The 72,089-nt window shown below is 39.8% G+C and overlaps 1 protein-coding gene across 2 annotated transcripts; it reads left to right on the top strand.

Moving 5' to 3' along the window:
• Positions 1–27,510: 27,510 nt before the first annotated feature.
• On the top strand, positions 27,511–66,248 carry MTMR9 (myotubularin related protein 9). 2 transcript variants are annotated; one of them, XM_070734840.1, is made up of 12 exons: positions 27,682–27,926; positions 30,611–30,971; positions 31,765–31,802; positions 34,666–34,774; positions 34,970–35,095; positions 43,115–43,288; positions 46,878–47,095; positions 51,245–51,406; positions 51,786–51,927; positions 60,356–60,576; positions 63,293–63,444; positions 65,770–66,248. In XM_070734840.1, the coding sequence occupies exons 4-12, from the start codon at positions 34,739–34,741 to the stop codon at positions 65,946–65,948; spliced, it is 1,410 nt and encodes a 469-aa protein (XP_070590941.1). In that variant the 5' UTR covers positions 27,682–27,926; positions 30,611–30,971; positions 31,765–31,802; positions 34,666–34,738; the 3' UTR covers positions 65,949–66,248. The 2 variants fall into 2 exon arrangements, with proteins under 2 accessions (XP_070590940.1, XP_070590941.1); XM_070734839.1 differs by lacking the exon at positions 31,765–31,802 and having other exon boundaries at positions 27,511–27,926.
• Positions 66,249–72,089: the final 5,841 nt, after the last annotated feature.

Genomic DNA, 72,089 nt, shown 5'->3' with positions numbered 1-72,089 from the left:
CATACCTAGGGAAGCCCAGGGTTGCTCTCGTGGCCGCATTCTGCACAATCTGAAGTTTCTGAACACTCTTCAAAGGTAGTCCCACAAGCAAGCAAAAACATGTGCATGCACACAATTTCACAGTTCCTAACTGGTAACGAAGTAAGTGAAACCCACAACTGCAGGTGGGTAGAGCCTGTTTGAGAATCTCTAGCAGTTTGAAGGGTTGAGCAATTGAAATAGATATAGTGGAATTTTTTTCTAATTCCCCCCCCCCTGAAAATATGCAAATTTTAGCCCTTTCTTTCAATTCTGAAATTAAATAATCTTCAGTTTGAGACATTGGATGGCAAATTGAATATCCAGATTTTCCTGGATAACATCTAAATGTTCAACATTGAAACAGGATAATTATGGTAGATTAGCTCTACAAGTAAAAAAAGATCTAGAAACTTGAAAGAAGTTTCAATTATCTTTTATAGGTAGGATTGTTTCTACTAAAATGAATATACTGCCTAGTTTTCTATTCTTATTTCAGGTTATACCAATAAAATTAGGGAAAGGATTTTTTAATAAGTTAAATAAAACAATAATGGACTACATTTGGCAAGGGGAAAAAAAATCACAAATCTAATTAAAAGCTGTACAAGATAAGAGGGAAAGAGGGGGATTCCGCCTTCCCGATTGGGAGATCTATTATCATGCAGCAGCCCTCATTTGGATCAAAGATTTTATATTACTCAAAAATAAAAGAATTTTGATGTTGAAAGGGTATGATCTCCAGAGAGGCTGGCACACCTTCCTGTACGATGGTAAAAGTAATACTCATAATATTTCCAAAGACACTTAATTAGAGATTAGAGTGAGTTAGAGATTCACTTATAGAAGTATGGCAAAAGATTAAAAGAAACCACTACAATAAAATACATACCTGGAAGGAACAAGGAGAATTGAAAACAAGAGTAGAATTAAAGGGGCAAGGCATAGAAATTGATTGGTGGCCATACTTACAGATAAAATCTAGACATAAAATAGATGCAGAACAATATGGATTTCAGAAAGAAGAAAATGAACTAGACAAGATTATATTAGGACAGGAGAATAAAATGATCACAAAATTCTACAATTATCTATTGAACTATAAGATGGAAGAAGAGGTTATAAAACAGGTGATGATAAAATGGGCACAAATTTTGACATAATATAGAATTGGAGATGTTGGAGAAAGTTTGGAGAAAAGTTATAAAATGGTGAAATCAGTCGCAAATAAAGAAAACATCTATAAAATATTTTATAGATGGCATCTCCCACCAGCAAGGATTGCAAAAATATATTCCAGCTGATCGCCGGAATGCTGGAAATGTGAACACAATGTAGGAACATGTAGTGGTCCTGTCCAAAACAAAGCAATACTGGCAAAGCATAAAGAAATGTATTGAAAAAATAACAAATCAACATATAGAAATGAAACCGGAATTATTTCTGCTAGGGATATTCACCGGGAACCAGGATAACAAGATGCAATATGTAATTCTACACATTGTCAGCAGCAAGAATAATATTGGCACAGAATTGGAAGAACAATAATATACCAACAGAGGATTGTGTGATCAAAAAAATCTTAGTGTGATCAGAGATGGATAGGCTTATTAAAGAAATGAACAATAAAGAAGAATCAGAATACTATTAGGCATGGGATGACTGCTATAAATGGTTAAATAACAGATCTATACGTTATGAATGATGAAATTTAAGAAGGTATAGAAGTAAGAAAAGTGATAAGGAACTTTATTTTCTTTTTATAATAACATTTTTAGAAACATAGAAACATAGAAGACTGACGGCAGAAAAAGACCTCATGGTCCATCTAGTCTGCCCTTATACTATTTTCTGTATTTTATCTTAGGATGGATATATGTTTATCCCAGGCATGTTTAAATTCAGTTACTGTGGATTTACCAACCATGTCTGCTGGAAGTTTGTTCCAAGGATCTACTACTCTTTCAGTAAAATAATATTTTCTCACGTTGCTTTTGATCTTTCCCCCAACTAACTTCAGATTGTGTCCCCTTGTTCTTATGTTCACTTTCCTATTAAAAACACTTCCCTCCTGGACCTTATTTAACCCTTTAACATATTTAAATGTTTCGATCATGTCCCCCCTTTTCCTTCTGTCCTCCAGACTATACAGATTGAGTTCATTAAGTCTTTCCTGATATGTTTTATGCTTAAGACCTTCCACCATTCTTTAGAGATTTTTTTAGTTTGTTATGTTTTAACCTCAGTTAACTGTTCAACTTCTTTTACTGTTTTGTATTTATTCTTACTGTACTTGTACCGCTGTCGCCCTGAGTCCTTCAGGATTTTGGCGGCATAGAAGTCAAATGAATGAATGAATGAATGAATGAATGAATGAATGAATAAATAAATAAATAAATAAATAAATAAATAAATAAATAAATAAATAAATAAATAAATAAATAAATAAATGTATTAATTTATTAATTTGACTTCTATGCTGTCCAATCCCGAAGGATTCATGGTGGATTTATATACCAATGGTATGTTCACCGTTGGCAGAAAGCTACAGAAGTTACATTTTTGTTTTATGCCTTAGCATCTGATCATCTTCCACAGATGATAGAGGGGTGCACATGGATGAAGGAGTTTCTGTTTTGCCTAAGCATTGTTTCCCTCACATTTTTTCATGATGTAAAGGACATCTAATCTGTGGATACATGGGAGGCTACTATAGTAAATCCTGTAACAGGCATTATATAGAAGCTACTTTCAGGGCTTTGCTGTTTGGAAGGCACCTGTTGTGACCCATTGGCCACTGGTCCCCCCATCAGTCGAATCAGATGAGGAGATAGTATAGGAGTCAGGGCCAGCATCAAGGCAATGTGAGAGCTCTGAGGAGGAAGAGGGAATGGAGCGGTCAGAGACAGAGGCAGAGCCTGTGTCGTCCTATCAGCCCTCGGATAGTCAACAGCCCCCAGGTCTGGAGCTGGCTAATGAGGAACAGGAGGAACAGCTGGGCCCAGTGACTGATGTGCAGCTGCACAGAAGGCAGAGGAGAGGAGAGCAGTGGAAATCTATGGGCTGGTCCTTGGGATAGAAGAGCCACCGCTGCTAGCAAAGCCCCACCCTAGGTCTGGGGATTAAAGGCAGGGGACAGAGATGAATAGGTGTGGTAGACAACTATTAATCTCCCTGCCAGACAGATTTTATTAGTTTCCTGTGAGAAAGAAAGAGACTTTTTACTGGGCTGCTGATGCTCCTAATACATTGATTTAACTACAGAGTGTTTGTCATGGTTGGGAGCTGGGTCAGAACAGGACCATCACTTCTGCTCCTTTTCAATAAACCCACTTCAATACTTTGGGTGTATCTTATGCACTTCCTTGGTGGATATGTTGGTGGAAAGGGAGGGAGATGGAAGAAATTGAGAAGGGGGAAGCCTCATTATAATAATAATTAATAATAATAATAATAATAATAATAATAATAATTTATTAGATTTGTATGCTGTCCCTCTCTGAAAACTCAAGCAATAATAAACAATGTACAAATCCAATATTAAAAACACAATTTAAAACCCCTTATAATACAATAATCACACAACCCAACCAAACTATACGTAAACCAAGTATCTTTGCAATAGTTCCCAGAACACAAGACAATATTCCAATTTCCAATATCCTCACAGTACAGATCTAACAGCTGAGATGTTGGATGGGATATGTTCACCTCTGCAAATAAAAGAAAGGAGATTCTTTAATCATCAAGTAAGCAAATACTGTAAACACGCTTTAACATTTTGGTTTATTTATGGGTTCACAGGGAATGCTAAACTTGGCATCTCTATCTTGCTGTCCCCAACTTTTGGTTAAAAAAAAATCTAGTTAAGGGACTTGGCATAGAGACTTGGGTTGGCATCTCTGGTCTTGAATGAGATGTCCCTGTCCCAGACAGATCCAGTGCATAATAGCCCTAGAAGTGTGTGTGTGTCCTGGATTTTACAACTCCTGTTCAAGGAGCAGGTGGCAGTTGTACCCCGGAGGGCCTTTGTGCAATTACTGGATACACATCAGTTATGCCCTTTCCTGGACTAATACATAGGAAAAGGTATATTTGGCACCCTATCTCTGCTTATAATCACAAATGCCCTAGTCTTGACTATTGCAATATACTCTACTTGGGGCTACCCTTGAAAAATATCCAAAAGCTCCAATTGGTTCAGAACGCAGAAGTTTAATATAAAGTTCTGAATCTCCTAATGGTTTCCTGTTCATAGAATAACAAGATTCAATCCTTCTTAGCTTTTCTGAGATCAGCCAGTTTAGCTAAATGCTGCCATCTGCTGTGTCTGGGCCTATTACTGCTGCTATTTGTAGTAATCTATGGATTTGTAATAATACAATTAATGTTATATGCAGATGTCCTCAATAGCCCTAGAAGTTTTCAATACAGAGCAAGACAACCCATGTGAAGTTTTCTAAAGGCACTGGGATGCTTACTATTATAAATTGCTGCAACAAAGAAGCCTTTGCCTAATCTAACAAGATTTTTTCTATGCCCTTGATTGTCAGTATCACCTTCCAATGAATTAAATGTCTAAACTAATATATGCTTAGAGCTAATATAAAACTAGGTACTTTTAGTTGAGGTATGCAAATGTTCCATTGTGGAAGTTTCAACCAAAGAACATAGCTATTCTGACCATTAACCATTCCAAGGTCAAACTAATTGCAGTACATTCAGAATATGTACATATTTCAAGGTTGTGATATTCATTTAACAAAACAATTTGCATAGAAACATAGAAACATAGAAGTCTGATGGCAGAAAAAGACCTCATGGTCCATCTAGTCTGCCCTTATACTATTTTCTGTATTTTATCTTAGGATGGATATATGTTTATCCCAGGCATGTTTAAATTCAGTTACTGTGGATTTATCTACCACGTCTGCTGGAAGTTTGTTCCAAGGATCTACTACTCTTTCAGTAAAATAATATTTTCTCATGTTGCTTTTGGTCTTTCCCCCAACTAACTTCAGATTGTGTCCCCTTGTTCTTGTGTTCACTTTCCTATTAAAAACACTTCCCTCCTGGACCTTATTTAACCCTTTAACATATTTAAATGTTTCGATCATGTCCCCGCTTTTCCTTCTGTCCTCCAGACTATACAGATTGAGTTCATTAAGTCTTTCCTGATACGTTTTATGCTTAAGACCTTCCACCATTCTTGTAGCCCGTCTTTGGACCTGTTCAATTTTGTCAATATCTTTTTGTAGGTGAGGTCTCCAGAACGGAACACAGTATTCCAAATGTGGTCTCACAAGCACTCTATATAGTGGGGTCATAATCTCCCTCTTCCTGCTTGTTATGCCTCTAGCTATGCAGCCAAGCATCCTACTTGCGTTCCCTACTGCCTGACTGCACCATTCACCCATTTTGAGACTGTCAGAAATCACTGCCCCTAAATCCTTTTTTTCTGAAGTTTTCGCTAACACAGAACTGCCAATACAATACTCAGATTGAGGATTCCTTTTCCCTAAGTGCATTATCTCTCTGGTTCTTGTAATCAGATGGTCTCTTATAAGAAACTTCAAAATCATAGTTTAACATAATGTCTTTGGAGTGTTTTGCTCATTCAGTAAATACATAACACATCCTCTGACTTTTAAGCAATGGTATGATTCTTATCTGATCTCAAAACAAGACATATGATTTAATTTGCTATGCAAAAGGACTTGGTCATAGGGAATATACAAATCAAAAGAATCTTTTCCACCCAGAAATGGACTTCCTATCTTTTTATCCCAATATGTATCTTTTATAATTGCTACAACTTTTCTATTTTAAAAGTTCCTCCAGAAATTACTGATAACATTCTATAGTTTTAAAGAATGGTCACATTGAGAATGAAGAGAATGAATTCAAACTAATAGCAAGAGTTCACTTATTCCTTTTCCCCCTACTCTTACTCCGTATGAGAATAGCAAAAGGTGCCCATTATTCATGAAAGGGACACTACTTTTATGTTCAATTATGGTAGTGTAATGTAATGTTAGAAATGATGATGATGATGATGATGATGATCATCATCATCATCAATACAACAAAGCAAATGAGATCACTATGCTGGATTTCGTATTTCATCATCAGTAGGGCACTTCTCAAGCACCTAGGACTGCGTGATGTAGCGGCAAATTATGTGTGCCGATCCCAGTAAAGCGGCCTTTTGCAGTTGACAGATGGAGATTTTGTCAATTCCGACGGTTTTCAAATGTCCGCTGAGATCCTTTGGCACTGCGCCCAGCATGCCAAAGGACCACTGGGACCACTTTCACTGGCTTATGCCAGAGTCGTTGCCGCTCAATTTTTAGATCTTCATATTTCACTAATTTCTCTAGCTGCTTCTCCTCAATTCTGCTGACTCCTGGGATTGCGATGTCGATGATCCATACTTTCTTTTTCTCCACAATCAGGATGTCTGGTGTGTTGTTGTTGTTGTTGTTGTTGTTGTTGTTATTATTATTATTATTATTAATAATATTATTATTATTATCATTACAATTACTATTACTATTATTATTATTATTGTTGTTGTTGTTGTTGTTGTTATTATTATTATTAGTATTATTATTATTATTTAGATTTGTATGTCGCCCTTCTCTGAAAACTCGCTTTCTGTTTTTGAAAATGCTACAGGTCCTCTATTGTCCCTCAAGATTTCCATCCCCTTCATCAAGGAAATACACACACAAAATCAAGATATTGATGAGGCTTTTATTGAAGAGAAGCAGACATAATGATGTCTCCTAAGCAGTCAGGAACTGGAAGGAACTACTCTTGCCCCATCTCAAAGGATCAGCCATCCTCTTCTTTAGCCTTTCTTGTGGTGATGATAATGCCTGCAGCAATGCAATCCGCGACTGCGGCAGTCACAGGTATTGTGGACGACACGTCTTTTGTCACAGTGTTTCTCACAGGTTCCTCCCAGAGCATGGCAAGACTGCTGTCCTTTGCATGCTGCAAAGAGTTGGGGATGGGGGGGGGAACAATGATAATGAAAAGTGAAACATCTTCATCCATTTTCATAAAGACTTAAAAAGAAACGTACAGTTGACAGATAAGAAATAAGAATTAGCAGGAATTCAGAGTCTCATTTTAAACCTTTTTGGGTCAACTTTACCATCCTGTTTTCTAAATGCATCACATGCTAGTAGACTCTCCATGCATTTGATAGGATCCACTATCTGATCCATTAGATCCATTATTGTCCAAGACCTTTCTTTTGCTGCTGGGTCTTTCGATTGCAAAAGATGTGGCTGTGTTGCTACAGATTTTTTCGGAGTTGCAACTGTCACATTAGAAGACTTTCTTGGTTTGACTATGCCACCTACTCCTCCCAAGATGACTAGACTGGTTGGCCTCCTTTTGAAAATGGCCCTGAGCTTCAGAGGTGTAAAGCAGGGGAGACTGATATCTCTACAGCAGGCAGAACTAATAACCAGCCTATTTTGAAGGAGAGGGAAGTGATGCCCCAAAGGCAATTCATTTTACTCCTAGAACATGGAATGGACATTTTGTGCTGCCCATTTAGATTACTGGAGTCCATTTGCAGTCTGTGATCTTCAGATTGCACTGCCCAGGAGTGAATTTCAGCAGGTGCAGCAGGTAGCGGAAATATTGAGTAGTCTAGAGCAGTGTTTCCCAACCTTGGCAACTTGAATATATTTGGACTTCAACTCCCAGAATTCCCCAGCCAGCGAATGCTGGCTGGGGAATTCTGGGAGTTGAAGTCCAGATATATTCAAGTTGCCAAGGTTGGGAAACACTGGTCTAGAGAACCGGCAAATACCACCTCTGGCTGGCCCCAGTGTGGGGTGGGAATGGAGATTTTGCTGTATCCTTCCCCTGCCACATCCATCAAGGAAAATGCTTATGCCTGGTGCTGCCCTAAAGATGGGTAATTGACGAGAAAATGTTTGGGGCTCTAAATCATGTTAGATTTAAGCCTATTTGCAGTCATTACTAGTCAGTAGGTCAGAAATGCTGATATACTCCAGGAATTTTCAATGGAGTTCTTCACCAAATGAATCAGACAATTTTCCAAGGGCCATTCCAGTTAGTTACAACTGAGTAGCCAGTTCCACCTGCCTCTCCTCCCCCAGGATTATTTTTTTTCCAGCAGATATTCATGGTAGTAAAAATAATTATTCAATTACAAAGTATTTATTTAACTTAATGGATATTACCATTTATCTGCCTCCTTCACTTTTGTTTTCTTTTAGTGTCATGATTTTAGACCCTCGGTAGAAACTGCCTATTATATCAAAATAATAATAATTCATTACAATTTCTTTGGAATATGGAAACCAGTTTTGGCTAATATTATTCTAAAGGGGAGTCTAAAGTCATCCAAATCTGACCAAATAATTATATAAAACAAATCTTCAGTGGATTCATGAAAATCAATATGAGGCTGGGAGCATACTGATTTCCTGGTCCTAACAAAACATCAAATAAACTGCATTTACCACATATCATAAAAACATAATATTCTATATAGCAATGTTTTTCAACCAGTGTGCCGTGGCACACTAGTGTGCCGCAAGACATGGTCAGGTGTGCCGCGAAGCTCAGAGAGAGAAAGAAAACAAGAGAGGGAAAAAAAGAGAGAGAGAGAAAGAGAGAAAGAAAGAGCAAGAGAGAGAGAAAGCAAGCAAGAGAAAGAGAAAGAAAACAAGAGAGAAAGAAAGAGAGAGAAAGAAAGAAAGCAAGAGAGAGAAAGAAAGCAAGAGAGAGAGCAAGAGAGAAAGAAAGAAAGCAAGAGAGAGAGAGAGAGAGAGGGAGGGAAGGTGGGAGAGAGAAAGACATAGAGGGAGGTAGGGAGGGAGAGAGAAAGAGAGCAAAAAAGAGGAAAGAAGGAAGAGAGAAAGCAAGAGGGATGGAGAGAGAGAGAAAAAAAGAGGAAGGGAGAGAAAGGAGAGAGAAAAAGAGTGAAAGGGAGGAAGAGAGAGAGAGAGATACTTTTTGTCCAAACTTTTTTTAGCCGCCCCCCCCCCCCACACACACACACTCAATGTGCCCCATGGTTTTGTAAAGGTAAAAAATGTGTCGCGGCTCAAAAAAGGTTGAAAATCACTGCTATATAGTGTATTTCCCCGAAAATAAGATCCTGTCTTATTATTATTTTTTTGAGCCCTGAAATACTGCCATGCACTCAAAAGCCCGATTCGGCTTATTATGAGTGAATGTCTTACTTTGGGGAAAATAGAGGTATCCAGAAATGAATGTATTTATTTACAGTACATATGTGTATATAAAAGAAAGGAGCCCATAGTTTGGTTCTTATCCACTGATCTTAATGCATCATTTCATCTTTCCCCAGGACCAGGGAAATATGGGTCAAGGTTGCTTACAGGCAAGAACCAGAGACACATCATTTCCCCTTGTTTCGCTGCAACTGATATTTTAAAGTATGCTACTTCCAATCTAACAGTGCCACTGAATTTTCAGGAAGGAAAGCTGTTGACAGACCTTTCCTTCAGGAATAGATTCAAACTCCTGTAAAGCAACCATCACATTACATGGCAACGAAATCTACAAGTTAAGTGGGCTCTGGGTGAAGTGTTTCATTTTTCTATTTTAAATCCCTTTCTAATCTCTGGATGATCCCTGCCTGTGCTGCTTTGAGAGGGGAGAGGAATTCCCTATCCTTTTTTTCTCCGCATCTTGAAAGATGTTATGTGCACCTCAGTCATGTTACTTTCAGACTCTTTTTTCCTCCAGATAAAAACGTTAATCCTCTGTCTGTCTAATGTATCTGAGATCCTTGAAGCTTTATAAAGCATCTTTCTATTTAACCACAATTTCAGCTGATAAGTGCCATCAGTACTCTAGGGAAAATTGAGATGCTGGGAAACAATAGGTCATGATCACTATTCATGGACTAAAGGCAAGGTTTGGAGAAGCACAGAAAATTCTTCAAAAAAGAGAAATTAAAACTGCACAGTGAATGATGCTAGAAATCCAGAAAGCATAGAACATTGAGCATCAGCTGAAAAAGGAAGATGGGAAAGATGAATACAATTGAGATAGCTGGAGTAGTTTGTCTTGAACCTTCAGTAATAGTGTTACCAGCTAATTGTACCTAGACATTTCTGCAGACCCAGAACTTTACTTCCCCAATGATATATATTTTCAAGAAGCCTCTTCATTTCCCTGCCCCATACACTTACAAGGATATGGTTCAGCAATGACAGCAGCAACCAACAGCATGGCAATCACAGCAAGGTAAAGAACCTTCATGTTGAGAAAGGGCTGCTTTGGTCTTCAAAATTCTGAGAAACAGAAGCAACTCGATGAGCTGGATACTCAATGATGGTTGCAGTAAGAATTTGGTACTTTTATAGGGAACTTGTGGGTGGGGGTAAATAGTTGTTTCATTACTTGCATGCGTCATCTTATGTAGTTATCGTCAGCTTACGTCAATTATGCCTTGTTTGTCAATTTTTTTCTTGCTGTTTACTGCCCCCAACAATGCATGCTAGCTGGATTTTCAATAGGCATTGTTGTCTTTTCCCATTGTACGTGGCCATTTTTTGTGTGTGATAGCACTGTTTGGCTGTCCCCAGCCAACTGTGAACATAAGAATCAACTTCTTGCTCCCAGAAACTAGTGTTGGATTGCCAAGTCAGAGCCAATGAAGGAGTAGAGATTTCCTCTCGTCCTACTTTGTATGGAGAAATGTGAATGTATGCACCACAAAGGCCAAACAACAACTACTGGCCTTTCACAATGGCCATTTTCTCAAACATACTTAGTGGAAGTGAAAGACCAGGCCTAAAGAAACTAAGGCTTCTGAAGAACATACACTGCTCAAAAAAATAGAGAGAACACTCAAAGAACACATCCTAGATCTGAATGAATGAAATATTCTCATTGAACACTTTGTTCTGTACAAAATTGAATGTGCTGACAACATGTGAAATTGATTGTTTTGCTTCCTAAGTGGACAGTCTGATTTCACAGAAGTTTGATTTACTTGGAGACATATTGTGTTGTTCAAGTGTTCCCTTTATTTTTTGAGCAGTATATGCGGTATGATGTCATTCTGGTTAGTTCATTTAACGTTTCAGATGTATAGGACATTTTCAAACAAGAATAAAGGTCCACTGCCACACTTCATAATATTGAAGGCAGAGCAAACCCCCCCCCAAAGATTTCCCATTTTGGGGGGCACTTTAAATTACTTTTTTTTTTCTTCCACTCAGTTGTCCCATTCTTGGAGAATGCCTGGATGAGATCCTGCAGGGGGGTTTTTTGGACAAGGCTTGTTCAAAGTGGTTTGCCACTGTCGCCTTCCTAGAGCTGAGAGAGTGACTGGACCAAGGTAATCCAGGTGGTTTTGTGCCCAAGGCAATAGAACTCGCAATCTTGTGCTTTCCAGCATGATATCTTAACCTCTACACCAGTGGCCCCCAATCCTTCCCCACCCCCTGGCACTGGTTTCATGGAGAAAGTTTTTTTCCATGGACCGGATGGGGTCTGGTATGTATGTATGTATGTATGTATGTATGTATGTATGTATGTATGTATGTATGTATTATTATTATTATTATTATTATTATTATTATTATTATTATTAATTGGATTTGTATGCCGCCCCTCTCCGCAGACTCGGGGCGGCTAACAACAATGATAAGAACAGCATGTAACAATCCAATTAATAAAACAACTAAAAACCCTTATAATAAAACCAGACATACACACAAACACACCATGCATAACTTGTAATGGCCTAGGGGGAAGGAATATCTTAATTCCCCCATGCCTGGTGGCATAAATGAGTCTTGAGTAGTTTACGAAAGACAGGGAGGGTGGGGGCAGTTCCAATCTCCGGGGGGAGTTGGTTCCAGAGGGCCGGGGCCACCACAGAGAAGGCTCTTCCCCTGGGGCCCGCCAAATGACACTGTTTAGTTGACGGGACCCGGAGAAGGCCAACTCTGTGGGACCTTATCGGTCGCTGGGATTCGTGCGGTAGCAGGTGGTTCAGGACGTAATCTGGTCCCATGCCATATAGGGCTTTAAAGGTCATGACCAACACTTTGAATTGTGACCGGAAACTGATCGGCAGCCAATGCAAGCCACGGAGTGTTGAAGAAATGTGGGCGAATCTTGGAAGCCCCACGACGGCTCTCGCGGCTGCGTTCTGCATGATATGAAGTTTCCGAACACTTTTCAAAGGTAGCCCCATGTAGAGAGCATTGCAGTAATCGAACCTCGGGATGCTGAGGGCATGAGCGACTGTGAGCAATGACTCCCTGTCCAAATAGGGCCGCAATTGGTGCACCAGGCGAACCTGGGCAAACGCCCTCCTCGCCACAGCTGAAAGATGATGTTCCAATGTCATCTGTGGATCGAGGAGGACGCCCAAGTTGCGAACCCTCTCTGAGGGGGTCAGTATATATGTATGTATGTATGTATGTATGTATGTATGTATGTATGTATGTATTTATTTATTTGATTTATATGCCACCCTTCTCGAAGAGACTCAGGGTGGCGTACAACATTATAATACAAACAATATATGTGAGAAATCTAATTATTATAAAAGGACATATACAAAATTAATAAAAATTGAAAAGCTCCTTATGCAATCATCTGCACTCATCCAATTCAATCATTCATCGGCCAGGGGACAATTTTGTGGCTCAAGGTCCCCATGCCCGCCAGCAGAGGTAGGTCTTCAGAGCTTTCTGAAAGGCCAGGAAGGAGGGGGCAGTATGTATCTCCAGAGGGAGTTCATTCCAGAGGGCCGGGGCCACCATAGAGAAGGCTCTTCCCCTAGATCCCACCAGGTGACATAGTTTGGCTGACGGGACCTGGAGAAGGCAAACTCTGTGGGACCTAACCAGCTGCTGAGATGCATGAGGCAGAAGACAACCCCGTAGGTAGTCTGGTCCTAAGCCATATAGGGATTTATAGGTCATAACCAGCACTTTGAATTATGCCCGAAGACCAATTAGCAACCAATGCAGCTCATGTAGTGTTGTTGAAATGTGGACATCTTGGGAGCCCCACAATAGCTCATGCATGCCCGGTTCAGATGAACTGGTTGTTAAATTCTGCGATCCATAAACTGCGAGGTCTATAGTCAGTTGATACTATTAGGGAAAGGAATAAACAAGGCTGCCACATTTGTCATATAAATTAATTAAGATATAAATTAGCTAGGCTTGAAACTGTGATATGTCATGAGTCTATGTGTTTAAATCCCATAGCTAACTCTGTTTTCTGGACAGAGCTACACAGGCTAAGAAAACAAATCTTGGACTCTTCATTCTCTGAGCAGATTTATCAGGGTGGAATGACATTCAAAAGATATAGGAACAAACTTTGATTGATGGAAGTTGGATTATTTTGTACTCTTCTATATCTGCCCTGTACTTTGTGCAAAAATTTATCTAGGGCTGGTTTTTAAATTTAAAACACCTTTTCATCCGAACTGAGTCAGTTTGGATGAAAAGGTATTTCAAATGAAGTCCAAGAAATTCTCACCCATGAAACTTTCTGCAGTTCTTGTCCTTCTGGCCATCTTCCCACTCTCTATTATTCTAGCAAGTAAAAGACATCCAGGTAAGAACAATTCTATCTCTTACGTTCATGTTGGACAATTCGGCTTGTGAGCTGAGAAGTTTTTCTTTTGAAGACAATACTTTCATGTTTGAAAAAGAACTGGATGGTAATTCTTTTGGAGTGCCTGAGCAGAACAGGGTGTTTTTGGATAATTCCAATCCAAAAGGCACAGTTAACAAATGCCTGCGTATCTCTATTTTATCCATTGTTGTTCAAGACTTTTTAATCAGATATTTATTATGTTCTCAGAGCCTGGAACAGCTGCAATTTTGGATTAAGAGAAATCAGAATTTGTTCCTAAGGGATATTACAGGTTTATAGTGCAGAAGATCTGTGGAAGGAAAAATTTACAGAACAGATAGGTATGCTTGTCCTGGAAAAGAAAAGACTGAAGGAAGATATGATAGCTCCCTTTAAATATCTGAAAGTCTGCCATGTAACAGGGCAGGATTGTTCGGGGCCATTGAAAAAGACCAAGTATCAAAAATGGAGCAGATTGTTGTAGTTTCTCCTTTGGTATAAAACAGGTGATTTATGATTGTTTGTTAGAGATGGACAAGGGGTTTGACTAGATTATCTCCAAGATCTCAACCAGCCCTCACACTTGCTGATTTAATGATTCCAGAAAGCGAAAATGGAGGTGACTCCAGCTTCAAAGAAAACACAATTTACTTGAATATTTCCATAAAAACCACATATGAGACATAAAACAGTGTACATTACTGTTGCTCTACAGTGTATAGCAGTGATGGTGAACCTATGGCATGGGTGCCACAAGTGGCACGCAGAGCCATATCCGCTGGCACACGAGCTGTTGCCCTAGCTCAGCTACAATATGCACGTGTGTGCCAGCCAGCTGATTTTTGGCTGGGAGGGAATTTTTGGCTTCCAGAGTGCCTCAGTGGGGGTGGGGGGGATGGAGGAGGGCATTTTACCCTGCCCCAGCTCCAGGAAACCCTTTGGAGCCTGGTGAGGGCGAAACAGGAGCCTACTGGAACCACCAGAAGTTGGAAAACAGGCCATTTCTGGCCTCCGGAGGGCCTCCATGGGGTGAGGGAAGCTGTTTTCACCCTCCCCAGGCATTGAATTAGGGATGTGGGCACTTGCACCTGCGCGATAGCATGCGTGCATGCTCTTTTGGCACCCAAGGAAAAAAAGGTTCACCATCACCATTGTATAGTATACATCAATTTCACTTAATATAATGGTTGAACATAGCTGGAGATTTAAGTGATACTAGGTACTCATCGTTAATTGGTTCCATATGATGCAATGAGTACCAAAACCGTTGAATATCAAACAAAAATGTTCCTATAAGGAATAATGTAGTGAGTCACAAGACAACCGACACTGGCAAATTTTAATTTATGCATTGAATACCAAATAAACAATTATTATTGGGACAAAACGTTCATGTCAATATGTTTGGAGTACCAAATACAATGAGTTTCAAAGCAGTTGAGTACCAAAGTACTACTGTATAATGCTCCAGCCCATGGAAATCAGAGACTAGTCATATAGTACCACCAATCAAATCAAAGCTGATAGATCTCAGTGATGTCTTCAAAAAACCATGAAAATGCTAAAGTAATGATATACAATGATGTCATCATGGTATTTATTTATTTTATTTGATTCGATTTGTATGGTTGCCTATTTCACACAAGGTGACACTAGGTGGCAGAGTTGTGTAAAGTCTAATGCAAATTCATATGTTACACAGTGCCATCATTATACATGTCATTATTTGTTCTGAGTTTTTTTGCCTGTTAACAGTGGACATCCACAGATTGTGCATCATTGTTAAAATTTTGCAAAATCCCTGCTGGATTAGGCTAAGACTCATCTATCTGGTTTTACAGCTTCAAGGGGTTGGAAACTGTAACAGAACACAAGAAGGAATATATCAAGGTCCAGCACAGATATAGATGACCTGGTACTTATGATAAATGTGCTCATGGCCCAGGGCCATATTTTTGTGGTCATCCAGCTTCCTGTCCTATTTGACTATGTGATTGTCATCTGAATTTAATTAATACCATTTTATTAGTTAAATAGCTGGGAAGCTGACATGGTGTACTCAAAGAAATAGTCTTTACCGTAACCATAATTTCAAAAAATACTTCAAGGCTGCAGACAGGTGCATTATTAGAAAATAAAGATAACTGAGTAGCTGTATGATAGTACCATTTTTGTGCCCGTTTTTCTAAAAAAGAAACAAAGGTAAGCTGGGATGCTAAGGAGCACCCAGGAAGTGGGGAAGAGGGCTGCTGGGAAGCAGCAATGGGGTTGCCTTGTTTTCTCCTCTTTTACAGCCATGCTGGAAATGCATACATCCTCCATGGCTGTTGTCATAAACATCCCCAGAATAAGTTCTCAAATTTTGCTTATATTACCCTAAGGGGTGCAACACAGCAGTTTGGCATTTCAAAAAATTAGTCTTCAGAGGTAAAGATCATCTGGAGGGGGAATTGATTTTACCTTTGTGCTTCCTTGCTGGAGCTAAGGCCTCCTGGATTTGTAAACTGTAGGTATCCTTGAAGTACCAGCCTTCCAGCATGTAATGAATCCAGAGACAGGATGACACAGAAGTGCTTTCACTTCTGTCTTAATAACTGTCCCTTAATGTACAAAGTGTCAAATCTGATGTGAAGAACATTTTCCAGGGCGCAACCGGACTTCAGATACACAGACCTGCATCTTGAAAGAGGGTATTTGCAAGACCAGCTGCATTGAGACCAGGGCCCTGCTAGAACTTGATCTTGGGACCTGCAAAAATGGGGAACAGAGATGTTGCCGCCCTCAGAAATTGGTAAGGAAAATAGCAACTTTTGCTTGTCCTATAGTGAAGCAAAGCCAAAATAGGTCCTTGTGTCATCCCTACCAGACTATAAATCATGGTGCTACTTAATTATGAGGGTCACATTTTACTAAATTGCGAGCACCTCTTTTAAGAAACTTTAGACTGTGTCCCAAATGTTTCCTGATGCCAGAAGTCATATCTAATGAAGAAGCTTCAATATTTAATTCAGATCAGTCATGAAGTAATAGAAGCTCTATACTTGTATCAGCTATGAAAAAAATTCAGACAAGAAAGAAGGTCTTGTCCTAATATTATTTGCACTTTTAGTTACAACAGACCTTTCCAGAGCTACTTACAAACCAATTTTGAAGCCCGGAAAGATTCCCCCCACTCCAGTCATATGTTTGCAGCATCCAATGATCACATGACCAGGTTACGTATTTTGCCAGAAACAAATGTTTATTCTAGTTCCTGGTAAAAGATGGCCATTGGATACAGTGAGTTTCCTTAACAATTGCCATTTTCAATTCAGACCATGGCATTTGCGTAATGACCACAAAAAATGTCATCAAATTGGACCTGTGGTGATCTGCTTAAATACTGGCATGATAGTTCTCTGGGCTCAATTACAGTTGTAAATCAAAAATAGCAATAGCAATAGGCTAGTAACATAAGGGAAGGTTTGGTAAGGAAGATTTGCCTATTTGCTGATGACTCTAAAGTGTGCAATGGGGTTGATATTCCTGAGGTGTCTGTAATATGGCAAATGATTTAGCTTTACCAGATAAGTGGTCAAAGCAATGGAAACTGCAGTTTAATGTTTCCAAATGTAAAATAATGCACTTGGGGGAAAGGAATTCTCATCTGAGTATTGTATTGCTAGTTCTGTGTTAGCAAAAACTTCAGAAGAGAAGGATTTAGGGGTAGTGATTTCTGACAGTCTCAAAATGGGTGAACAGTGCAGTCAGGCAGTAGGGAAAATGAGTAGAATGCTTGGCTGCATAGCTAGAGGTATAACAAGCAGAAAGAGGGAGATTGTGATCCCGCTGTATAGAGACCACATTTGGAATATTGTTTTCAATTCTGGAGACCTCACCTACAAAAAGATATTGATAAAATTGAACGAGTCCAAAGACGGGCTACAAAAAGGGTGGAAGGTCTTAAGCACAAAACTTATCAGGAAAGACTTAATGAACTCAATCTGTATAGTCTAGAGGAAAGAAGGGAAAGGGTGGACATGATCGAAACATTTAACCCTGCTGTTCTGTTCGGGTCTGTGAGACCCGAAATCAAGGTTTGAGACCCTGTAAAAAATTTTCCCTGCATATCTGAAACTTGAAATTTCATGACTTTTCATCATTTCAGGGGTTCTCTCTATGAGAATTTTTTGGGGGGGGTGGGAGGTTTCTTTCTTGCTGAAAAAAAAACAACTCCCTAATGTTATGTTCCCGGGTCACCCTGACCCGGACCGAAAACTCTTCATTTGCAGTGCTTATGTTTGGTCTTTTTGAAAGCTTTTTTCACTTGGAAAGTAGTCTGAACATTTCTTCACACAATGGAATGAAAATTGAACTGAAAAAATTAATCCTTATTGGTTTATTTTGCCCATAAATGTGCCTCCCCCCATTTTTGTGAAAGTTTTTTCAATTTATGGATAGTTTTGCTTGCAAAATGCAGTCTATTTTACTGGAGTTAGTGTGGGAATGGTACCTTGAACATTTCTGAATATAAGAAAAATATAAAGGAACTGAAAAAAATGATTCTTACTGTTTTTTTAACATCAGAAATAAGCCCCCCCCCCCTGGCTGCTTACAACAATTTTCACTTTTTATTTTTTTATGCTCCAAATCCGAAATATTCTTTAAAATCTTACGCATTCATTTACTCAATTTAACAATGCTGATCATCAAAAAAATATTTGTGGGGGTGGGGGAAAAAAATTTTTCTTGGCAAAAAAAAAGTCACATTTACTCTGTTCGGGTCATATAGACCCGGATCAAAATGATTTTTTTTAGGTACTTGAATTTGGTCTTTTTGAAAACTTTTTCCACTGGAAAACTAGTTTGAACATTTATGAACATAATGATATGAAAATTGAACTGGAAAAATTGAGACTTATATTTTTATTTTGATCAAAAAGCCCCTCCCCCCATCCTTTTTGAATTTCGTGTCAATTTATATTTTTTAAGGCTACAAATCCCTAAGGAATTTTCCCCCAAAAGGTTTGATATACTAAATTGAACAATCCTGAACATAAGAAAAATATAAATGAACTGAAAAAAATGACTCTTATTGGTTTATTGTTTTATACTCGAGTATAAGCCTACTCGAGTATAAGCCTATTTGAGTATAAGCATGGGGGCCCATTTATGAGCAAAATAAACCAATAAGGATCATTTTTTCAGTTTAATTTTCATATCATTATGTTCAGAAAGGTTCAAGCTACCAATCCCACACCAAAATAGAATAGTAAAATAGAATGCATTTTGCAGGCAAAATTATCAATAAACTCAAAAGTTTTGATATACTAAATTGAACAATCCTAAACATAAGAAAAATAGAAATGAACTGAAAAAAAATGATTCTTATTGGTTTATTTTTGAATATAAGACCATATCATTTTATACTCGAGTATAAGCCTACTCGAGTATAAGCCTATTTGAGTATAAGCATGGGGGGCCCATTTATGAGCAAAATAAACCAATAAGGATTAATTTTCTCAGTTCAATTTTCATATCATTGTGTGCAGAAATGTTCAAGCTACCAATCCCACACCAACTTTAGTAAAATAGAATGGATTTTGCAAGCAAAACTATCCATAAATTGAAAAAACTTTCACAAAAACGGGGGGGGAGGCACATTTATGTGCAAAATAAACCAATAAGGATTAATTTTTTCAGTTCAATTTTCATTCCATTGTGTGCAGAAATGTTCAAACATGTTTCCAGGTGAAAAAAGCTTTCAAAAAGACCAAACATAAGCACTGCAAATGAAGAGTTTTCGGTCCGGGTCAGGGTGACCCGGGAACATAACATTAGGAACTTTTTTCGAACAGAACAGCAGGGTTAAATCTGTTAAAGGGTTAAATAATATTCGGGAGGGAAGTGTTTTTTTAATAGGAAAGTGAACACAAGAACAAGGGGACACAATCTGAGGTTAGTTGGGAGAAAGATCAGAAGCAACGTGAGAAAATATTATTTTACTGAAAGAGTAGTAGGTGCTTGGAATAAACTTCCACTAGATGTGGTTGGTCAATCCACAGTAACTGAATTTAAACATGCCTGGGATAAACATAAATCCATCTTAAGATAATATAAAGGAAATAATATAAGGGCAGACTAGATAGACCATGAAGTCTTTTTCTGCAGTCAATCTTCTATGTTTCAATTGCACTTAGACTTCAGTGCTTTACAGCCCTCTCTAAGTGGTTTACAGAGCCAGCATATTGCCCCCAATAATCTGAGTCCTCATTTTACTGACCTCCGAAGGATGGAAATCTGAGTCAACTTTGAGCCGATTAGGATCAAACTCTTGGCTGTAGGCAGAGATAACCTGCAATACTGCATTCTAACCACTAGTCCAGTATGGCTCCTAGATTTATGCATTGCCAGCCAGTGGGAATTGAACTGCCAAACTGCTGGCAGCCGGCAGTAGCAGAAGTAGCCTGCAGTACAGCATTCTAACTATTGCACCACCAAGGTTCTTCTGCTCTAAAACAGGTTTGTAAAACTTCTGGCCCATGGACCAAATGCGTCACGTGCTAGCCACGCCCACACCTGGTTTAGCAAAAGGGGGAAAAGTCCTGATACATTACGTGATGCTGCCATGATGATGTGAGTTTAACACCCCATTCTAAAACTACCTATATATAATCCAGCTCTGTAAATATGAATGAATGAATGAATGAATGAATGAATGAATGAATGAATGAATAAATGAATGAATGAATGAATGAATGAATGAATGAATGAATGAATGAATGAATGACTCTCCTACATTGGTATGAAGTTTGCTGACACTTGCTGCTGTTTGGTACAAGTAGGGAAAAGTCCATAAAACTCAAATCCAACAGGGGCAATTAATCTTCTCACATCCTCATTCTTCTTTGTGAAAGGAAATCTTGATGCCTTCATAGTTTTACTGCAAATGTTATATATAATCCTTAGCTTTTGGAGGATGAGGAGATCTCCAACTGATGCCATCTGCGAAGACTGTTTCCCTTTCCTTGGGTTTGGGCCTCAATTCAGGTAAGAAAGAACATATTTTAACTCAGGCAGAATACCTGTTCTGTAGGGCAAAGATTCCAAGTTCAGTGCTAAGTATTTCATTTGTTTCTTCTTCTCTGATGTGATCAAGCAGGGGAAACATGCTCTAAGTACCATTGGCTACGGAGTACTGGCTGACAGGGCCCAGGAGGTCCTTTTCTACTATGGTGCCCACCTTTTGGAGTATCCTCTCTTTTGAGATTGAATTAGATGCTTCAAAAGCTTGAAAACTGAGCCCAGGACACTGGGAATATAATGAAATCCATCTCCTGGTTAAGTGGCTATGTGGCTAATTGTTGGATGATGTCCAACTACTATGCCTTTTATTTATATCAATGTATTTTACTGAAAGCTGACTAGAGCTACATATTGATAGAAACATAGAAACATAGAAGACTGACGGCAGAAAAAGACCCCATGGTCCATCTAGTCTGCCCTTTTACTATTTCCTGTATTTTATCTTACAATGGATATATGTTTATCCCAGGCATGTCTAAATTCAGTTACTGTGGATTTATCTACCACGTCTGCTGGAAGTTTGTTCCAAGGATCTACTACTCTTTCAGTAAAATAATATTTTCTCATGTTGCCTTTGATCTTTCCCCCAACTAACTTCAGATTGTGTCCCCTTGTTCTTGTGTCCACTTTCCTATTAAAAACACTTCCCTCCTGAACCTTATTTAACCCTTTAACATATTTAAATGTTTCGATCATGTCCCCCCTTTTCCTTCTGTCTTCCAGACTATACAGGGTGGGTGCTTAGATCTGGTCATAGGGTGCTTAGATCTGGTCCATGGGGCTGCTCCGCAATTTCTCATTCCCTTAGCAACCATTTAGATTGTTACTCACCATGTTTATTTATTAAAGTTTATTTTAAAAAAATTATTAAAGGCGGACGAAAGTTTGGCAATGACATATGACGTCATCAGGTGGGAAAAACCATGGTATAGGGAAAAAAACAGCGAAGTATTTTTTAATTAATATTTTTGAAAAACCGTGGTATAGCCGTTTCGCAAAGTTCAAACCCGCGAAAATCGAGGGACCACTGTATATCTGAAAACAGCTGATCTCTACCAAAAAAATTGATATTGGCAGATTTCTTGAAAGAGAAAAATGTTTTGTCTTCAATTTGGCAAGTTCCCCATCACAGAAGACATTATAAGGGGCGAGTACAAGTGCACTAGAGTGCCTTCCGTCCCCTGTCCTATTGCTCTCCTATATCTCCTATACCTTTCTTCTATTCCTATATCTCTTCTTCTATTCTTTCATTGATATGTTCTATTACTATATCTTCTTTTCTATTATTTCTTAGATATATTTTACTATGAGTATCTCCTCTATAACCTTCATCATGTATTTTACTATGCGTATATAGATATATACCCACTAAAACCCTCATTGTGTATTGGACAAAATAAACAAACAAACAAACAAACAAATAAAATTGATTCTCGAAAACATAGCTCAATTTCAGATTACTGTACCTTTAATGGAAACTAGCTAAAAGTGATGAAATATATTTGGTCACACAGAAGAACAGCCATTTTCATTTGGTGTTTTTCAGGTATAATTAATACCCATGTATGGAAGCTGGAATTCTGGACCATCTTTAAGATCTGAGCCTTATCTTCATTAATCCCCTCTATCACTTAATCAAGATCCAAGCCTCCTACAATGTATTTGAAACATTGTTGGAGTGAAACATCCAGACTGTGACATTTGGATTTCTTGCCAATAAACTGTTTTGGTAGCCTTGCTCTGTAGAGAGAAAAAAAAGTGTCTCCTCATAGATCTAAAATTAAAATCTGAGTGACCGATAGAGGTGAGGGGGGAAAGGAAATGGAAAGTACCAGGTTGCCACAGATTAAGAACAATAGTTATCACCTGGATTTTTTGTGCAATAGTTACCTCTGCCTCCTGAATCTCTTCCATTTTTAATGAATTGTACTACCCATAGCAGAATGTAAGCAAATTTCCTCCAACCATGTATTGTACAATATTATACAATATATTGCAGTGTGCTGAACATAGGACAGAATTGCAGCCCGCTGTAATGTATTATTGACAATTCTTGATGGGATAACTAGTGTCCACTTCCTCTGAGCTGAGCCTCTCATTATTTATCAAGTTACCTACTCACTGAAAGAAGAATTGCCAGGGACCTTATAAAAGTGTCCCCTTGTTCTTGTGTTCACTTTCCTATTAAAAACACTTCCCTCCTGGACCTTATTTAACCCTTTAATATATTTAAATGTTTCGATCATGTCCCCCCTTTTCCGTCTGTCCTCTGTATAGTCTGGAGGACAGACGGAAAAGGGGGGACATGATCAAAACATTTAAATATATTAAAGGGTTAAATAAGGTCCAGGAGGGAAGTGTTTTTAATAGGAAAGTGAACACAAGAACAAGGGGACACAATCTGAAGTTAGTTGGGGGAAAGATCAAAAGCAACATGAGAAAATATTATTTTACTGAAAGAGTAGTAGATCCTTGGAACAAACTTCCAGCAGACGTGGTAGATAAATCCACAGTAACTGAATTTAAACATGCCTGGGATAAACATATATCCATCCTAAGATAAAATACAGAAAATAGTATAAGGGCAGACTAGATGGACCATGAGGTCTTTTTCTGCCGTCAGACTTCTATGTTTCTAAAATTAAGAGGCATTATTATACCCTGAAGAAAGAGTATCAAAGAGGTTGACACCAATTTGATGGTATGTAATAAAACAATTTTAAAATCAAAATATATGTATTACCAGTGAACTATAAATCTTCTCTACCTTTGGCCTGCAAACTTCCTCATCTATATGTATGAATTCTGAAGTTGTTTTACTGACATCTGCAGGACATGCGAAGTGGCTCAGAGAGAGTTTGGAAGAGGTTGTGAAATCTGATGGACCTGACTACCATATTCATCTTTGCAAATTGTAACAAGCTATATTCATGTAATAATGAGTCAGATTTTGGGGAGCAGATTCTAGGATTTAGCACAGATAGGCAAGCCCTGCCTTTAGAATAATGGTATTTATGTCTTCTAAAATAAAAGTAATATACTACATTAATTCTCTTTCCTGAAATATGTTTCATGGGAAAGAGATAGAAATTCTAGTATTTGCTTAGAGAAATTAATCTTTTTAAAGATAAAATGCAATGGCCTATGATAGTTTAATCTCCTTATGTACTTACTTTATATTAAGCTTATTTTAAACTTTCCCCATAGAAAGTTGGCATTTTTTAGCGTTTTTGGATCAGCTACCTGCAAAGTGTATCTGGATAAGCAAATTAGTTCTGTGTAATTAATTTTATAACTACTATTTTCCCAAATAAAGAATGCAGAAATGTTGTTGTTAGCTCACACACAAGCATATGCAAAATGTCAGTTTTTAATCAAAAGGGGCATAAGTCAACATTAATCACTATGATAATTAAATAACAACATGATTTTACACAGTATATACATATTAAGAATTGTGAACTTCAATCAGTGGATCATGCATAAAATTGAAGACTTATAATTTCAACTTAGAAGTAAATATTTTGCATCCTGATCTATCAAGTATTCACTAGATGTTTTGAATTCTGTCTGCCTTGTCTGATAGCTAGCACTAGTCTAATACATTTACAGCTAGTCAGAGTGGAAGACTATATTAAGGCCACTGCCTCTGTTAATTTATTTGTTTAAAGTGCATTGTATTTTGATTTTATTTCAAGTGTTTTAAACCCCAAAAGTGCTTTTTCAGAAGGCAACTGGACTTTTTTTTCTTTTGAAGACATTTCACTTCTTATCCAGGAAGCTTTTTCAGCTCTGATAGGATGGTGGGGAATGGAAGGATTTATATCCCTTGCAGACAGCTGGTCATTTGCATTCTTTTAGAGGGTTGTTGAAGCAGGGGCAGAGATCGGAAAGAGTCCTCGGAAAGGGGCAGCATACAAATCTACTGTAATAAATTAATATTTATTATTATTATTATCTTCAAGACTGCCTGTTTATCTCTGACCTCAGGGTTACCTGAGTAGTGCTCCTGGTTCCTGTAGTCTGCAATGGATGGGAGTAGGAATGGATTTCTGGAAATCCAGAGAAAATTTCTGGATTTCCAGAGAATACATTGCATACTACAGGAACTAGGAGCACTACTCAGGTGATTTTGAGGACACTGGTGAACCTCCAAGCATTTAAATCCTTCCATTCCCAGCCCAGTTGCCTCATAAAAAACACCTTTGGGAAACAGGACCTGGATGACCGAGAATATCTACAGATTTTTAGCTTTACAGGTGTTTCAAATGTTTAAAGTGTGGTCAATCGTTTCAAATCTCTTGTATTTTTCACATGTAACTATGCAAATACAAATACATCATAGTAGATGGCAGCATCCAAGACATCATAAATGACCCCCTAAAAGCTAAGCACAGCATGACCCTGTCAGTACAAGGAATCATTAGCAATTGTGTCATTTAGTAACTACTAGCAGTAGTCACTAATAGTAACTACTACAGCCATTCCTCACATTTAGAATTTTCACAGGTATGTAAATCAAAGGAAAGCTGAATTAAAATCATAAGCACAGTCACGGTTTCAAATAATAACCACACAAGGGACCAAATTGCCAATCCCAACCGTGATTGCTAAACGTTATTCTCCCCCTCAAAAAACATGTTGACCACTAGATGGCAACAAGCGTTAGCACAGAGCAGATTGACATGACATAGTAAGAGTTGGCTACCTTCATGCATTGTGGCTTTTTCAGGTACTGTACTTCTCATCCCATATTTATTAGTTACACTAAATCCATTAATTCTAATTTGCCAGGGGAAAAAGAAAGAAAGAACAGTAACATGGCCTAAGGAGCTGTTATTTTCACGAATAATGACCTAATCTTCAGTGAGGAAATGTTACAAGCTTCCAGAAAATCCCACTATATAAAACCAACCAGTTTGGATTAAGACTTTTCAATGTGGGCTACAAAAATCCAGATGACTGTCAGATCGCCATTTTGCAAAAACTTTGTATAGTGTTTATTGAAAGTAAGCCTCTTTTACCAACTTGTTTCTGTCATACCTGGTACCATCTAACACTAAATATTCAGTTTTCTTATTTTTTCTTTCCTTATTGTACAATGCTGCTTGAATTTTTTTAGGGGGGAAAACTCCTTACTGTAAAAAAAGGAGCAGAGGATTATTGACTTGAAAACCAGACTTTGGGAAGCTTTTTCCTCCTCAACCACTTTTATCCTCAGAAGCATTTTGTGAGATGAATTGGTTTTAAAAAAACAGACCGGTTTGTTTTGTGTTACTGCTGCTTTATTTTGCCTACTTACATTTTTATATTGGGATGCTATTTCATAAAATTTTGTTACACTTTAGTTTTCTTCTTGAGCAAAATTTGATGGAGAGTGGACAGAAACTAATTTTAGAGTGGAGATCCAGTTCCTGCGAGACAAGCTTAGAGTCAGTAGCGAGAGAGAAAGATCTAACATCCTAATAAGAGATTATTCAATCTTTTTCTTTCCTGAGCTATGCCCTCCAGATGTTCTTGAACTTTATTTCATGCACACTTCCTTCACAAATAATCTCAAACACCTATGCACTTACCCGAAAATATGTGTTTCTTAGTCACAGCAAAGCCTAAATAACAATTATCCAGAAATATTTTTTTTCCAAAAAATCAGCATTGATCTATTATTAATTTGATGGTTTTGCAGACAAAACAAAACTAAGCTACAATGCAAGAGTCTGAATCTAAATGAATCCCCACCCAACTCCTTCCCTAACTTGATGCTTTCTAGATTCATAGGGCTTTTATTTTATTTATTTATTTGTTTGTGTATTTATTTGTGTATTCATTCATTCATTTGTCAAATATATAAACTCATTAATATTGATTAATTGATCCTTAATCCTTAATTAATCATTAATATTGTTTCTTTATTGCTTATTTGACCCCTATGACAATCATTAAGTGTTGTACCACATGATTCTTGACATATGTATCTTTTTCTTTTATGTATGCTGAGAGCATATTCCTTGTGTGTCCAATCACACTTGGCCAATAAAATTCTATTCTATTCTATTCTAGTCTAGTCTATATAGGATAGTAGTAGTTTGTATAAACATAAGTAAAAAGTAGCGATAAAAGAAGACAATAGGACAGTAGGACAGGGACGGTAGGCACAGTGGTACGCTTATGCACGCCCCTTAAAGACCTCTTAGAAACGGGGAGATGTCAAATGAAGACAATCTAAGGTTAAAGTTTTTGGGGTTTGGGGAAGAAACCACAGAATCAGGCAGCGCATTCCAGGCATTGATCGCTCTATTGCTGAAGTCGTATTTTAAGAGACTGAAAGTGGCACGGGGAGCCACTCTCACAATTCCTTAAGATAGGACTGGGGCTCTAGAACAGTTGTCCCTTCTCAATTTTACAGGACTTGAGTTTTTATCGAGATGGAAGCAAAAAGATGCAAAAAAAATGATAAAATAAAATAAAACCGATCAGTCCTTCATGCAATCTAATGATCGTCTGGATTTGTGCAGCCCAGATCGGGAAGCCGTAATGTTTCATGCCGTGTTTTCCATAGCTGTTGGCCGTGGGAAAACATCGTGATATTGAAGTGGATGAGTTCAAAGCGGAAAAGAATACAGATTCGGGTTTTTATTTTATAAAAACGAATAGACGGGGATTGTGCAAGTCGAAAGAAATAATACGGAAAACAAAGAATATTGGGAACGCGTTTCCAGCCGGCAGTTTTCCGAAGATGACGCTTCCGGTAAGGGCAAAAGCCAAAGAACCGGCTGGCAAAGGATTTTCCCCGGGAGAAGCCAGATTGGCCAAGGAAGGTTGTCACGTGGGCGAGGCGTTTGGATTTGGGCACGGTTTGGCCCGCCTCTCCGTCGTGGTCGACCTGGTGTGGTGCATGTGTGATTGTTTTCCCCCGCCCCACCTTCTCCTCCATATCCGGGGTACGGATTGGGAGCGTTTCCTGTCGGCAGAATCTGCGGGAGCGTTGGTGGGGAGACCGGGAAACGGGCGAAGGAAAAGGCTGCGCTAGGATGGGAGCGGGGTCGCGGAAGGAGGAGTCCTTCGCCGTAGTCGCCCACTGACTCTTTTAAACAAAAGAACTGCCTCCGTTATCCCGAGCTGAGCCCAACTGTCTCTTTTGAAGTCTCTGCCGCCTCCCCGCCCTTCCCAGCACGCTGCGATCGGATGCCTCGCTCTGGGTCCAAAAGGTGGGTACCAGATAAGCTTCTCTCTCCCTCCCCCGCCCCGCCTGCCCCTTTGCAAGTTAAAGATCTCCAGCCACCACAAAATCCTCCCCACCCTTAGGAATCCTGCCTTCCTCTTCTTGATTTGGTGATGTGTGTCTGTGCGTGTGAGAGAGAGATGCATATACAGTACAGTATATACATACCTATACCCGTGAAAATCTACGAAAGCAAAGCAAAACAAACAAACAAACAAACAAACAAACAAACAAACATGTGTTTGTGTGTATGTATGTGTGTGTATATATATACACACATACACACATACATACACTGCTCAAAAAAATAAAGGGAACACTTAAAAAACATAACATAACTTCAGGTAAATCAAACTTCTGTGAAATTAAACTGTCCACTTAGGAAGCAATGCTGATCGACAATCAATTTCACATGCTGTTGTGCAAATGGAATAGTTGTGCAAATGAAATATTCAATGAGAATACTGTATTTCATTCATTCAGATCTAGGATGTGTTATCTGAGTGTTCCCTTTATTTTTTTGAGCAATATATATATATGTGTGTGTCACACATGTTTTTGCTTTTACACATATATACACACACATGTGTGTGTGTGTATACACACCTAGAGGCAAAAAAGGAGCTGTGACCTTCCTTCAATATACCAGGGTGATCCAACAGAAAAAACATAGCCCCTCCCTGGTACAAAGCTGAAGGGATCAGATCTGGTGGCCTAGAGATTAATCCTCTGCCTTACAAGGCAGAAGCCCCAGGATCAAATCCCAGTAAGGGTATAGCTAGCTGATGAGGCCTGAACAAGGCCGAAATAGCGCTATCCTAGTCTCCCTTAATTTTAAAAATTCAGCAAAAACGTGATGTATACACACACACACACACACATGTATACACACATACATATACAGTATGCACACACACACACACACATTTGTTTTTATAGGTTTTCATGGGTATAGGTATGTAGGTCTTGGCATATTCGGGTCTTTTCCTGTGTAAGAATGATTGAATCTTGGTGACGTTTCAACGAGGTCCCATTTATCATCTTCAGGCTGGTGCTTTCGGCTTCCTGCTAGGGTGAACTAGCTCACCCTAGCACAAAGCCGAAAGCACCAGCCTGAAGATGACGAGTGGGACCTCGTCAAAACGTCGCCAAGATTCTATCAATCCTACATGGGAAAAGACCTGAATACGCCAGGACAGACAGACAGATGTATATGTATATGTCTGTCTGTATATATATGTGTGTGTGTGTGTATGTATGTATGTATTAATTTATTATTTATTAATTGGATTTGTATGCCACCCCTCTCATTAAATGCACAGAAATATATACACATATATTTCTATGTCACCCAACTCCCTAGGCCCTAGGGACTCGGGGTGGCTCACAACAAAAATATACATGGATCAATATAAAAACATTTTAATTTAAAATAATTGCAGTCATCCATACATTAATGGGCTGACCTCACCAGTAAGCCCCTCTTCCCGCCAGGTCAATGGCCCCAGGCCTGTTGGAAAAGCCAGATCTTTACGGCTTTCCAGAAGGCCAATAAGGTGGGAGCAGTGCGGATCTCAGGAGGTAGCTGATTCTAGAGAGTCAGGGCAACCACAGAGAAGGCTCTTCCCCACCGATCCACCAGCCGACACTGTTTAGCTGATGGGCCCCGAAGAAGACCAACCCTGTGGGATCTAACTTGGGAAGTATGTGGTAGAAGGCGGTCTTGAAGAAGATGATGATGATGATGATGATGATGATGATGATGATGATAATAATAATATAACAATAACAACAACAACAACAACAACAACAATAATAATAATAATAATAATAATAATAATAATTTATTAAATTTGTATGCTGCCCCTTTCCAAGGTCCCTGGCCCTGAGCCACATAGGGCTTTAAAGGTAATAACCAACACCTTGAATTGTGACCGGAGACTGATAGGAAGCCAATGCAGCTCGTGAAGAATTGGGTGTATTTGGGTGCACCCACAAGCTTAGCTGCATTCTGGACCAACTGTAGTCTTGGATCACTCTTCAAGAGTAGCCCCATGTAGAGCATAATTCACTGAGTAGTGCTGTAATGGCTTCTTGTGATTCTCTTTAAGAAAGAGAAGCTGGTGTCCTTTTCTCACCCCTCTTGTTACTCCATTTTCTTAAGAATAGGAAGTTATGACTTCCCTTTGCTTTTAGATGAAAATGTTCTAATCCCTTTACTTTCTCTCCAGTAATTCTGAGCTGAGATTCTTCCCCTGCTCAGTTGCTTCTGGGCTTAAATATTCAAGCCTAACAAATTGGGTTGGTTTTTCTTGAAATACTGCATGGGAAAAGTCTCCAGATTTTTTTACAGGCCTTGAAGGTCCTCCTTGTTATCTTACATTTAAATATCCTTATCTACTTTACACCTGACTCTTTCCTACAAGTAGAAAAAAACTGCAATTGTGACATCCAGAATCATGCTTCAGGGCCTCCTTGGATTGTGACATCTCTCCAGTCTTACCCAACTTTTCTGCCCCTGGGGCTTTTTAGGTCATAATTTGATCCTTTCCTAAAGCTTTACCATATCTGCCTCTTCTTTGTTGAGCATTCATTTTCTTTTAAATAATCTTTCCTTGTGAAAGCTAGGAATGATTCATGGTTGCTGTGTTGTTTTCTTCCCCCATCCAGAAAGAATTCACATCTTGCTATGATGATCTCTGCCGGATGGTTAACTCTCAGCTAGTACTGTTATCTTGAGAGTTACCACTGCTGGTGGAAGCTGCGGGAATAGTTGAGACTGCACCTGGCCATTGGATTGGGATTGGCTTGCTTGAAAGGGCAATTGTGCTGGATCTGGAGGTGCTATGGAGTTTGCTGAGCTTATCAAGACACCGAGAGCTGACAATGTAGTCCTTCACCGCCCCTTCTATCCAGCAGTGGAGGGGACCCTGTGCTTAACGGGACACCACCTGATCTTCTCTTCGCGACGGCAGGACAATGTCGAGGAACTTTGGCTCTTGCATTCCAACATTGATTCAATTGAAAAACGGTGAGGATATTTTAGCTCATGGAGGGAGCTATAGTCCCCAAAAAACCAAACATCTCTTCCATGGTAAAATTTTTTGCAGGTGCTGGATGCAGGAATGGCCTGGATTAAATATAATAGATATAATTGAATCCTAGCTTGATAGGAGTGCCATGGTTTTCTGTTTCTTCATTGAAATTAAATACCCATACTGTATTTTACTGTTTTTTAGCTGATTTGTATAGTTCTCCAGATACCGTAAGCAGAATTAGTTACAGTGTAGTATAGTTATACTAGCACCCCAGTTATTAAGCAAGCTGTATAATTCCCTTATCAGGGAAGGAAAACCAGGGTGGAAAAAAATTGATTAAAAGAATAAATCAATTTTAAAAATTTAAATTAGATTTTGATTTTTATCAAATTTATTTTAATGAAATGCTTTTGGAGTAGTAAAAATCTATCTAAATATAGCTTTATATTTAAGATACATTAATAATGTAGTTTATTCAGCATGAAATGGAGCTTAGTTATGTAGCATGAGGCTGTATACTCTGCAATATTAGGGCTGTTGGTGAGTCAACGAGGAGTCAGAGGAGAAGCCACTGCCGGACAGAGATGACTGTTACTCTTTAAAAAGTATTATTGAAATATAATTGATTTAAATCAAGCCTTTTTACTAGTGATTTAAATCGACTTGATTTAAATCAAACTGACCTTGTTGAAAACACTGTTCTAGTTTAATTATCTTGCATAAATACATCCAGATCTTTTATTAAGTCAGCTCAGTTGCATTACCTTGCTATTTCTCAATTCCCAGACATCTGGAGAGTACCACATCAGGGAAAGCTGTTATAGGTAATTATGAAATAAATGTCAATTTTTGTTTTTTAAAGGATGGAATGTATCTTATTTTGGGAAAAGCATCAAACTCAGTTATCTAGACTCTGAGAATTTTACCTTTTCCAGTTCTAAGGAATCAAGGGACAGGCTGTTAACTAATGAGTTTCAAAACTGCTTTTATTTTAGAGGGCTTGTAGAGAGATATAACCCACAAAACTCTGATTTTATTCTTGTGGTCAATTTTTCATACACTATTGGCAGTTCCTGACTTATGACTGTAACTGAGCTGGGAATTACAGTCATATATCCTGGTTGTTAAGTGGATCACTATGTGATTGGACCTGATTTTATTATATTTTGTCAATGATTGTTAAATGAATGTTGAAGTCATTCAGTAAATCCGTTTTATATTAATGGCTACTTTCTGTTGGGAACCAGAAGTAAACTCTGGGAACTGGCAAAAAAAACCTATCAAATCTGCTGGTTGTGTGACAGCGGGATGCTGCAAATAGTCATAAAGGTGAGCTGATTGCCAAGCACCTGAAATGCAATCACATGACTGCAGAAGAATGCAGCTGTCGTATTTTGAAATCGGATTGTAAGGAGCTTTTTAAGGGGGATCCATCAAAACTTCAGTTGCTAAGCAACTGGTTGCAAATTGAGGTCTATCTACTGCTTTCTTCAACACTAAAAGACAACCAATTTGGAGCTATATTCAAGCTTAAAATGGGACAATTAACCTGCCCTGTCTTCTCTTTTCTCCTTGATGCCCTGATATTATGTAGTTTTCTTGATCAAGAATAACTCTTAGAATAACAAGAGCAGACTCTCTCCTTGTAGAGCAGCCCAGCTACAATTCAAAGATATGCTTTGCGTTATTCAGACTTGATGAAAAGGGAGCATAATTAGCTGTTTATTTCCATGAAGATAGGTTGTCCTGATGAAGAACAATCTGGAATTATTTATGACTCAAATATTTCTTTAGAATTGGGAAAAATTAAACCCCTGCATTTTTATTCCTATAAAACGGTCTCAATTTAAAAAAAAAACTATTTAAGACTAAACCAACCGGTATTTCTTTATCATATTGCTGGGTGACCGCCCATGGTTTTTATTGCTCTTTCAAAGTATATTTAACTGATGCTAAATGGCTGATAGCGTTGAAACTAGCCTGATTTAAGAGGGACAGCACTCCAATGAGAAGGTGCCACAACAGAGGATGTCTGACACCCACATCTCCCTTTAAAGAAAAAGTGCTTCTTTCAGAGATCTCTGTCACTGTAGGCATACAGTAGCCAAGTATAGTTGTTGTTGTTGTTGTTGTTATTATTATTATTATTATTATTATTATTATTTAGATTTGTATGCCGCCCCTCTCCGTCGACTCGGGGCGGCTCACAACAGTAATAGTACAATATATAACAAATCTAATAATGAAAAGTCACTAAAAACCCCTTATTAAAAAAGAAACATACATACAAACATACCATGCATAATCTGTATAGGCCCGGGAGAGATGTCTCAGTTCCCCCATGCCTGGCAGCAGAGGTGGGTTTTAAGAAGTTTACGAAAGGCAAGGAAGGTGGGGGCAGTGCTAATCTCCGGGGGGAGCTGGTTCCAGAGGATCAGGGCCGCCACAGAGAAGGCTCTTCCCCTGGGTCCCGCCAGACGACATTGTTTAGTCGACGGGACCCGGAGAAGGCCAACTCTGTGGGACCTAGTGTCGCTGGGATTCGTGCGGCAGAAGGCGGTCTAGGTCGTGACAACACTTTGAATTGTGACCGGAAACTGATCAGCAGACAATGCAGACTGCAGAGTGTTGGTGTAACATGGGCATACCTAGGTAAGCCCATGATTGCTCTCGTAGCTGCATTTCGCACGATCTGAAGTTTCCGAACATTCTTCAAAGGTAGCCCCATGTAGAGAGTGTTACAGTAGTCGAACCTCGAGGTGATGAAGGCATGAGTGGCATGATTGGTTGCTTGGCATGATTAGGAAGGGAATTGAAAATAAATCAGTAAGTGTTGTATTGCCTCTGTACAAATTGATGCTGAGGCCACACTTGGAGTACTGTGTACAGTTCTGGTCACCGCACCTCAAGAAGGATATAATGGAACTGGAAAAGGTGCAAAAAATGGCAACAAGTATGATCAAGGAAATGGAGCACCTCCGTTATGAAACCAGGTTGCAACGCCTTGGTCTCTTCAGCCTTGAAAGACGGCATTTTAAGGGTGACTTGATTGAAGTGTATAAAATCATGCATGGGATAGAAAAGTTGGATAGAGAAAAATTCATTTCTCTATCACATAATACTAGGACGAGGAGACACTCCCTAAAGCTTATAAGTAAAAAAGCGAGGACAAATAAAGGGAAATATTTCTTCACCCAGAAGGTCGTTGGTTTATGGAATTCACTTCCAGAAGAGGTTGTGACAGCTATCAGCTTTGATAGCTTCAAGGCAGGATTAGACAGATTTGTGGATGCCAAGTGTATCCGTGGTTATTGAAACGGATGTCCATGTGCTGCCTCTATGGTGGTTGAGACAGGCAGGATTCCCTTGAGTACCATTTGCAGGGGGGGTCAAGGGAAAGGGAAGGTTTTGCCTTGTCTTTCTGCTCAAGATCCCCATGATCTTATATTCTTTTTAATGTTTGCTACAGGTTTGGAAATCTTAATTTCTAAAATAACCTCCTGTTCATTGACATATTCTCCCATTAATATTTTCTAACTAGAAGCACTTGAATGTTTTAATGACTCAAGACTTCAACTTTTGTTCTGTAGACTTCAACTTTTGTTCATTTGAAGGCCATGTAGGTATCTACAGGCCATCAGATTATATTCTTAACTCTTTGGTATTCTTGCTTTTATATCACTGCAGTTTTATCGGCTTCTTGGGCACCATCATTATCAAATGCAAAGACCTGCGAATTATCCAGCTTGACATTCCTGGCATGGAGGAATCTTTGAACATTGCTAGCTCCATTGAGGTAAAGTTATTTATAGAGATTAAAAAAACCCAGAAAAACAAAACCCAGGTTCTGTTCTGTAGAGATTATGTGGAAGATGGCGCTGGGGAACTAGCATTGTACTCTCAGTCGTTACTCTTTCCAAATCTATTGCTTCAGAGCATCTAAATGGACAACTAGCACATTGTAACACTATGCATTTTCTCCTTCTTGTAGGCACTGTCTACCTTGGATTCCATCACACTCATGTATCCTTTCTTTTATCGCCCCATGTTTGAAGTAATTGAAGATGGTTGGCATTCATTCTTGCCTGAAAGTGAATTTGAACTTCTCAATTCAGTTGTAAGTTTTTGTTTTTATTTTTTAATCACATTTATATTCCCACTCATTTTGCAGAAGTGACTCTTGGTGGTGTACAATAATCAATAAAAACAACAAAGGTATAAAAAAAGGTCTAAAAAGTTACAATCATCGTTAGAAATGAAAAACACTTAAAAAAGATAAAATATACAACCACAGTGGAGCCATCTAAGAATCCTAAGACTCCGAGGGCTGGTGACATCATTAGGTCTTAAAGGACTTCTGGCATGATAATGAGTGGGGCTAGGAGGAAGAATGTCAAGGCCCATCCCATCAAATATATGTCTCTACCTGATGATACTTGCAGCGTACTTTCTCTGCAAAATCTAATGGGACAGGTTGATGTAACTGGGGAGAGGTGGGTTCCCCAGATAACTTAGACTAATATTAGGAAAGCTTTTAAAGCTTAAAACAATCATCTTGAATTGGACCTGGAAGCAGACTGGCAGCTAAGGCAGCTCACAAAGCAAAGGTATAATATACAGTGTTCCCTCGATTTACAAATACAAAGTCTATATCACGGTTTTTCAAAAATATTAATTAAAAAATACTGTGGTTTTTTCCCCCTATACCATGGTTTTTCCTGCCCAATGACGTCATATGTCATCGCCAAACTTTTGTCCGCCTTTAATAAATATATTTTTTAATAAACTTTAATAAATAAACATAGTGAGCAATAATCGAAATGGTTGCTAAGGGAATGGGAAATTGCAATTTAGGGGTTTAAAGTGTTAAGGGAAGGCTTGTGACACTGTTCATAGCCAAAAATAGTGCATTTACTTCCGCATCTCTACTTCGCGGAAATTCGACTTTCACGGGTGGTCTCGGAACGCATCTCCCGCGAAAATAGAGGGAACACTGTATATTTTCTTTGGGAAGCACACAAAACTGCCAGTATTACTGCATTCTGAACCGGTTGTTGCTTCTGGATACTCTTCAATGATAGCATTGTAATAGTTCAATCTGAAAATAACAAGGGTATGAATAGTTCAGTGTGGAAGTGACAATCTGATCAGAGCCTGGCAATCAGGAATGGATGCAACTGACGCACAATACAAAGCTGTGCTTAGTTTTTCCTATCCACAACAGTCACTTGCTTTTAAATCTACGAAACTCCCCAGATTGCATGCCAAGTCTGAATGCCCCCCATTCAACATCAAAGATGTCATGGTCCTAGTACCAGTAGGCCTCCAAACACAAAGCCAGTCTTGGTAGGGTTTAGCTGAAGCCTGTTCACCCATCCAAACCATCACAATCTCCAGGCATAGCTTAATTCTCCAGGGGCAGACATGTATAGTGGGGCATAATAAGCATACTTATTATACCCAACATCCCAATAGATGAGTTTACCTCACATAGATGAAACTTGTGCAACTATCTTCTTCACAACAACTTTCCCCAGAAGGGGAAGTTAAAATGCTTGACCCAAATTGTCTGGTATGATGGGATGCAGCAATGGCTTCTTAAGAAAGGTCCCTGTGGTTCGGTTGGTTCTCTGGACTCAAATGGAAACCACAAAGGAAGAACTTGGTTCTTGTTTGTCTGAGGCCTGTCGGAACAGAAGTCTTTTTTTTTCTGTTTTCTAATACGCATAAACAACCAGTAAGAATGCAGTGAAGACTTAATTTAAAATAGATACCTTTATTATATTCTGGAGACCTTACCTACAAAAAGATATTGACAAAATTGAACGGGTCCAAAGACGGGCTACAAGAATGGTGGAAGGTCTTAAGCATAAAACGTATCAGGAAAGACTTAATGAACTCAATCTGTATAGTCTGGAGGACAGAAGGAAAAGGGGGGACATGATCGAAACATTTAAATATGTTAAAGGGTTAAATAAGGTCCAGGGGGGAAGTGTTTTTAATAGGAAAGTGAACACAAGAACAAGGGGACACAATCTGAAGTTAGTTGGGGGAAGATCAAAAGCAACATGAGAAAATATTATTTTACTGAAAGAGTAGTAGATCCTTGGAACAAACTTCCAGTAGACGTGGTAGATCAATCTACAGTAACTGAATTTAAACATGCCTGGGATAAACATATATCCATCCTAAGATAAAATACAGAAAATAGTATAAGGGCAGACTAGATGGACCATGAGGTCTTTTTCTGCCGTCAGACTTCTATGTTTCTATGTTTCTATATAAATTATAATTTAAGCATTTTGTAGCTGTTTAACAATGCTAAGTCAAGTGCAGATGTAACATTTAAGCAACTTCATGCTTATCAACATTAATGTTTCAAAAATGATAGTTAATATTGACATAACCTCTTTTAATCTTTAAAAGCTTATGTTATCTATATCATCAGAGCGTTAATAATCTTTAGTTATTATTGTATAACACTACTTTATTCAGATGTACAATGTTCTACTTGTGTTTTATAAAAGAAAATAAACAAATAAAACAATATTAACTTGGAGGGGAGAAGGGAAGGGACTTCCAAATGAATCATATCACTGAGGGGCATTTGGCGTGGAATGAGAACCTCTCTTCTATCAGATATTATAAATGGCTGCAATAGCATTACAGATAGCAGTTCTGGTCTCTAGGTTTGCATTGCTGCTACGGTATGTACCTCACATTAAATGTCCTGGGCATCAGGCCATCATGTTGTGCCAAAATAAGATTAATGGGTTGGCCATCACCCTTAATGTGAGCATGACAATTGTATTTTATTACCCCAGTTTAGAAAAGGAAATGAAGCCACTTTTGGGGAAAATGGGATGTTGGAAGTTTTGGATGGTTTTAAACACAGCTCAGGTGTTGCATTGATGGCCGGTAAATGTAACAAGGTGCTAGACATCTATAAATGCCTGCATGGCACAGGGCCTACTAATCTGAGAGACAATCCCCATCCAGTTGTTTCTGTTCTATTGGTATATCTGGGTAGAATGGATGCCCTCCCAAGTGCCATCTTGTGGAACCGATGAAGCATGTTTTTTCTGTAGCAGCTCCTGCCCTCTGGAATAGCATCCATGCCCCAGATACATATATAAGTCCAACTCTCCATTTCACATCTGGAAATAGAGAAAGCAGCATTTTTCTTAAGGTTCCAGAATGTACCAGAACGTAAGGACAACAATATCCCAGAAACAATGGCAGAAATAATAGCTAGAGTAAGAGGAGATAGATGAGTTCTACAGGCTTCACACTAACTATGCCCTTAGGCATAAATTGCCCAGGGAGGTACATATTAGTTTAGAAAAAAAACCCTATAAGAGATCAACTCTACAATAATTCAAGGGAAAACTTACTTACTTACAAAGGGAAAGAAATAATCATTCCCAGACAGATCCCTCAGAGAATAAGAGACAAAAGAAGATGTCTGTTTTCACAACTGATAGGACAAAAAATAACATTCAGGTGGTTAATTCCTGAGAGTCTGTTGATCTTGAGGACAGAAAAAAGATTTAGAATAACCTCTATTGACGAGGCTAGAGACTTTGATCAGTATATTAAAGGTGAGGAAGAACAAGATAGCAAAGATGAGGGAGAAAAAGGAAACCTGGAGGAACAAAGCTCAGAGATAAATTGATAGTACAGGAGAGAAGGAAGAGGAAGACAATAGGTGGATATGAAAGGGAAGTTACAAGACCAAGAGCTCAGAGTATAGTAGGAGACTCCAAAGAAACTGCAAAGTGAAAAAAGGGATGAAAGATAAATACATTTGATTTGAATGAACATAAATGCATTGAATTCCCCTATTAAAAGAAAGAAAATGCTACTTAGATTTTCAAAACAGAATTCAGATATCACATGTCTCTAGGAAGTCCACATTAAAAGAGAACAAAGCGCGATTCTGGAATATTCAAAATTGGGGAAACTATATTTGGCTCTATCAACAGTTAAAAAAAGGGGGGTGGCAGTGTATAGTAAAAAATTGTTAAACCCAAAGTTGATATACACTGATGAAGATGGTAGAATTTTAATAGTTGAAATAATATCAGGATATAGGAAAATATTACCTATGATAATCTAGGCTCCAAATATAAATCAGAAAACCTTATATTCTAAATTACACAAAAAAATGACAGAATTACAATGGGGGAATATTTGTATAATTGGAGATTACAATGCAATAATAAGAACAGGATGAGGCGACAATTGCCAGGATCATTTGATGAAATTAGATGAGAATTTGAGTTGTGGGACAGATGGCATTATTTAAATCCAGAGAGTAAACATTATACTTTTTTCTCCCATCCACACCAAACCTGGTCTAGGATCAACATGGCCTGAATTAATTAATGAAATAATAGAACTAGAAAAACGTTTAAATGCTTGGGCGGACTATAACTTATTAATAATAAAATGGAAAGAACAAGACAAGAGAAAGAAAATGAGATGGTCATTAGATCAAAGCATAGTAGGAGAAAAAACTATATTACAAATGATTGAGAGAGAATTAAAATATTTCTTTAAGGTGAATACTAAGGAGCAAAACTTAACACATTGATTCCCCTGGGCTGTTTCCGTTTTATGAATGGTTTGTATGAGATGTATGATTGTTTTTATGTTAAGGGTTATAAATTGTTTTAATCATTGGATTTGTACTGTTTTGTTGTACTGAGCCGCTCCCAGTCTTCGGAGAGGGGCGGAATACAAATCTAATTAATAATAATAATAATAATAATAACAACAACAACAACAACAACAACAACACAAAACTTGTGGGATACTACAAAGGCTTATATTAAAAGATTAACGATAGCATTTGTAGCAAATCGTAACAAAGAAATAAAGAAAAACAAAATTAATTACAGTATATACAAAACTCAAAATTAGAGAATAATTTACAGAACGACCCAAAAGGTAATAAAACCAAGGAGGATTTAATTATAACCAAACATAAAGTTTCAAGTTTTATTGGATTTATATGCCGCCCCTCTCCGAAAACTCAGGGCGGCTAACAACAATCATGAAAATATACAATAAAATGCAATACTAAAAGCAAATTAAAACCCCTTAATATGTAAAAACCAAACATACATACAAACATACCATGTATACAGTTGTAACGGCCTAGGGGGATAAAATTAATCTGATAAACCAAAAGGAATTGGCACGAAAAATTAAGATAGCCAAACAAAACTGTACAGTGAACCCTCGATCATCGCGAGGGTTCCGTTCCAGGACCCCACGCGATGATCGATTTTTAGCGAAGTAGCGGTGCGGAAGTAAAAACACCATCTGCGCGTGCGCAGATGGTGTTTTTGCTTCTACTGCCGCCCGCCCTTCGCCCGCCCACCCCGTTGCTCGCGCAACGGCTTCCCTGGGTGCCCGCTCGCTTGGGAACATCCCAGCTCCGCTCCCCAGCTGGGAAGCGGATCTAGGGAGTCCCCACCGCGCGCGCGTTGCTGGGGAAAGCGCGCGCGCTTGGGAACATCCCAGCTTCGCTCCCCAGCTGGGAAGCGGATCTAGGGAGTCCCCACCGCGCGCGTTGCTGGGGAAAGCGCGCGCGCTTGGGAACATCCCAGCTTCGCTCCCCAGCTGGGAAGCGGATCTAGGGAGTCCCCACCGCGCGCGCGTTGCTGGGGAAAGCGCGCGCGCTTGGGAACATCCCAGCTTCGCTCCCCAGCTGGGAAGCGGATCTAGGGAGTCCCCACCGCGCGCGCGTTGCTGGGGAAAGCGCGCACGCTTGGGAACATCCCAGCTCACGCGCGCGCGGTGGGGACTCCCTAGATCCGCTTCCCAGCTGGGGAGCGAAGCTGGGATGTTCCCAAGCGCGCGCGCTTTCCCCAGCAACGCGCGCGCGGTGGGGACTCCCTAGATCCGCTTCCCAGCTGGGGAGCGGAGCTAGGCTGCCCCAAGCTCGCGCGCGCCGCCCGCCCGCCCACGCTGTTGCCGGCTCCGCTTCCCAGCTGGGAAGCGGAGCTAGGGTGCCCCAAGCTCGCGCTCCAGCCCACCGCCGCTGGGGTCTTACCGGGGCAAGAGGGGGAAGACCCAGGGAAGCCTGCCCGGCGGGGAAACTCCACCATCTACGCATGCGTGGAAGGGCACGCATGCGCAGATGGTGGAGTTTACTTCCGGGTTGCAAACTAGCGAAATAGCCCTTTCGCGATCCTTGAGGACGCGAAACTCGAGGGTTCACTGTACTTTGAATTTGCAAATAAACCAGGAAGTTGGCTTAGAAACTTAGAAAATAGAGGGCAGAGAGATTAATCAACCAACTACTAGATGAGAATGGGAAAGTACATATACCCTGTTTCCCCGATAGTAAGACACCCCCGATTGTAAGACGTATCGGGGGTTTCAGGGGAGTCGGCTAATATAAGCCATACCCCGAAAGTAAGACATATGTCTTACTTTCGGGGAAACACGGGGGTATTGCCGGGGGGGAGCCCGATGACGTCGCTTCCAAGCTCCCCGCGCGCCCCTCGCCTTCACATCGCCGCGGCGCCACCGCCTCTTCCCTGGCTTGGCAAAGCGAAGGACGGCGCTGGTCCGAAGCGAGCCGAGCGGGCGGTGGCTTGCAGCGAAGGTGCTCGTCCCAGCAACCAAGTCCTGCCGAGGCTCGGCTGCAAGCGGCCAGCGAGGCCGACCAGCTCCGAGGCGAGCGGCCGGAGCTGCGCCCTCCTTCGCCCGCCTCCTTTCCGGCAGGCAGGTGGGGCTGCCCAACTGCGCAGAGCGGCTCCTCCCCTCCAGACACACGCTTCCCCGACACACGTCTGTGGCTCCACACGTGCACGCCGCTTGGAGCCCTGAGGTTGAACTTGGAAAAGGGCTCACGAGGATCCTGTCCCGCAGCTGCCCTTCTGGACTCTGGGGAGATGCCTTCGGGAACGCGACCCTTTCAATTTTTTTCCAATGTAAGACATACCCCGAAAGTAAGACGTAGTGGGGCTTTTGGGGGTAAAAAGAAAGTAAGACACTGTCTTACTTTCGGGGAAACACGGTAGGTCTGAAGAGAAAAAATCCATTTGTCCAAAGGTTTTTTGTGAAATTTTATAAGAAAGGAGAGATTAAAGAAGACATCAAGGATTACTTGGAAGAAAGGAAATTGCCAATTGTGTTGGAGGAGGATAATGCCAGGTTAAACAACAAAATAACAATAACAGAACTCAGAAATGCAACAAAATAAAAACTTGTTTGGAAGAAATTACCCAACAGGTGATTGATTTGAAGCCGGAACTGTTTTTACTGGGAATTTTCAGAGGAAAGCTTTAAAAAGAGGATCGTTATATAATTCTCCATATAACTACTGCTGGTAGGATCACTTATCCTCAGAGTTGTAAAACTGATACCATCCCCACATCCTCAGTGGTTGTTAGAAAAATTTTAGAATGTTCCGAGATGTGTAAACCAACAATGGAGATACATGAGAAGAAAGATATAGAATTTTATGAAGCATGGAACAAGTGGTACAAGTGATTAAACTAAATTAAAAACTTCAAATGTTTTTATAGAATGAGGGTCATCCGTGAATAAATAATAAATGTTCTTACATTCTTTTCCTGTGAAAATAATTAGACTCATATGTAATTTAAGTGGAAGAAATAGATGTGGAAAACTTTTTAGGGCACTCAATCCATTAAAGATCGAACTGGACAAATAATAGCAAATGTCACATGAAAATAGCAATATTTTAAAGTATAAATATATTTGGGAATATTATGAAAAAGCTGTAAAAGTGATTAGTTATGTTTATGTTTGTTTTTGTCTTATGTGTTTGTATGTTTTTTCTTCTATGTTGTTTTTAACAAAAAACCTCAAAAAGATTATTTGTTTAAAAAATCAAATTAATCAACAGTCTCATCTTTCTGAATTTCTCATGTGGTTCTTAATTCAAGATATGTTCAAGACTTTGAATAGGTTAAATTAAATATACAGTACAAAGATAATTTTAGCTCAAATATGAATGGATGTTCATATAAAGATTTATGTTGTAAAGTTGCAAAGTGATTCTGAAGCCAAATTAATTTATGATGAAGAAAAAAGAGAAAGTAAGTCAGTTTGATCTTGATGGATTCTTATATGCAATAGTATTCTTTCCTAGACAAATGAATGGCGGTTGAGTTACATCAACAAAGATTTCTCAGTCTGCCCTTCTTACCCACCTGTTGTCACTATCCCTAAAGCAATTGATGATGAATCTTTATGCAAGATTGCCACTTTCCGCCATGGTGGACGTTTCCCAGTACTCAGCTATTATCACAAGAAAAATGGGATGGTGAGTTGGACACTTGGATTACAAGGCATGTGTTTTCTTTGTAATAACTACATATTTAAAATGTATGCATGTTGCAGTACTTAAGTGCCTTAATTGAAATTATTGTACTGGAAGCTTGAGCATTTCTGGGTAGCAGGAAGAGAAGATTATCTGACTCTATGATTAGGAAAGGTCAGATTATCGGAATAACTGAGATACATGATTAGGAAGGGTCCTGAAGATTCAATTTGCAGCCTGAGAATCTAGTGGTTACATTAACTAAATGCTCCCAATGATGTAAATAATCCCCAAAGATGTAGAAATTATCTCCTTTTTACAATAGTTTATAATTGGCTTTTGCACTTTTATTTTAAATATTTCTCGTTGTTTAATATTAATAGAGAGTGAGGCTGCACACTCAATAGCTTTTTGGAAGCTGAATAAGCACCATTGTTTTCATGATATAACAATGAATTCCAAAGGAAGGTGTCTTTTTGAGGGGAGTATATTAAGATCTTAAGAGTACTGTGGGTGCATTCCTATGGAAAAAATAAAATGCTGCCCTTCATCAGAAGAGATGTTTGACCATCCATATTCTCCTGCTCGTGTTCCTAGAAGTTGACTGTCAGCTGTATTCAAACAAGAACTACCGTGTTTCCCCGATAGTAAGACCCCCCCGATTGTAAGACATATGGGGGGGTTTCAGGGGGGTTGGCTAATATAAGCCATACCCCGAAAGTAAGACATATGTCTTACTTTCGGGGAAACACGGGGGTATTGCGGGGGGGGGAGCCCTGGGTCTTCCCCGCTGCACACGCTTTCTCGACGGGGAAGGAGGCTGAACCGCAGATATAACATTGGGAAGAAGGTGCAAGGAATCGCGCGAGGGGGGGATAGCGGCGGTGGTTTGGATTAAGCGATCGTAATCCCCCAAAAGGACGAACTCCAGCCTCGGAAGGCCAATGAACCGATGGCTATGAAATTAAGGCTTTTCTTTGAGAGAGAGAGAGAGAGAGAGAGTGGGGGATAGTCGTCGTCGTAGCGCTAAAGACCAGGGCAGAGAAAGCGCGAGCTGCATGCGGGAGAAGCGGAGGAGGAATCAGGCAAGCCGAATGGGAGCCTGTTCTGTGTGAGTCCGTTCCGGGTTTTGCTTACAGCCCCGGGCATTAGCAATAGCAGCGGCGGCAGGAGAGGCAGCCCTTTGCAATGTGGTCCGCCTGTCTCGGCACTTGCAGAGCGAGGATGTAGAGGTGGGTTTGCGGAGGAATTGCTGGCGGGGAATGGAGCGAGGGAGGGCAGGGGAGGGATTCCCATTCGGCTTGCCTGATTCCTCCTCCGCTTCTCCCGCATGCAGCTCGCGCTTTCTCTGCCCTGGTCTTTAGCGCTCCGACGACGACTATCCCCCACTCTCTCTCTCTCTCTCTCAAAGAAAAGCCTTAATTTCGTAGCCATCGGTTCATCGGCCTTCCGATGCTGGAGTTCATCCTTTTGGGGGATTACGATCGCTTAATCCAAACCACCGCCGCTATCCCTTCCCTGGGTCTTCCCCGCCGCCCACGCAAAGGGGAAACCCCAATCTTCGCCTCCTCGCTGCTGCGCCGCTAAAAGGACCCTTTCAATTTTTTTTCCAATGTCAGACATACCCCCATAGTAAGACATAGGGGGGCCTTTGGGGGTTAAAAAAAAGTAAGACGCTGCCTTACTATCGGGGAAACACGGTATTATAATAAAATTATACACTCTTGAAGAAAGGGAAATGGGATGAAAAGGGGCTTCACACTTACACATAAATGCTATTTTTTATTGTATCTTAATATTTGCAGAAAATATACTGCTCCAAAAAAAAATGAAGGGAACACTCAAATAACACATCCTAGATCTGAATGAATGAAATACAGTGATCCCCCGGTTATTGCGTCCCCGACCATTGCGAACAGGGTAATTTGCGATTTTTGAACCCGGAAGTCAAAACACCATCTGCGCATGCGTGCCCTTTTTTCTATGGGCACGCATGCGTAGATGGCGCCGGGCAGATCAGCTGCTGGGCGGCTTCCCTGGGTCTTCCCCCTCTTGCTGGCGGGAGGGCGAAGCCCCCCCAGCACCCGCTCGCCCTTCGCCCGGGAAGTTCGCTAGGAGTCAGCGGAGAACGGCGCGCCTGTTTTAAAACGATCGGAGTCGGCCGGCTCCGATCGTTTTAAAACAGGTGCGCCGTTCTCCGCTGACTCCTAAAGCGGGGAAGTTCGCCAGGAGTCAGCGGAGAACGGCGCGGCTGTTTTAAAACGATCGGAGCTTTCCAATGAGTCCCGAAGACAAACGTTAAACTTCCGCGTTTGTCTTCGGGACTCATTGGAAAGCCGCGCGGGTGTTTAAAAACGTCGCCGCCGACATGGGGGGCTTGCTAGCACCCCCCCAAACCCAGGTTGGGGGTTCAGGGGGGTGCTAGCGAGCCCCCCATGTCGGCGGCAACGTTTTAAAACACCCGCGCGGCTTTCCAATGAGTCCCGAAGACAAACGCGGAAGTTTGACGTTTGTCTTCGGGACTCATTGGAAAGCCGCGCGGGTGTTTTAAAACGTCTCCGCCGACATGGGGGGCTTGCTAGCACCCCCCCAAACCCGGGTTGGGGGTTCAGGGGGGTGCTAGTGAGCCCCCCATGTCGGCGGCGACGTTTTAAAACAGCCGCGCCGCCCCAATCTTCGGCTCCTCGCTAGCGCTGCGGAAGTTAAAAACACCATCTGCACATGCGCAGATGGTGTTTTTACTTCCGCAGCGCTACTTCGCGAAAACCCACTCGTTGCGGGGGGTCCTGGAACGGAACCCTCGCAACGAGCGGGGGATCACTGTATTCTCATTGAATACTTTGTTCTGTACAAAGTTGAATGTGCACAACATCATGTGAAATTGATTGTCAATCAGTGTTGCTTCCTAAGTGGACAGTTTGATTTCACAGAAGTTTGATTTACTTGGAGTTATATTGTGTTGTTTGTGTTCCCTTTATTTTTTTGAGCACTATATTTTGTATTTTTTTTTTTAATATAACTTTGAAAATCAACATAAAATTGTTCTCACTTGAAACATAGAATTATATCCTGGATATATATGTACCAGCTTTCATTCAACTTTTATGAAGGGAAATGTGTTTTCACTTTAATATTGAACATATGAATTGTCAGATAAAATACAGAAATCCTTTTGACTCTGTCAGTAAGAATGCATAAATGACTTTGAGGGAAGAAGGGAAGTGAGGTGGTCTAAGAAATAATCAAACAAATATCGGGAGTCTACTGTCACTTAGCAGTCAGAGAAAAGAACTTAGGAAGGACTCACTGTAATGGATAAAATTATAAAAAAATTCTTTTAATGCAGTCTTTAATAAAATAGAATTAGGTAATCTTGTTTTTCATATCTGGTTTGCCTGGGAGAGTAGTGAACATATCCCCCCATGGAATCATAGAATACATTTATAGAATACAGCCGGCCCGAGTTTGCGGGGAGGGGCGGCATATAAATCCAATAAATCTAATCTAATCTAATTTAACACTACATTGGTTTTTATACTACAGAAGACTTACCTGGGTACATAGTCTTACTACAGTTTGTTGGTCCTTCTAGGTGATAATGCGCAGTAGCCAACCACTTACAGGTACTAATGGGAGGCGTTGTAAAGAGGATGAGAAGCTTATCAATGCCACCCTCAGGGCAGGCAAGCGTGGCTATATCATTGATACACGATCCCTGAATGTCGCTCAGCAAGCCCGGGCCAAAGGTGGAGGCTTTGAACAAGAGGTTCATTATCCTCAATGGAGAAGGATTCACAAATCCATCGAGCGGTGAGTTTCTGCATGAGAAAAACTTGCTTTCAAGAAATTTAATTCATTTTAGAAGGGGGTGTTTTTTGGGGGGGGGAGGGACTTAGAATATGGCATTTAGGAGATTTGAGACACGCAGATGAACCAGTTATCTGTCCAAATAAACTATATCAGGTTAGGCGTCAGAGGTCAATACAAGAGCCGGGGTGGCGCAGCAGGTAGAGTGCTGTACTGCAGGCTGCTGAAGTTGACTGTAGAACTGCAGGTCAGTGGTTCAAATCTCATCACCGGCTCAAGGTTGACTCAGCCTTCCATCCTTTCGAGGTGGGTAAAATGAGGACCCAAATTGTGGGGGCAATATGCTGGCTCTGTTCAAAAGTGCTATTGCTAACATGTTGTAAGCCGCCCTGAGTCTAAGAAGAAGGGCGGCAGAAAAATCGAATAAATAGATAGATAGAAATATAGAAAGATAGATAGATAGATAGATAGATAGATAGATAGATAGATAGATAGATAGATAGATAGATAAATAAATAAATCTTTGTATTTTCTTAAATAGCAATAGAATTTAGACTTATATATTGCTTCATAGTGTTTTTACAGCCCTCTCTTAGGCGATTTACAGAATCAGCATATTGCCCCCAACAATCTGGGTCCTCATTTTACCCACCTTGGAAGGATGGAAGGCTGAGTCAACCTTGAGCCAGTGATGAGATTTGAACTACTGAACTACAGCTAGCAGTTAGCTGAAGGAGCCTGCAGTGCTTCACTCTAGCCACTGTGCCACCCCAGATCTTAAAGCAGATCTAATTAAATAAAGAAACAAAGGAGAGATTTTTTTGAAGCATTTTCCAAATGCTGTAGGGAGTACTTTGGCTCTATAAAGGTGGGAGGTAGGAAATGCTTATATTTTCATGCTTTCATTTCATTTATTTATTAATTAATGTGTTTGTGTGTATGTGTCTATTATTTATCTATTTTAAAAAATGTATATGGCTGCCCAACTCATGGTGGTTTTAGACTGAGTTGGTATATTGTTTTGTGTTGTTTGAGAGTTCAGTGGAAACTTTTTGTTATGTTTAGTCAACTTAACCATTGTATTTTATTTATTCCATATTCATAGTACACTATTTTTTCTATTTAACATTTTAAAAGTCGGCGAAGCAGTGGAAGTGATGTGCCGGTGCCTGGAGACTGTTGGGGTCTGGATGGGTGTCAACAGACTCAAACTCAACCCGGATAAGACGGAGTGGCTGTGGGTTTTGCCTCCCAAGGACAATTCCATCTGTCCGTCCATCACCCTGGGGGGGGAGTCACTAACCCCCTCAGAGAGGGTTCGCAACTTGGGCGTCCTCCTCGATCCACAGCTCACATTAGAGAAACATCTTTCAGCTGTGGCGAGGGGGGCGTTTGCCCAGGTTCGCCTGGTGCACCAGTTGCGGCCATATTTGGACCGGGAGTCACTGCTCACAGTCACTCATGCCCTCATCACCTCGAGGCTCGACTACTGTAATGCTCTCTACATGGGGCTACCTTTGAAAAGTGTTCGGAAACTTCAGATCGTGCAGAATGCAGCTGCGAGAGCTATCATGGGCTTTCCTAAATTTGCCCATGTCACACCAACACTCCGCAGTCTGCATTGGTTGCCGATCAGTTTCCGGTCACAATTCAAAGTGTTGGTTATGACCTATAAAGCCCTTCATGGCACCGGACCAGAATATCTCCGGGACCGCCTTCTGCCGCACGAATCCCAGCGACCAGTTAGGTCCCACAGAGTTGGCCTTCTCCGGGTCCTGTCAACTAAACAATGTCGTTTGGCGGGACCCAGGGGAAGAGCCTTCTCTGTGGCGGCCCCGACCCTTTGGAATCAACTCCCCCCAGATATCAGAGTTGCCCCCACCCTCCTAGCCTTTCGTAAGCTCCTTAAAACCCACCTCTGTCGTCAGGCATGGGGGAATTGACATGTTCCTTCCCCCTAGGCTTATAAAATTTATGTATGGTATGCTAGTGTGTATGATTGGTTTTAACGTGGTGTTTTAAAATTAATTTAAATATTGGATTTGTTTACATTGTATGGCGATTGCTGTGAGCCGCCCCGAGTCTGCGGAGAGGGGCGGCATACAAATCTGATTAATAAATAAATAAATAATAAATAAAAAAGAAAGTGCATAAATAATCTTATCTTTTTAATTCATTGTTTACAATAGATGTTCCATTTTATGTTAGAAGTACAGTTCAAAAGAATATGGTCCTGAATTTAATTACTGTTATAATTAAAAGCCTAAGAGCGAGAGGTGTTCAGTTTGCCATTTAAATAGCTCAATATTTCCTGCAGCTTCATGTCTCAGTGGAATTATAGACGGGAAAAGAAAAAAAAAGTTTCTGTTAAAATCCTGGATTTATAGCCCGCAGAATTTGCTTGACAATCCTATTTATTTATTTAAGGGAGAGATTTGCATCTCTCCTATTCTTTGCTACATTTGTCTCTCTTTTTAGGCTTCATTTTTGTGGTGCGAAAATGGCATCCCTATTATTGGGTATTGGTTCCTTTAAGGGCAATCTAGGATCGATATTGAGAGACTGTGAGTCACAATGTTCCAACTATAATATAGCTTCCGCCTCTCATGTTGAGCAGCAACATGCATTATGCTTTTTTGAGAATACTTGGAGCAACAGAAATGTTCCATGCAGTGTACAATAATAAGAAATAACTGTATGCTGACACAAATATAAAAAAAATAACAAAATAAAATAAAAAATGCACAGGACTTAATTTCAAAATGAAAGCCAGATTATTTTAATTTGCCACTATAATGTTAACAATATTGGAATCTCCCACATCTTTTGATATAAAAGAGTTGTCATAGAAACATAGAAGACTGACGGCAGAAAAAGACCTCGTGGTCCATCTAGTCTGCCCTTATACTATTTCCTGTATTTTATCTTACAATGGATATATGTTTATCCCAGGCATGTTTAAATTCAGTTACTGTGGATTTACCAACCACATCTGCTGGAAGTTTGTTCCAAGGATCTACTACTCTTTCAGTAAAATAATATTTTCTCATGTTGCTTTTGATCTTTCCCCCAACTAACTTCAGATTGTGTCCCCTTGTTCTTGTGTTCACTTTCCTATTAAAAACACTTCCCTCCTGAACCTTATTTAACCCTTTAACATATTTAAATGTTTCCATCATGTCCCCCCTTTTCCGTCTGTCCTCCAGACTATACAGATTGAGTTCATTAAGTCTTTCCTGATACGTTTTATGCTTAAGACCTTCCACCATTCTTGTAGCCCTCAATTTTGTCAATATCTTTTTGTAAGTGAGGTCTCCAGAACTGAACACAGTATTCCAAATTGATAAATTGTCTATTGATAAATGGCTCCTTCTCCAATGTGGGTGAAGATAGCATCCAGGAATGCATTAACTCTGTCTAGAATTTGATTGGGCTGAGTCTGCAATCTTTAAAATCATGCCTCCTCCGCCATCTTCGCCAGCCTTTGCTCAATCAATCTTAGTGACTAGACATGTGGAAAAGACTTCCATTCCTGAAAGCTATATTTACTAATTGGAATGAAATTCAAGATAAGCAGTTTCCACTGAGGGCCGTGTGATGACATTTTACACTTGGGAGCACTGAGAAAGTGAGAATTTGGCAAGGGGCATTGCTGGCTCCCATTGATCCTAGCAGTCATCGAAGCTTACCTCAGGTCAATCCCCATCAGAATCCAGGGCTACCTGGACAGTGTTCTCATCCAGTCCCAGTAGAAATCTCAGGCAGTTCAGAACTTGGCCTGGATACTATCTCCACCACCCAGTGAAAAGGCATGTCAAGTAAGACCAATGCCTTTTCCCGGTGACTAATTTTGTTTCAATTAAGGTGTATATGTATAAAGCAAAAAGGTGTAGTTCAGCCACTACATGAACTTTTATTTGATTTTGTACTCTTTTCTCTGAAGTCCTCCAACAGGATGTGAGGCTTGATTCATAGTTTGCAAAAGTTTTAATATTGGAATTATATGGTACTTAGAGACCAACGTATATTTCTTAAAACTGAACACTTGAAGGTAGGAAATGTGAAAGTGTCCCCATTGTGATAGTAAAAGTGTGCATCATGGATGTAAGATTGCTTTCATGTTTGCCCCCTTTCTTCCTAATGTGCCTATAGATACAATATTCTTCAAGAGAGTCTCATCAAGCTTGTGGAGGCCTGTAATGACCAGTCTCATAATATGGATCGTTGGCTAAGCAAGTTAGAGGCTTCAAACTGGCTGACCCACATCAAGGAAATCCTGACCACAGCATGCTTGGCTGCCCAGTGCATTGATAGGTAAACATTCAGACATCTGTTTCAGTTTATTATTTATTTAATTATTCATCTTAAAACCATATTCTGGATGGCTCACAACTGAAGATATAATCATATCTTCAAAGAACAATAACATAAAACAATAAAGGGAAAAACCTGCCACTATAATAAAATTTCTCCAAAGAACCCCAACTGATTTTCTATCAGTTGGTCTGGAATAGACTAATAATAAACTTTCCTTGGTCAAATTGGGGTCCCTTCTAATATTGGTAGCATTGACTAATTAGTTGACTCTGGGAAGTATTTGTAGAAGTATGGTTGGTTGGTTGCATGGATGGGTTGATGGATTGATGGATGGACGGACAGATGGTTCCCTTTCTTGAAACATTTTCTCTCTTAGGGAAGGAGCATCTGTCTTGATTCATGGAACAGAAGGCACTGACTCAACACTACAGGTGACTTCCCTGGCTCAAATTATTTTGGATCCCAGGTGCAGGACCATTCGTGGCTTTGAAGCTCTGATTGAGAGAGAATGGCGTCAGGTATGAACTGCTATGTTTTCCCCAACAAAACTTTTTGTTTTACCTTCATCTCTGAAGTACAAATCATTTGCTAATTCATGCAAAGAATAACACCTTATCAAGAATCACTTGTGAGCAAATTATATAGATGTGTGCATTTAACACATTTTATGTTGCAAAATTGTTCTGGAGTCTAGGCTGCTAATGACAATCAAAATAAAATATATCAGATGATGCCCAGCTTGTTATAGTAATCCAAGTTAACATGCAGATATTTGCATTTATTTATCTGTTTGTTTGTTTACTTACTTATTTATTTGTTTGTTTATTTGTTTATTGTCAGAGGTGAAAGGGACCATGCAGGTCATCAAGTCCAACCCCCGGCCTGAGCAGGAAACCCTATAGCCCCCAACCAAATGGCAGTGCAATCTCTTCTTTAAAATGTCCAGAGTATTGGAGTTCACAATGTCTCCTGGAAGATTGTTCCACTGGTTGATCGCTCTGACCATCAGGAAGTTCTTCCTTATTTCCAGGTTGAATCTCTCCTTGGTCAGATTCCAGCCGTTGTTCCTTATCCGGCCCCCTGGTGCCCTGGAGAATAGAAATGAATTTTATTACCTCAAAGAACAAGATTCCTGTTTACATACAAATTTTACTGTAAGATCTTTAGTGCTATAGTCCTGGTTCTAAGCTCAAGGTGGCTAAAAACCTGAAAGGGCAGATCTGAGGATAATAGTCCTCCCTCCACCCAATGAAATATCCATAATACGTGCCAGGTGTTTTATATAGATGAACTATTTTAATTTTGGATGAAAGAATTGTAAATTAGAGTGAATTTAAATCAACAATTCTCCTCTTATTTTGTAATGTATAATTTTATCAGAGTAAACCTGCTGTTAGTCTAAACTAATATAACATTTTCGTATGTAACAAAGCCTTTAAAAACTGAGGGATGTAATATAAAACTTAAATTGTTATTTACTCCAGGGTTTGTTTGATTTTTGTCTCTGGATTCTCAGCTAAAGCTGTAATCTGTTCCTATTTGGTTGATATAGCAATGTCAGGGGAGTCAAAGTGATAAAAACCAAATAGAAAAAGTAACAAAATTTAATTGAAAGACTTTAGAGGGAAAAGTCAACTATAACTTTATATCAATTGGAGATTTTAAAACCATACCAAAGATTCACAAAATATTTGGAAGTTTTAAATTTGACATCATTGATTTTGCAAAAAGCCACCTTGCATTTTATGTAATGTATACACTACAATAATTTCATAACTGCAGTAAAGTAATAATAACATCCATACCAGTCCCCTATATTATTTTCTAAGATTTTCCTTAGAAAAATATTTTCTAGTGTGTGATCCCAATAATTCTTAATAATAAAGCCAAAATCTTTTACATAAATTCCAGTGCATAGATTTCACAATTCTATTGTGCGTATACAAATATGCTATTTTCTCTACTGAATTTGAGGGATCTTGGAGTCTTAGTGGACAACCAGCTAAGCATGAGCTAGCAGTGTGCAGCAGCAGTCAAAAAACCCAATATAATCCTAAACTTGATTAATAGAGGGATATCATTTAGGTTTAGAGAGGTATAATAATAATAATAATAATAGTAATAATAATAATAATAATAATAATAATTATTATTATTATTATTATTATTATTAATTGGATTTGTATGCCGCCTCTCTCCGTAGACTCGGGGCGGCTAATAACAATGATAAAAACAACATGTAGCAATCCAATAATAAAACAACTAAAAACCCTTATTATAAAACCAAACATACACACAAACATACCATGTATAACTTGTAATGGCCTAGGGGGAAGGAATATCTCAACTCCCCCATGCCTGGTGGTATAAGTGAGTCTTGAGTAGTTTACGAAAGACAGGGAGGGTGGGGGCAGTTCTAATCTCCGGGGGGAGTTGGTTATGCTACTCTATAAAGCCTTAGCTAGACCACACCCAGGGTACTGCATCCAGTTTTGGTCACCACATTACAAGAAAGACATTGAGACTCTAGAGAAAGTGCAGAGGAGAGCAACCAGGATGATTAGGGACTGGAAGCTAAAACATACGAAGAGCAGTTACAAGAACTGGGCATCGCTAGATTAGCAAAGAGAAGGATCAGGGGAGACGTGATAGCAGTGTTCCAATACTTGAGGTGCTGCCACAGAGAGGAGGGGTCATGCTATTTTCCAAGGCACCAAAAAGCCAGAAAAGGAATAATGGATGAAAACTGACCAAGGAGAGATTCCACCTGGAAATAAAGAGAAATTTTCTGACAGTGAGGGTGAGCAACCAGTAGACCAGCTTGCCTTCGGAGATTGTGAGAGTTCTAACACTTGAGACTTTCAAGAGGAAATTGGACAACCATTTATCGGAAATGGAGTAGGGTCTCCTACTTGAGATGGGAGTTGGACTAGATGACCTACAAGGTCCCTTCCAATTCTCTTAATCTGTTAAAAAACTGATCTACAATTTCATCTTTTGTTAATTTTAATTTTCACCAACTGCTGTTAAATTTTCGATCTCATTTTCCTTCATTGTCGTGCACATATTGACTGAATAGTATGGTTGCTTAGAGGTGGAGCTCTTACCTCACAATTAGGAGGCTGTGAGTCCAATCCTAGATAGTGGCAGACATTTTTCTCTCTTGGTACAGAGTGAAAATATCTGTTATGAGCTCCACATAGGCAACAGGAAAGGCATCCGGCCAGAAAACACTCAGCTACATTTTGTTGCTTTGACTCCCCCCAAAACATATTACAGTACTAGGTCATTAAAAGGGGGAAATGCATAAATTGATTATAAAGAAATATATATTTGTAGGGATTAATTAACTATTCAGTTATTTTCTTTTTATAATTTTTTGTTTTTGTAAACTTCTGTAATTTTCTTTGCAAACTTGTACCAGTAGTAATTCCGTACTATATGTGATGCAGTCATTCAATTTATGTTTCTGTTCTTCCTCTATTTTACTTTTAAAAGAAAATCTCTTCCCTTTACTGTACTTCTGGTGAAGTACTGCCTGGCAACCGCTTTTTGGGTGGAAAGTATGATTCATGATAATTAAAGTTCTTGTTTTTCTGTAAAGTACATCTCCTTCAGCTTGTATTACTCAAATTTTACTTGTAGCATATCAATTGGATCACCCAACATTTTTATTTAGCTTTAATTATGCATTTAACGTTCTTTTCTACATTTTCCAAATTCATTTTATATAATTAGACTTCGTATTATTTTCAACTTGCTCCTTGTAGTAATTAGAAGCTTCCATTTATCTTAAATAGTGGAATTCTTCATGTGCCAGTTGTAATTTCTACTCATTGGCTGTAGTACATCAAGAACTTTGCCTCCTTTAATCACTGAAGTTGCACATTTCAAACAGTGTCAGTAGAAATTCACATTCTGACTTTCCTAGTAATTTTAGGTCCTCCATCTGTAAAAAATGGCCACAGCAAATAGCAAATTGTTTTGGGTTGGGGTGAAAAACCTAATCCGTAAAATGTTTTACAAACTTATCACAAGTTTTTAACTGTTCATTTGAATCTGCTGCTGGACTTACCTTGTAGAGTCCATCCTCCTGCCTGAGAAAATTGTGTTGGCCATTTACTGGTGATATAGTGATGGTAGAAAACTGAGCTCTGCCATCACTACATGTAGAGAGATTGTGCTCACATAAATTTGCTGCTAAATTTAACCATCTGTACTGCAGTTGTCTGCTAGTTTGCCTCATTGCTATAGACACCAGAGTAAACCCAGATGCTTCCTGTAAGCGGAGAGGACACTCGGGAGCAATCATTGAGGGATCTTTCTCCTCTGACCCATTTCACAGGGCCCCAGCAGAATTTTAACCATTGTGCCTTGAAATCTATCCAGAGTGTTCAAGAGTCCTTCAGATTCCCAAAGTCTGTGATGGGAATAATTTTAACTTGGAAATGTAATAACTTCTTTACAAGTACATCTTTGCCTTTCCACAATGGGGATTATTAAATCTATTTATAATAATTATAATAATAGTAATAGTAATAATAAGAATGAGAATAATAAGAATAATAATTTATTAGATTTGTATGCCGCCCCTCTCCAAGGACTCACAACAATAATAAAATACAATAAAGAGTAGTACAAATCTAATATTAGTGAAACTGAAGTTAAAATCCTTTAATATTAAAAAACAATCAGTACTACACAATCATACCATTCTCAAGTGCTATAGTCAGCAAGGGGGGGGATCAGTCTCCCCATGCCTGGTGACATAAGTGGGTCTTTAACATCTTGCGGAAGATGGGGAAGGTGGGGGCAATTCGAATCTCCGGGGGGAGTTGATTGCAGAGGGCCGGGACCGCCACAGAGAAGGCTCTTCCCCTAGGTCCTGCCAGACGGCATTGTATAGTCGACAGGATCCGGAGAAGCCAACTCTGTGGGACCTAATCGGCCGCTGAGACTCATGTGGCAGAAGGCGGTCCCGTAGGTGCTTATGCTTTACTGTGATGTCTATTCTATGAAGGATACAACCTGGACCTTATAACCCTTCTTTTAACTAACTCATCTAGATGAGAAGAATGTAATACCAGAAAGTACTCATCTTTCATTCTTCAATTAATAGTTATCTGAAAGTTTCTAGCAACAAACAGGAACTAACTAAATCATGTTCATAAGAAAATGAAGAGGAATATGTGGCCATGGCATATTTTTAATGTTTCAGCTATTTCTCTCCTACAGAGTCTCCTAAAATTGGAAGCCATGGTAGCATAAATAGGCAGGAGTGACAATGTAAGACTAAGATCAGCTCTACTGAATCAGATCATTGATTGCCTGCATGGATTGTCCACTGCATGGATTGCCCTGGTGACTATGTAGGACAAACAGGGAGGAAACTAACCACCAGACTGCTAGAATATGTTAGCATTCAGATGAATGCTCATTGATAGCCTTACACTGCAATGAACAAGGACACACAATCAATTTTGCAGGTACTAAAATTGTTGGATGAAAAGGCACAAAAAGGAAGTGATTGAACCCTGGAAACCCAAGGAAGTGATTGAACCCTGGGAAGCAGACCCCTTATCAGTCAATAGGAGTGCTGATTTATCACCAGCCTACCAAGTAGTTAGAAGTTGAGGTCTTGGCAGCACAATGAAAGCACAGCTAAAAGCCAGCCATCAACACACCCCAATCAACATTTTAAAAAGCTATTTGCAACAGGCATTTTAAATACTACACACAAAACAGCACACACATTGCTAGTGAGAAGTTCGCTGAAAATGGGCTCCAGCACGAATCTGAAAGCTCAGAAGACAAAACATCAGTTCTGGTGACTAATTAATATTGGATCCTAAATCAGATCAATTCAACATCTTATTTTCAAATGTAATTTCCTCTGATCCTTTGAAAATGATGTCTCTGAGAAACTCAAAGAAAGGATGCAAAGAGAAAAAAAAAGAATCCTGTGCTGCTGTTTCCCTGGAGCAATATATATACTGCTCATCTTAGATTGGAATGAATGAAATATTCTCATTGAATACTTTGTTCTGTACAAAGTTGAATGTGCACAACAGCATGTGGAATTGATTGTCAATCAGTATTGCTTCCCAAGTGGATAGTTTGATTTCACAGAAGTTTTATTTACTTGGAGATATATTTGTGTTGTTCCCTTTATTTTTTGGAGCATTATATATTCTGAAGAATTTGTTTGCATGCTTATAGATTCCACTTACTTCTTTGTCCTGATAGCCAAGTCTTCCATGAATCTGTATTTTCTTATCATCTAGTAATGAAGCCAGTGAAGAGCATACCCTGTTGATCAATAAGTTGTTTCAATGTCTGCCTAGATGCTGTCCAGCCTCCCTCATCCAGTGCCTTCCAATCTGTATATTGGCTGGAGATAATGAAACTGTCTTTTAATGTTACTTTGACATGATTTGTTTGGAGAAGGCAGTCCTAATATCTAACATGCTTAGTTGTTGCTTTTACAACGCCCTTTTTCTGTCAGTGTTAGATTTTTATTTACTATATTATGTGCAGTTTGGGTCATTTCATGTTAAAACGTACATTGGAGAACTAAAAAAAAAGTCAGGGAAAGTGCCACTGAAGTAATTAAGAGACTAGACAAAGGTTTGTGGAAAGAAATAATAGCATTTAGAATATTGGAAGCTAATATATTGGTTAGTTAATGTCCTGCTTCTCCTTGTAGGAATTCAAGACAATATAAATCTACAGCCTATAGGCAGCCAAATCTCACTAATGGTACATGAGTTGCATTTAATGCTGTTTGGCTTCCAAGGGTAATTGAAAGTGCTGGGTATTACTTACAAAGCTCTCTATTGTATAGGTCCTAGATATATGAGAAATTGCTTATCAGTGTTTCTGCCCATCTAGCATGTTCTAGCACAGGGGCTTGCAAAGTTGGCTCTTCTATGACTTGTGGACTTCAACTCCCAGAATTCCTGAGCCAATACATGCTAGCTCAAGAATTCTGGGGATTGAGGTCCACATGTCATAGAAGAGCCAACTTTGCCTACCCCTATTTGAGCACATTAGATGTGCTTCAGATTCCTCTTTTAAACATTGACATTTTGTGATGTTTTTTCCTGTTGTCATCCATACAATCTGAAACAATATGCCTGCAGGGATAAGGATAGCACATTCTGTTCTGTCTGGGTCACTCCGGAAACCAATACCAACCCAAAAATAGAAGCCAGACACACTGGTAAAAGGCAAAGGCAGTTTATAAAATTCAAGAAAAACACAGGTAACAGAAAATGTCCTTACAAACAGGAAAACGCTGTATCTTCAAATATATCCACGAAGACAAAAGTCCATGCAGCAATACAGGATTCTTGCTGCCAAGACGAGGCTGTAGATAGCAGACCTGCACCTCCCACGGGTCTTCCAAACTGCTGGGCCACAAGCCAGGAACAGAGACGCCGAGAACAAAGCAGGACACCGATAACTGATAACACTCCACATGGCTTCAAGGGCTTGCCTGCCTTTTAAACCCTGCTAAGGAGGACCACACCCAAGCCCAGCTGTTCCTAATTCAGTGCTGATAATACTTCTTTAATTGCTCCTTTATCTGATCTGAACGTCTCTGTCGCATGTCAATGACGGCTTGTGCTTCATCACCTAATGACTCCAAGCTACTGGCTGGGGAGAGCCCCCCCCCCCCGGGGCTCTCATGCTGTTCTCCTTCATCCCATTCCTGACTTTCCTCTCCCCCGTCCGACTGTTCAGCCCCCTCCTCTTCGCTGTCATCCTCCTCCAGGTATGGAGCCAGCAGAGACACAGCCGGTCCCTGAGCAGCCTCAGGCTGAACCACAACACATTATATCCTAGAATTCTAGAAAGCTTTGAAAACCCAGTTCAGTCACAGGCCTGGGGTTGAACTAGAGCTGTGAACTATGTTGCATTTTTAATAATCTGATCCCAGTGACCAACCCAGATTGGATCTTGGAGTTGTGTGTGTTGTATAAGGACCCTGATTTGTTGTGTTGACTCTGTTGTTTATTAGATCATTTTAGTCTGAGCTGTCCACCTGATTTAAGCTGTTAGCTGTTTTTATAATTTCTTCTACTTTCTACTTTGCCTCTTCTTACAAACTATTTTCACCTTACAAACCCACCGCCGCCACTGGGATGCCCCGCCTCTGGACTTCCGTTGCCAGCGAAGCGCCCATTTTTGCACTGCTGGGATTCCCCTGAGGCTCCCCTCCATGGGAAACACCACCTCCGGACTTCCGTGTTTTTATGATGCTTCAGGGGAATCCCAGCAGGGGAATCCCAGTAGTGCAATAATGCGTGCTTCGCTGGCAACAGAAATCCAGAGGTGGGGTTTCCCAGCGAGGGGAGCCTCAGTGAAATCGCAGCATCGCAAAAACACAGAGGTTCAGAAGTGGGGTTTCGAGGACTTTGGTGTTTTTGCGATGCTGTGATTTCACTGATGCCCCCTTCGCTGGGAAACCCCACCTCCGGACTTCCGTTGCCAGCGAAGTGCTCATTTTTGCGATGCTGGGATTCCCTTGCAGCATCACAAAAACACAGAAGTCCGGAGGTGGGGTTTCCCATGGAGGGAGCCTCAGGGAAATCCCAGCAGCACAAAACGGGCACTTTGGCTGGCAAAAGGACTGAATTTTGGGCTTGCACGCATTAATCGCTTTTCCATTGATTCCTATGGGAAACATTGTTTCGTCTTACAAACTTTTCACCTTAAGAACCTCGTCCCGGAACCAATTAAGTTTGTAAGACAAGGTATCACTGTAATTCTATATTGTAATATGTTTTATGCAACACAGTATAAATCTTTATTAATATTAGTCATTATTTCATAGAAGAAGAATTTAGATCCCAAAAGATTGCTGTAGTAAAAATGGGTTATATTTCTTGATCATTTTGTCTAAATATATAATGTATATATTTTTATGCTATTACATTACAGGCTGGCCACCCATTTCAACAGCGCTGTGCCCAATCAGCTTATTCAAATAGCAAGCAGAAATGGGAGGCTCCTGTATTCCTCCTTTTCTTGGATTGCGTCTGGCAGATTCTTCGCCAGTTCCCTTGTTCCTTTGAGTTCAACTATCATTTTCTCATCATGCTCTTTGAACATTCTTATGCCTCTCAGTTTGGAACTTTCCTGGGTAACAATGAAAATGAAAGGTAGATGAACATTTTTTTCTGAGTTTCTTGGAGGCTAAACAATATGAAGGTTCATGTAAGGCAGTATTGATGTCATTACTATTAAGATTATGGGTACTCTTGACTATTAATTTAAAAGACTTGAAGTTTGCCCTTGGATTATATACTATTTATCAAATCACCGTTTGTTCATCTATTCCAGAAATGACTCTGCAGATTTCTTAAAGTCTTCCTACTCATCAATCCTGTCCTTATAGACCTCTTTCCATGTGCAGGAAGACATGGCATAAACATGGTAGAACATACCACTGAATGAATAGGGTTTTGGAAGATGATGAGGGTCTTTTTTGAGCTTTCAAATGCTGATAGAGCTTTTGCAGGTCAGTTCTTCCCTAGCTATGATCCCAAAGGAGACAATAGCAGGGATGACTATTCCAACACTATTTAAACACAGTTGCATATAACCATGTAACATGAAGCTCACAATAATTTCCAGAATCACACAGCTGGAATTTGGATATGAAATAATAGGTCATTTCTTGCTGATAGACATAATATGTAAAGCAAGCAAAACATGAAACAGAACCACAACCCAAAACATAGGAAAAAATGTATAAGAATCTAGGCCTTCTCCATTCGCTGTCAGGACAATATTTCATAGTCTTGTCCACATCAGCTTCTGGGAAGAGTCTAGCCCTGTGATGGCAAAACTATGGCACACGTGGAGCCAAATTGGAGGGCACACGAGGTATTGCACTATGTCAGCTCCAGCATGCATGCATGCACTAGCCAGGTGATTTTTGTCCTTGGGGAAGGCCCTTTCGCCCTCCGGAAGCTTCAAGGAAGCTCCCCTGAAGCCCCAGAGTATGAAAAATAGCACAACAGCCAAACCAGAAGTCCGTTTTTCCGAACTTCTTTGGGAAAGTTCTGGGGAAAAAAGCTGTTTTTTCACCATCTCAGGCTCCAATGAGGCCTGTGCGCATGCATGGGGAGGGGGGATTGTGTGGAGGGGCAGCGTGATTGTGTGCGCACACATGCGTGGGGCGAAGGTAATGGATGTGGGTATGTGCATGCGTGCGTGCTAGCACACCCACCCATACCCTTTTGGCATGTGAACCAAAAAAGTCTGGCCATCACTGGTGTAGCCCACTGATGGCAAACCTATGGAACGGGTGCCACAGGTGGCAGGCAGAGCTATATCTGCTGGCACGTGAGCCATTTATTGATTGATTGATTGATTTGATTGATTGATTGATTTTTTATTTGATTCAATTTGATTTGTATGCTGCCCCTAGCTCAGATCGAACATGCATGTGTGTGCCGGCCAGCTGATTTTTGGCTCGCACAGAGGCTCTGGTAGGGCGTTTTTGGCTTCCAGAGAGCCTTCTGGGGGATGTGGGAGGGCATTTTTACCCTCCCCTGGCTCCAGGGAAGCCTTTGGAGTCTGGGGAGGGTGAAACACAAGCCGACTAAGCCCACCAGAAGTTGGGAAAAAGACCGTTTCTAGCCTCCAAAGGACTTGCATGGGGTGGGGGAATCTGTTTTTGCCCTTCCAAGGCATTGAGGTATGGATGTGGGCACTTGTGCATGCGTGATAGCGTGCAAGCATGCTCTTTCGGCATCCGAGGAAAAAAAGGTTCGCCATCACTGCTGTAGCCTATTGAATACTAAAAAGTTTTAAAACTTTCAATTAAAGAAACTGGATATCAGGTTTTAGAAACATTGCCTGAATAGTTAAAGATCTAAGGACTGCAATTATGTTGGTGATCCATCTTAGAAGAGAGTATATCTTACTCACTTCATGTTTCTCTTCTAATCAGCATAGTGTCTCTGTGTTTATGTTGAATTTCTTACAAATATTTCATGGTTGTGTTTCAAAGATCATTGTGAAATTCTATAGCAGTGGTTCTCAACCTTTCTAATGCCGTGACCCCTTAATACAGTTCCTCGTGTTGTGGTGACCCCCAACCATACGTCTAGCATCAATTCTCCCAACAGAGCTTGAAGCTGATTGGCAGGAAGGTCAGAGAGACACCCCCACTGCAAATGCCTGATTGGCCGGATTATAAAAATATGTTCCAAGGCACCAGAATAGAAGCTTTAGTTCCTAACACCATGGAAAATTTGTCTTCGGTGACCCCTGTAAAATGGCCATTCGACCCCCAAAGGGGTCCCGACCCCCAGGTTGAGAACTACTGTCCTATAGTGTGTTGATGTTTCTGGCAGCAAGGGGGGACCTTGCATTTTATACTGCCAAAAGTGAAACTGAAAACACAGTTTGTATTTTCAAGGAGTACCAAGAAGACATGTATACTAAATGCATATTTTCCCTGTCCTTTGACTTCCTTTGTTTTCTTGGTTTGTTTCCCCCCAATATATAGAATATCCTGCACGTTTTTTCTTTTTAATGTTTTAGTACAGGAGCACCAACTTTACAGTTTTTCCAGAACTGAGTTTACTAGCTAGAATTTTTATTTTTGGATCTTGTTTTTGTTCTTGCATACTGTTGGTTGCATGTTGAAAAAGCATGATTTATTTTCATTTGTTACAGAAGTATCAGAGCTTTTTTTAAAAATTCAGTCGTCTTCCACATAGAGAAACTCCCCGCTCCCCCCGGCCTTGTCCAGGTTCCACTACAAATGTTGTGACTAGAACAGATAATTCTGTTTTGGTTTTGGTTTGGTTTTGGTTTTTTTCAAATTTGGAGTACTTATATTTGCTTCTAATTTTTCGCCAGGTCTAAGCTTAAATTGTCTCAGAAGACAATGTCCTTGTGGTCCTGGGTGAATCGACCAGAAGAGCTCAATCGATTTAAGAACCCGCTCTTTGAAGCCAACAGTCTAGTCATCTGGCCTTCTGTTGCACCACAAAGTCTGCAGCTGTGGGAAGGTACGTTGTCTCCAAGCAGATGTGGAGGCCTCTGATCTGATATTCTTCCTTACTAGTGGCATTAGTTTTCTGTCACTAGATGGAGTCCAGGCAGACGTGGTCTCAGTTATTCATACCCATACTCCAGATTGGGTATGTTATCACATGTTCTTCAGGGAAAGAGTCCAGAAACATGAATAGCAAGTAGCGCTGGCTGGCTGAAGTATGTGTCCCTACTATTTTTCTACTATGATGAGAAAGTCTGAAGTGCTTCCTCCTTCCCTATACATAGCATCTCCTACTCTGATCAGCACAAGAAGGTCTTTGTATCTCCTGCCATTTGAGAAATAACAGATAATTTGAGGACAAAGAAAGGGAAATATTTATTCACCCAGAGGGTTGTTGGTTTATGGAGTTCACTTCCAGAAGAGGTTGTGACAGCTGTCAGCCTGGATAGCTTCAAGGCAGGATTAGAGAGGGAATTCTGGGAGTTGAAGTCCACAGATCTTCCAGCGGCCAAGGTTGAGAAACACTGATATAGCTGTATAACATTCCTCTTTGAAATTTTCACAGCTACTACATGCCAAGAAAGCTGATAGAAATTCACAGCTGTGATCTTCTTACTTTTTTTGTTTTGTTTTATTTTATTTTATAGAGGAGCTACTAGAGCAAGTGTGTCAAACTTGATTTCATTGAGGGCCACATGAGGGTTGTGTTTGATCTTGGCAGCCAGAGTGTGCGTGGCCAGGGTGGACATTGCAGGAGTTAGTGTGGCCAACTTTGTGTCAAGGGTGTCTGGTGGCCCGATTGCTCTGCCAGTGAAAACGGGCTCCTGAGTTCTGATTTGAGCCGCGACTGTCTTCTATCGCCCTCTGCCAGGAAAAACAGAAGTCAGGGAGCCCCCCTGAGCTCTGTTTTCTTTTATATATATATATAGTCTTTATTTAATTTTTTCCAAAACCAACATACAAAAAACACATAAAACAAAAACAAACATTAAATAAAGAAGTATTTAATAAATATTGAGGCAGAAGTTGTCTTTATACAAGAGATTTGCTTAAAGGGAAATGTGAAAATTTATGTGGAAGTCTAAACAATTAGTTAATTTGAAATAGTACAATAAATTTTGATGATTTGAGGAAAGAGATTAAGGAAGAGGTAGAAGCAAAAGTTTTACAGTTAAGAGACATTAAAAAACCCAACCACTTGATATATATAATTAATATAATTACTTTGTTAAGTCTTTTGTTCCTTTTGTATAACACAACACTGTATATTAGAGGAAGGAATAGATAATAGCGTTAGATTAATGTTTGATTTAGTACCTATTGAGACAGAAATTACCCTTGTATACGAGATCTGTTTAAAGAGAAAATTTGAAATTATGTGGCAGTCTGGACAATTAATTGAACTGAAATAATATACAAATTTTGATGATTAATAAGAGGAGAAAGTTAAGGAGTTTTCATAGGAAAAGAAAGTAAAAACATTTACACTTTCTTCATTAGTCATCATTGTATAACCAAATTTGAAGCTGTTTATTGTGTTTTAACCAATTATACCATTTATTCACTATTTCAAGGAATTCTGTATCTTCCTTTTCATGTATCTCCATAGTTAGTTTGCACATCTCGGAACATTCTAATCTTTTTCTATCAACCGTAGAGGGTGTGGGGATGACACAGTGTTTTCCAACTCCGGGTATAGGTACCATATTTTTCGGAGTATAAGACGCACCGGGAGTATAAGATGCACATAGATTTTAGAGGTGGAAAACAAGGAAAAAAGTATTCTGAACCAAATGGTAAAGTAATATACTTTATACTTTAATAAAATACCAGTGTAGCAGAATACTTTTTACAAACATGTATACTTTTTGCAATCATGTACACGTTTTGCAAACTTCAAACTTGACACTTTTATGACTTGTGGACTTCAACTCCCAGAATTCCTCCTCCAATCATGCTAGCTCAGGAATGTGAGTTGAAGTCCATAAGTCTTAAACTTGCCATGTTTGAATATCCTTGGACCCCTAACCTCTAACCCAGGGGTCTTCAAACCCGACAGCTTTAAGACTAATGGACTTCAACTCCAAGAATTCCTCCTCCAATCATGCTATGGGGTAATTAGAAGGCAAAAACGGCCAATTTTTGCGAAAAATGGGCCATTTTTCGGTTGTTTTTTCGCAAAATTGGGTGGTCAAATGGTCTGGGAAGACCGCAAGTAGCTCCTAGGTGCTGGGAGAAGGCAAAAATGGCCCAATTTTCCCCACTGCTGACTTTTATGAAATACAACTCATTTTTTAAAATGTTCTTTTGTTGTTGTTGTTGTTGTTATTCCCCCCAGGAGTTTTTCTTCGCTGGAACAGATCCTCCAAATTTGTGGACGAATCTTATGAAGAAATGATCAACATCATAAAATATAACAAGGAACTCCAAGTGAAAGTCAACATGCTAAGGCGGCAGCTAGCGGAGCTGGAGATAGATGACAACACACAAGATGATGGGATGCCCGGGACCCCCTGATATCTGGCAGAATGCAGGACCAGATTGTGTTTCTTCCTGGTTAAGCGCGTCACTTCTACACACTAAGCACTAAACAAATAAGACTTGCATGCGCTCAAGCTCATTTTTGGTGCAATCAGGTTGAACTTTTTTTTTTTGCTTCAAAGTTCCTCACTTGGCACTATAGTCATCCACCTCCATTTAGGATTGTGGTGCTTGTTTTTGTTTACATGATGAAACCTGTAATTTAGCTGGTTGTTGTCCCTCCTTGTCCCCTCCGGGGAGGTGTTTCATCTTTAATAAATTGTGTGTTCGGTTACAGTGTCACTCAGGTTTTTAACCACGACTAAACATCAATGACACTTACAACAGGGGTGCCCTTAGCTTTGTGGAAATTTTCATTCTGGATCTGGCCAATAGTGTCCATGCTGTGTAAAGGGTGGTCTTTGGGATCACTGTGGTAAGGCAAGTCTAAATTCTTCTTTTCTTCCCCAGAGTAAAGTTTTTTTTTGTTCTTATTTAAGATACTTGTAACTTTGGCTTGGATAGGACCGCCAATCAAATTAAAGAAATCTTTTTCTGTGTTCTTTATTCCATACTGCAACTTGCAGAAAGGAAAATGAGAAAATGTCTAATAAAAAGCAAGTATTTTTACTGCACACTAGGTGGAGCAAGCAGTGCAGGAATAACAGGAAGTAGATGCTGAACAGCTGGTGGGCAGGTACATGCTATCCATAAAGATAGGAGCACTTCACTATTTTTAGTGAAAATTTATTTTCCTCATTTTTATGTTTTATTTTTGTTGATCTATTTCTGAAAATGCTATTTTGCCAGAATGGGTAAGTGTCTGCTGTAGATATGTGGCATCTACTGTACTAAATGCAAGCTTTTCTCTCATGTAACTAATTCTGGTGTAATGTTTGGATGGTTTTGCTGTATCATTGAATCACTTCTCAGTTGTGGAGTCTGTATCTGGATATTTATGCAAAAACATGGATTTGTGTTCCTTAATGAAATGCACAATTTGGCTGAAAGTAATGGGTTGACTGATGGATAAGTGATGTATATGGCACCAACAGTATGAAACCTAAGTGACTTTGATCCATAGGCTGTTATCACTAAGACAGTGAAATGACTTTGCCCAACATGGAAGCTTTGCACTAGTGTGTTATGTTGAAGGTAGGAGAATTTAAATATCATATCCACTTCTGTATTCAGCTTGGCTTGCAGATTAAGTCGATTTGGCTTGAGGGTTGATTTGTCCTATTCCTCTGGAATTAAAGCACATTCACAACGTCATCGAAAGGGGAGTATCTGTGTTATGCATGCTCACACTTGTTAAACCCTTTGACAAATTATTAATGTTAGGTGTGTATGTCATAACTGCATTAGTTGTAAAATTTCCTCTTAGTCAAAGGCTTTTGAAGCATGTAGCTAGGCTTTCATTTTTTTAACATCTACAAGTAAAAGGCCTCACTTTGTATTTTGCTCTGTTTCTTGGAATGTTCTGCAATCCTTTTTTTCCTCTATTTCACTTAAAAGAAATAACTGCCTGTTTTATTCCATTTCCTTTAGACATCTGTCTCACTAGACATGTCTCTTTCCCTGATCTTTGGAACATACAAGCCTTCTTGATCACATGTGGATTTTGTTTAAAAAAAATCCCCATTTTGATCAGAAGCTTTTTCTTAGGGGCAGTCCCCCTTGAATGAACACATTTTATTCTTTGCTACCTTGTCAACACAGCTGACAATGTCAGAGGATTCTTTCTTGAAAATGCAACATAATATAGTTGCTTGCTCCAACAATAGAGCATTCAGCATTTTAGTGTTAATGTGAAATATATCGTTCCTTTTAATGAATTTTACTAAATATTTTGGAGTAGGAACAATTCATGGGTTTTTTATTTTTTTGTGGGGTGGACGGCTTGGAATTGTGGATAATTGTGCCTAACCTAATCTGCTGATCATCTCCTTCCACCTCTCCCCAAATCCTTTCAGAAGACCCAGAATGTATAGTATTCATTTTCCTAAAGGTATGCTGCTCAGAATTAGTACTGTCTGTAGCTCTTGTGATTTTAACTAAGATGTACTTTTTCTAAGTATAGTGATATCTAGCTCTTCACCATAGATTGGAAGCTGCAAGCCAGTTCCAGGACTTTATCAATAATGCAGTACTGTACTTTAACCACTACGCCACCAAGGCTCTTGGCAGATGCATCATACAGCAGGATTGGCTCACTTCCATCGACCTCAAGTAGGCTATCGCCATGTGCCAGTACATCCATCACAAAGGATGTTGCTGAGGTTCTGTTTTCCTGGTTCTACAGGCGCTCAAGTCCGCACTCTTTGAACCATTGAAAACTGTATCGTTCCAGTTCCTGACCTTTAAAACTACCTTCCTGGTGGTGATCTTATTGGCCAGGAGGGTGTCAGAATTGGTAGCGCTCTCCGTGCACCAAGACTTGTGCCATTTCCATTCAGATAGATATATCTAAATCCTTCATTCCTTCCTAAAGTCAACTTCTCATTCCATCGGGCCCAGGAGATACTGTTTGACTTTTGTCCAAACCCAAAACATCAGTTGGAACACTATTGGCATAAGTTGGATGTCAGTAGGGCTCCCCAGTTTTATATGTGTCGGATGGTTTCATTCCCAAAAGACTGAAGCACTCTTTGTTGTGTTTCTTCCAGCTTCCATGGGTTACAAGTCATGGCTCAAGACTATCAGCCGCTGACTTAAGGCATGGATCGCCAAGGCCTATGAGGGTCAGTGCAGGCCTGTCCTTGGCAGGATTACCCCATTCCACCCATAGCACAGTCACTTCACTGGCTTCCATTAAAGAAATATGCAGAGCTGCTATGTAGTCTTTGCCTTGCCCATTTGTCAGCCATTACAAACTCCTGGACCAGCCTTCTCTCGCCCATGAGACTTAAGCTTGGGTATATCCCATGCTTGGATTCTCCTTAGCAGTGCACAGGAGAAGTGCCATTGGCTTACCTGAACAGTCTTCTCTGTGCGCTGCGGTGAGAGTCCAACCCGCCCTGGCTTTGTGTGATCCAGGGTCAACCTCTTCTATTTGGACATGTTTTACATCAGATATTTGTCTAAGCCTTCATTTAAAAACTGACTGAAAAAGCAGATAGAGGGCATACTTCAAGCTAAAATTAAACTGAGTCCCTAGCAACTGATCAGAGTTTGTTCCCATACTTTGACACTCCCTGCAGTGCACAGAAAAGACCATTCAGGTAAGCCAATGGCACTTTTTGGGTGCTATCCTTTTTCTCAGTAGCCAGGACAATATTCCATTGAACTAACTAGGAAATGTGAGCTAACCTCACCTCCCATTGCCTTTCTATAATTTGGTGGTTATTGGAAATGATAGCACATTATAGGGTTGCCTAGTTTAAGAGGTTAACTGGGATGTTACTACCATTGAATTTCCGGGAAAAGGTAAAATATCAGAGATGAAAGTTCAGAATCTTCATCCTGAATTATTTTCTGTTTATTTGGTAGCTTTGACATGGATTTCATTCTTATGTTTAAGCTCTACCACAACCTTTTCTACCCTCAAATGGACTCTTAACTGGCACCACTCTAAAGAATTGAAATAAACAGTCTCCTTCCATATCTATTTATTTCAAAGTTATTTTCTTATTAAGTTTAGATGTGATTTTTGAATATGATATTTATGATATAGTTCATTATCTTCAAGAATTTGTTGTAAACTATTGATAATCTTAATGGCTAAATTTTGATTTTTGAAAGGTATATTTGATTAAAGGGAAGTAATTAACAATATTTATAATGCAGTATTTATTATTTCCATGAATTATAACTTAGTAAAGTTGTGTTAATTACGTCAGTTCATGTGGTTTCATAATAGTTTTAAGATTGGTTAATTTTTCACTTTTTTCCAGAAAAGAAAATCAATTGTATTTTCATACTGCTATGAATTATGGAACTTTTTTTCTCATTCAAAATTAGGTCCTTTATAGCAGTGCAAAGATGACAAAGCAATCAATTTAAACATCAAAACTTCTTGCAATGAAGTTATACATTCTGAGGGTTTTTCATTCTCTAAAATGTCTAAATCTTTGTCTTTTTTTCTCCTAATATGTGCACATGGCATAGAATTGAGGTAAATTCTGCATACTATTATAGGGATTCTATATATTATAGTAGTAAACTTGTGTAGAAAAAGAGCAACCAGGTTTAATTTCTACAACTGAACATTTCATATGACTAGGGTTGCCTTCCATTTTCTCTTGGGCTCTGCATATATAATCAAATTACTGTATTGTGTGGATAGATGCCAGCTCTTGCCAACATTACCAATTTTCTCTGGGTACAATCTGCCTGCTGTAATTATTTGAAATTGCTGCCTCAGCATTCATGAAGTCTTCAGTTTTAAAAATTGAAATAAACTTGAAAAGTTACTGTTTTATTGGATGGTTAATATTTCTCTAGCATTTGACAGTTCTATAACTTATTTTACAATAGGTGTCTTTAGGATTGCCTGTTTTTCAGAGTACCAAATTTGTTGAAAAATCTGACCTACCCCCCACTTCAAATATCTGCTCATGAATTGGCAGACCAATTGGAGTCTCCCTCAGAGCAGACTTGCAATCTGGGTGTCCTAGATCTGCAGCTGAGGCTAGAACAACATCTCTCAGCTGTGGCTAGGGGTACTTTTGCACAGGCTTGCCTAGTGCACCAGTTGTGGCCATATTTGGACAGGGAGTCTCTTCTCACAGTCACTCATGCCCACATCATTTCGAGGCTCGATTACTGCAATGCTCTCTACCTTTAAAGAACGTTCGTAGACTGCAGTTAGTCCAGAGTGCAGCCGCGCGAGCCGTTATGGGTTTACCAAGATATTCCCATATCACCATTACTCTGTGAGCTGCATTGTCTACCGATTACTCTCCGGACGCAATTTTAAATGTTGGTCATTACCTATAAAGCCCTACATGGTGTTCTGTCGGGCTCTCTAGTAGAATCCTCCCAAAAATTCACAGGTACAAATTTCAGACACACACACGTTTGAAAATTCAAAACAATGTTCTTTATAATGAAAATTCACTTAAACCAAGCCCTCTTTTGGTATAGCAAAGAGCACTCGTCTCCAAACAAACTGGTAATTTGTACAAGTCCCTTATCAGTTCTGTGACACTTAGCTTGCAGCTGTGAGGCAATTCACAGTCCTTCTTCTTCCACAAAGTGAAACACACTTTGCTCTGGTTTAGTTTCAAAGCGGGGGGAAATCAGCACACAAAAGGTGATAGTCAGTAAAGCAGTCACGAAACACAACGATCTGATAATCCTCCACAATGGCCAAACCCACAGGCTGCTATTTATAGCAGCCTCACTAATTACCACAGCCCCACCCAACCACAGGTGGCCTCATTTTCTTTGATAATAATCTCTCAGTTATTGTTGCCTATGCATCGCTCTCCGCATGCGTGGCTGTATCATTAACTCTTGTTCTGAATCCAAGGAGGAGCTAGATAATTGATCTCCTTCTGAGCTGTCTGCCCCATTCTCCTCCCAGTCACTCATATCTTCTTGGTCAGAGGAGCCTTCATCAGCAGATTCCACCGGGGGCAAAACAGGCCTGCAGCATGTGGATGTCTCCCCCACATCCACAGTCCTTGGGGCAGGAGCTGGGCCAGAGCTAACCACAACACATGGCTTCGGACCAGATTACTTATAGACCATCTCCTGCCTCATGTATCCCATCGGCCGGTCAGATCTCACAGAGTTTGCCTTCTCCAGGTCCTGTCTGTTAAGCCATGCCGGCTGGCGGGGCTGAGGGGAAGGGCCTTCTCTGTGGTGGCTCTGGTCCTCTGGAATCAAATCCCCCTAGGGGTTCACACTGCCCCCACCCTCCTGGCCATTCGAAAGGTTCTAAAAACACACCTTTGTTCGCAGGCCTGGGGCCGTTGAACGTAACACTCTGTTCCAGCTGATAGTATGTAGTGTTATGAGATGAATTTTGGATGAATGGTCTTTTAATGTTAGGGGTTTTTCAGATTTTGTATTTGTTTTATCTCGTACGCCGCCCTGATTTATTATAAATGAATGAATGAATGTACCAGGAGAATTTGCTCATGTGACTCACTGAGATAGAATGAATTTGGAGCTGCTGTCTGCAATTTG

Source organism: Erythrolamprus reginae, chromosome 1 (genome assembly GCF_031021105.1).
Source record: "Erythrolamprus reginae isolate rEryReg1 chromosome 1, rEryReg1.hap1, whole genome shotgun sequence".
NCBI classification, from domain to species: Eukaryota; Metazoa; Chordata; class Lepidosauria; order Squamata; family Dipsadidae; genus Erythrolamprus; species Erythrolamprus reginae.
The sequence above is the reverse complement of the archived record's forward strand: the minus strand, read 5'-3'. Positions and strand labels throughout refer to the sequence as shown.

Coding starts and splice junctions, on each gene's coding strand:
- MTMR9 (XM_070734839.1), top strand. CDS start 30,787: ATGGAGTTTGCTGAGCTTATCAAGACACCGAGAGCTGACAATGTAGTC. Junction 35,096..43,114: donor TTGAACTTCTCAATTCAGTT/GTAAGTTTTTGT, acceptor ATTCTTTCCTAG/ACAAATGAATGGCGGTTGAG. Junction 63,445..65,769: donor AAGTCTGCAGCTGTGGGAAG/GTACGTTGTCTC, acceptor TATTCCCCCCAG/GAGTTTTTCTTCGCTGGAAC.